Genomic DNA, 72,089 nt, shown 5'->3' on the forward strand with positions numbered 1-72,089 from the left:
ATAGGATCTACTCCACGAGAGAGACCGCGGCCCCTCTACGGAGAAGATCCACCTTGGATTCAAGACCCCTTTACGGGAAGATCCCCTTGTGGATTCAAGACCTCCTCATGGAGAAGAACCGGCTACTCATTTGTATCATCCTTAGATGTCCGTGGATTCGTGTATCGTTCTATGTACCCGAGGATCTAGCACATGTGTGACTTGTTCTTGTTAGTTTGAGTGTTCCTCTTGTGTTTCCCCTTGTGTTTTCCCCCGTTTTTCCTCGTTCCCCTCTTCGTGTTCATCGTGTTCTTCGCAGGATCCGCTCCTTTCATGAAAGATCGGGCCATAGGGTTCTACCCTACATCAAGTGTCAAGTCGTATACCATCCTCGAAGGGGTCAAGTGAGCACGTGTAAAGGATATGATTCACCTTTGTGTATGTGAAGTAGAGGTCGCACGTGTCACTTGCCAAACGGACTCTTGACATGGTGATGTCCATAGGATGCTACGCATCACCCATGTACCCCTTCACTTCACCCTCATTTGCACTTAGACTATAAATAGACCCCCCATTCATCCTAGCTAGGGTCAGCAAATGTTTGGCTCATATTTGTGAGAGAGCTTTGCTCATCCACTTGGTTACCTTCTCCTCGGAGATTCGAGCCTCCACCGGAGAAGATCCCCCAAGCGGATTCAAGACCTCCTTGTGGAGAAGAACATCAAGACCCCCTCTTGGGCAGCCCCATTTAAGACCTCCTCACGGAGAAGAACCGGTTACTGTGTATCGTCCCTAGTTGTCCATGGATTCGAGTATCGTCCTATGTACTCGAGGATCTAGCCCATGTGTGACTTATTCAAGTCGGTTTAGTTATTTCCTCTTGTGTTTTCCTTCTGTTCTTCCTCGTGTTCTTCGTGATTTCTCTGGGATTGATAGAGGCAAAGGTGTCCCGATGTTTCGATGAGATGATGGCTATCGATTTCTGTGGGAGTCGACCTTGACGATCCGACTACGAACGTGTGAGACGTCGCGCCTTAGCAATCGCTAAACCAACTTCCGAGGGTTATTGACCATGCGGGAGCATGATCAACAGACCACGAGGGTCTGTTTCCTGCGAGCAAATGAAGAACAAGCAAGAAACTGAGATTGCAATCTGGATATTGTGAATATAAGATGAAAGCTTTATTGATCAAGGTGGGGTTCTGTGATGCCTTGGTCTTGTCGTTGAACACAAACGAATTACGCGAAGTTGCAGCTATGTGAACTTTTAATCTAAACAAAACCCAAAGCCTAAACGATGCCCTAAGGGCTGTATATATGGAGGAGAGAGGGGGAATTTCGTGGCCCTTGGTGGAGGGGTCCGAAACCAACCCTAACTCTTGTTTCCCCGCACATACGGACTCTAAAAACAGCCTATACTTAAGTACTTTGAAAATACATGGGCCTGGCCCAATAATAAGGTGACGCAACACCTAAAGTAGCTTCTGGACGAAATTCATGAAGTGGCATCTTGTATATTTCGTCCCATGCTTCATGCACTCATTATGGTGGCTTCAGAGTCCTGGAATCATCACTTGTAACTCCGTTCTTATTCCCCTTGTGCATGCCATCATCTCCATGCTTGAACTTGCTCCAAGGTTCATCTTTCTTGTCCAAGCTAGGCCCTTCATTTGTAAGCAAAACAAATGTATCCAATTTAGGTAGCATCGTATTCTCATGAATATTAGAATCCTTACCAAGAAACGAAAGTACCTGATAATTCAATTAGCATGCGCGAGCTCTAGTAATCGGTCCAGTATGTATATCAGCAGGGGCTGTGGGTGTAACAATGGTATTGATGTCCTCATCATCCTCCCCTTCTGGAAATGAAGTCGTCCTCGACGAAAGTTCATCGTCCGCACCCAAATAAGGCTTCAAATCTGCAATGTTAAAAGTGGGACTAACCCCAAAATCTGCAGGCAGCTCAAGTTTATACGCATTATCATTTATTTTCTCTAACACCTTAAAAGGACCATCAGCACGTGGCATTAGCTTTGATTTGCGCAAATTAGGAAATCTATCCTTACGCAAATGTAACCAAACAAGATCTCCAGGTGCAAACACAACATGTTTTCTACCCTTATCTCCAGCAAGTTTATATTTAGCATTCATACGCTCAATGTTTTCCTTAGTTAACTCATGCATTTTTAAAATCAATTCAGCATGTTCTTTAGCATCAAAATTAACCTTCTCCGAAGATGGAAGAGGCAACAAATCAATAGGTGCATGAGGTAGGAAACCATACACAATTTCAAAAGGGCACATCTTAGTAGTAGAATGCAATGAGGCAAGCATTCTTCCCACATTTTCTTGTTATTCTTCAAAACAGCCCTAAGCCTAGTAGACAATGTTCTATTGATTACTTCAGTTTGTCCATCAGTTTGGGGGTGACAAGTAGTACTAAAAAGCAGCTTAGTCCCCAACTTAGCCCATAAACATCTCCAAAAGTGGCTAAGAAATTTAGTATCACGATCTGAAACAATAGTATTTGGCACACCATGCAAGCGAATAATTTCACGAAAGAACAAATCAGCAACATTAACAGCATCATCGCTTTTATGACATGGTATAAAGTGTGCCATTTTCGAGAACCTATCCACGACAACAAATATGCTATCCCTACCCTTATTTGTTCGAGGTAAACCTAAAACAAAGTCCATAGATATATCCTCCCAAGGAACACTAGGTACAGGCAAAGGCATATATAAACCATGAGGATTGAGTCGCGACTTAGCTTTTTGACATGTAGTGCAGCGAGCAACAAAACGCTCAACATCCCATCTCATCTTTGGCCAAAAGAAATGTGTAGCAAGTATATCCTCCGTCTTCTTGACGCCAAAGTGTCCCATTAATCATCCTCCATGCGCCTCCTGCAACAACAAAAGACGAACGGAGCTAGCTGGAATGCATAGCTTGTTAGCACGAAACACAAATCCATCATTAAGAACGAACTTGTTCCAAGTTCTCCCTTCCTTACAATTCTACAATACATCTTTAAATTTAGCATCATGAACATATTGTTCTTTGATGGTCTCCAAACCAAATATTTTAAAGTCAAGTTGTGAAAGCATAGTATAACGACGAGACAAAGCATCAGCAATAACATTTTCTTTACCCTTCTTGTGTTTAATGACATAAGGGAAAGTCTCAATGAATTCAACCCATTTAGCATGTCTACGGTTCAGTTTTGCTTGACTTTTAATGTGTTTCAAAGATTCATGATCAGAATGTGTAACAAATTCCTTGGGCCATAAATAATGTTGCCATGTTTCTAAGGTCCGAACAAGAGCATATAATTCTTTATCATAAGTAGAATAGTTCAGACTAGGCCCACTCAATTTTTCAGAAAAATATGCAACAGGTTTGCCATCTTGTAATAACACACCTCCTAATCCAATTCCACTAGCATCACATTCAAGCTCAAAAGTCTTATTGAAATTAGGAAGTTGGAGTAAAGGAGCATGTGTCAACTTATCTTTCAATACCGTGAAGGCTTCTTCCTGTGCGGTACCCAAAACAAAAGGCACATCCTTCTTTGTAAGCTCGTTGAGAGGTGCAGCAATGGTGCTGCGGTCAACTCTCAATAGCTTCGATCTTGGCTTTATCAACTTCAATTCCCTGTGGAGTAACAACATAGCCAAGAAAAGATACTCAGCCGGTGCAAAAGGTGCACTTTACAAGGTTACCAAACAAACGTGCATCACGTAGAGCAATAAAAACAGCACGTAAATGTTCCAAATGTTCCTCCAAAGATTTGCTATAAATCAATATGTCATCAATATCAGATTTGGTGGTAGGTAAACATGCACTTTTCAATTTAATTTCAGAAGCAACACTAGATTGTTTATTATTAGGCTGCATTTGTTGCTCAAATTCTTTTGCCACAATCTGATTTTCATTCTTATTTTTCTCCTGTTTTGCTTTATTAGCTCCATTAATATCATCTTTCAAAATGGAATCAGGAGTCATAGGAAGCAAAGTAATATTTTTATCCTTATGAACAAGAGTATACTGATTGTTTCTACCATGGTGTACAGATTTTTTATCAAATTGCCATGGTCTACCAAGTAATCAGGAACATGCTTGCATAGGTACCACATCACAATCAACATAATCAGCATATGTAGAGATACTAAAATGCACACGAACAGTACGTGTTACCTTAACCTTGCCGCTGTTGTTGAACCATTGGATGTAGTAAGGATGTGGATGTGGTCTTGTGGTGAGAGATAGCTTCTCCACCATCTCCATGCTAGCCAAGTTATTGCAACTCCCTCCATCTATGATCACGCGAACAGAATGTTCCTTCACAACTCCCTTTGTATGGAACAAATTATGCCTCTGATTTTGCTCAGCTTGTGTAACTTGCACACTCAAAACATGTTGAGCAACTAAACATTCATACCTGTCAGCATCTTCAGCAGCCATGTATTGCGTGTCATGATCAAAATCATCTCCACCGTGTTCTTCACGTGTAATAAGAGCCAAAGTCTCCTCATCATAGTCACTAGCGGACTCATACCCACCATCCTCATTAGCAATCATCACACGCTGAGATTGTCATTCTCTCGCAAAATTTAGTCTTCCCTTACAACAACGACAAATAATATCACTTGTGTGCCCTGTTGATGCCATGGAAGAAGAAGAGCTCTGCGCAGGTCCAGCAGGTGTGCTCTTGGCAGATAGTGGTGGTTGTGCCTGCTTTCTTGAATCACGGCTGGAGGTGGCACTTGATGGAGGTTCTGGTGGAGTGGAAGTAGAGGATGCACGTGGTGTCCATGATGAAGATTGACCTGCAGAAAAGTTAGTTCACGCCAAGCCTGTCGATCCTGCACTTCATGTTTAGCTTTACAAGCAAGATGGAATAAATGAGTGATATTATTATACTCCTTATACTCTAGGATGGTCTAAATCTCTCTATTTAATCCACCCATAAAACGTGCAAGCATAACTTCATTCTCCTCAACAATACCACATCTAATCATGCCAGTTTGTAATTCCTCAGAATATTCTTCTACAGAATTTTTTCCTTGTCTTAAACGCTGCAATTTTTGAAGTAATTCACTTTGATAATATGGTGTAACCCAACGAGTACGCATAGCAGTTTTCAAAGCAGCCCAAGTAGCTGGAATAGGATATAATCTACAATGCTTAGACCACCAAACACATGCAAAACTAGTGAATGCACAAACAGCAGCAGGAACACGTCTCTCCTCGGGATATTGTAAACATCTAAATCGTTGTTCAGTTTTAACTCCCAAGTAAGATATATATCAGGAACATATCTACCCTCAAATGGTGGAATATTCAATTTTAGTTTAGGGAGATGGTCATGATCTCGTACATGAGGGTGAGCCCTACCATTGCCATTATTTGCATGTGGACGACCTGGTGGTTGCTGTGCTGGTGGTGACACGTAGTTCTGATTTTGATCAACCTCATCCTCGTAATCTCCGGCAAAATCATCCTCCTCCGCATCAGCAGCACGAGCCATAGAAGTATCAACAGCAACACCAACAGTTTGGCCAGGTGCAAGAGGGAGACGGCTCGCTCGGCGGAGGGCTGTTTAACGATGTGTAGGTAGTCGTTGTTGTTGTTGTTGTTGTAGAGGTGCGTTAGGTGCAGCAGGTGGTGGTGGTGGAAGACACGCAAGCAATTCATTAAACATGTTATCGAGCTTTGTTTCAAACGTCTTCTCCATGCCATCTATCTTCTCCATGGCCTCTTCAAATCTGTTTAGCACATCTTGCACCTGTCCACTCATCATTTGCTGAAATTTATCATGCAACTCCTTATTCATCATGTGCTCCCAGTCAGTCTCGTCGGCTTGTGATCCTGCCATGGTTAGCAACAATAGAACCACACAAGAATACAATCCTACAGACTACTAACAAGAGGTGGTGGTGGTGTCACAAATCCGTCAAGCAAATCTCAAATTCTTACCAGTTCTTACCCAGCAGCAGGCGGTGATCGGCAACCGTCGTAGTCAAAACTCTCAAAGCTTGGATAGAGCGATTACCAGGGAGAGTCAAACGCACGACATAGATGTATGTGGAGCTGGGAAGGTTTATAATATGGTAGCAAAAAGGGTCAGCGATAATCAATTCAGAGATGCAAAGTTGAATAAACGCTCAACGACGGTACTGTGCTGGTCCTAGGCTAGACCGTGCTAGAGACGCGAGCCTAGAACACTAACAAAATCACGGCGCTGCACGTAAACAATGGAGGAGCACACTCTGAAATTTTTTATTTTTTTGCACTTTTTTTCCTCTTTTTTTTGCTCCGCAACAATTTTTTTTGAAAAAGTCTACAAATGGTCTAAAAACTGCCTAGCCAGAATTTTCCAGACTTAGTTTTTTTTGAGTTTTGAACTATTTTTCTTCTGTGGGTAGCACGGAATCTCAGGAGTCCTACTCTGTCACGACTAGGAGTATGGCGTGATCTGGAACTCGAAAACAAAGCAACAAATACTAGACTCGGACTAGGACTGGTGGCGGAGATGAAACTGGTGGAACTCGGACTGTGGTGGTATATCTGGACTCGGATTGGTGGTGGTATATGGCGATGGTATATCTGGACTCGGATTGGTGGTGGTATATGGCGATGGTATATGTGGACTCGGATTGGTGGTAGTATATGGCAGCGGTGATGTATATGGTGGGGTGGTGGTATATGGTAATGAAGATGACGATGGTGCGGCGGCTGCGTGACAACCTATGAACAGAACTCGAAACTCTAAAGGACTAGACGCTAAGACCAGCAACTTGACACGACGATGCAACCGCAAATTCAACAAAGCAAATACAGAAAAGATTATGCAAAGGCTCGGATTGGTTCGGATAGGATGAACTAACCCTAATTTTTTTGGCTTTTTCGTGGAATGTAGGTTTGAAGAACATACTCGATCTAATCTACGAAACACCGTAAAATCTCACCGAGCAACCTAAAAATCTGATACCACTTGATAGAGGCAAAGGTGTCCCGATTTTTTGATGAGATGATGGCTATCGAATTCTGTGGGAGTCAACCTTGACGATCCGACTACGAATATGCGAGACGTCGCGCCTTAGCAATCGCTAAACCAACTTCCGAGGGTTATTGACCATGCCGGAGCATGATCAACCTGACCACGAGGGTCTGTTTCCTGCGAGCAAACAAAGAACAAGCAAGAAACTGAGATTGCAATCCGGATATTGCGAATATAAGATGAAATCTTTATCGATCAAGGTGGGGTTCTGTGACGGCTTGGTCTGGTCGTTGAACACAAACGAAGTACGCGAAGTTGCAGCTATGGCGAACTTTTAATCTAAACAAAACCCAAAGCCTAAACGATTCCCTAAGGGCCGTATATATGGAGGAAGAGGGGGGATTTCGTGGCCCTTGGTGGAGGGGTCCGAAACCAACCCTAAGTCTTGTTTCCCCACACATACGGGCTCTAAAAACAGCCTATACTTAAGTACTTCGAAAGTACATGGGCCTGGCCTAATAATAAGGTGACGCAGCACCTAAAATAGCTTCTGGACGAAATTCATGAAGTGGCATCTTGTATATTTCGTCCCATGCTTCATGCACTCATTATGGTGGCTTCAAAGTCCTGGAATCATCACTTGTAACTCCATTCTTGTTCCCCTTGCGCATGCCATCATCTCCATGCTTGAACTTGCTCCAAGGTTCATCTTTCTTGTCCAAGCTAGGCCCTTCATTTGTAAGCAAAACAAATGTATCCAATTTAGGCAGCATCATATTCTCATGAATATTAGATTCGTTACCAAGAAACGAAAGTACCTGATAATTCAATTGGCATGCGTGAGCTCTAGTAATCGGTCCAGTATGTATAGCAGCAGGGGCTGTGGGTGTAACAATGGTATTGATGTCCTCATCAGGGATCCGCTCCTTTCGTGAAAGATCAGGCGATTAGGGTCTCTATCCTACATCATCTTGGTATCTAGAGCAAGGTTGATCATGATTTCGGAGCCCCCCTCTTCGTTTTCTAGCTTGATTTTGTTGTTTTTCGTCCTAATCCAAAAATCCCCACAAAAATAGCCCCAAAATTTTTCTTGTGTTTTGATGATCCTTTGTTGGTTTTGATCCGTGAATTTGTTGTGTTGCCAGTGGATCTAGCCTTCCCCCACCATCTCCACCTCGAAATCCATCCAAAATCCACGAAATCATATCAATTTTGACCCCGACCCACCGGACGACCGCAACTTACCGGACGTCCGGCGACCCAGGAAACACCGGACGTCCGACCTTACCGGACGACCGGAACCTCTAAACCCAGCTGAAATTAGCGGATTTCCGAACCTACCGGATGTCCGGCGACCGGACATCCGTCCATTTTCGGACGACCGCTACTCTGAAACTGATTTCGCTCAAATTGTTGTTTGAGGCATCCACCACATCATCCGCTACACCACCACCGACTTCCGCAAACATTGCCAATATCCCAACCCACACCACCACTTACCCGCTACCTACTTCGACGATTTTGGTCGCACTTGGTTTTGAGCATTTGAGTTGCGGTACCCTATCCTTTTGTGTTTCAGCTATCTAGGTACAGTTCGACATCGACATCACCGCTGCTCATCTTTGCCATGGACGCGTCATCAACTACGACCACCTCGACTACGACTTGGTATTCATGCCACCATTTTGAGACCATACCGGAAGCAAGACCGATAACCTCATCTTGGTATTGGACATATCACTCTTGCCATTACATTGATAGCCATCATAGCCTTACTCCTTTGCGTTGCTTACCCATCGAGACTAGCCATTGAGTATTGCCGGCAACGAGACTTGTGCACATTAGTGATCATACTTCCCATAGCATACATACATACTGTTACGCCCTCAATGCGGCTATAGCTCCCACGTGTCGAGGCACGACTTAGAGGCATAACCGCATTGAGGGCGTAACAAGTTGGTAATCAGAGCCTTCCCCGACCTTAGGAGCCCCATTGCTTGATCGCTTTTAGCAGCCGTTGTTGAGTCTAGAAAAATGTTTTGACTTGGCGTAGAACCGTTTTGAGTCTAGAAAAATGTTTTTAGCAGCCGTTGTTGAGTCTAGAAAAATTATATATCAGAGAGTTTATGAATTCTTTTTACTCCCTGGTCTCCTCATCGCTCTGGTAAGGCATCCTGACGTAGATTTTTGACTCTTTCCTTCTCAAATTTCACTAAAAAAATTTAGGATCACGCGGGTATCTTGGAATTGTTCCGATGGTTTTGTGACGAGAACATTGTGCTTGGTGACTCGGATATTGATCTTATTCTCAGAATGGATTGACTTTCTAAGCACAAGGCTCAGCTTGATTGTGCAGCCAGGCAGATTCAATTGACTCATTCGTCTGAGGATGTTATTGTTTTTGCCGCTCGTGATGATACCATCCGTCTGTTTTCTCTCAATGAGAAGGGTGAACTGGATGCTATCTCGCAAATTCCAGTAATTTTTGAATATCAAGACGTCTTTCCAGAAGAGCTTCCAGGAATGCCTCCGCACCGGCCAGTTGAATTCGTCATCGATCTTGAGCCTGGCACAGAACCAGTGTGCAAGCGTCCTTACAAGCTCGGACCTGAAGAGTTGAAGGAGCTGAAGAAGCAACTCGATATTCAAGAGCGAATGGGTCTCATTCGGCCTAGTTCTTCTCCGTGGGGTTGTGGTGTTCTTTTTGTGAAGAAGAAGGATGGAACGGACCGACTTTGTGTTGATTACCGTCCATTGAACAAGAAGACTATCAAGAACAAATACCCACTTCCCAACATCAACGAGCTGTTCGAACAACTCAAAGGTGCCCAAGTATTCTCCAAGCTTGATCTCCATATGGGTTATCATCAGATTCGTATTCGTGAGCAAGATATTCCCAAGACGGCTTTCAGGACAAGCTATGGTTCATATGAATACACTGTCATGTCTTTTGGCCTCGTCAACGCTCCTCCGACTTTCTCTCGCATGATGAACTTCATCTTCAACGCCTACACCAATGGCTTCGTTTTGGTCTATCTCAACGACATTTTGGTTTTCTCGAAGAACAAGGAAGATCATGCCAAGCACTTGCGTTTGGTACTCGATAAGCTGAGGGAACACCAGTTCTACACCAAGTTCTCCAAGTGCGAATTTTGGCTTGATGAGGTTCTTTATCTTGGTCATATCATCTCTGCCAAGGGCATTGCGGTGAATCCTGAGAAGGTGTCTGCAATTGTGAATTGGGAACCACCTCAGAACGTGAAGCAACTCCGTAGCTTCCTCGGTCTCGCAAGCTATTGTCGAAGATTCGTTGAAAACTTTTCTAAGATCGCAAAGCCTCTCTCAAATCTTCTCCGGAAGCACGTCAAGTATGTTTGGTCTCCGGAGTGTGACATTGCTTTCAACACTTTGAAAGAGAAATTGGTCACTGCTCCAGTTCTGACTCCGCCTGATGAATCCAAGCCGTATGAGGTCTTTTGCGATGCCTCTCTCCAAGGTCTCGGCGCAGTGTTGATGCAAGAGAAGAAAGTTGTGGCTTATACCTCTCGCCAGTTGAAGCCCAATGAGAAGAACTACCCCACTCATGACCTCGAGTTGGCGGCAGTTGTGCATGCTCTTTTGACTTGGAGACATCTCTTATTGGGAAGAAAAGTGGACATTTTCACTGATCACAAGAGTCTCAAGTACATCTTCACTCAGCCTAATCTCAACCTCAGGCAAACTCGATGGGTCGAAATGATTCGAGAGTATAATCCGAGTATCGAGTATACTCCAGGCAAGGCCAATGTGATTGCTGACGCATTGAGCAGAAAGGCTTATTGCAACAGTCTGATTCTCAAGCCTTATCAACCCGAGCTTTGGGAAGCTTTCCGCAAACTTAATCTGCAAGTTGTTCCTCAAGGTTTCCTCGCCAACCTTCAAGTCTCTCCTACCTTGGAAGACCAGATTCGCCAAGCTCAACTTCTTGATGCTATGGTGAAAAAGGTGAAGATTGGGATTGCCAAGAGTCAACCCAAGTACAAGTGCTACCGCCTTGATGACCAGGATACTCTCTTCTTCGAGGATCGTATTGTTGTGCCTAAAGGTGACCTTCATACAGTGATCATGAATGAGGCTCACAATTCTCTCCTCTCCATCCACCCTGGGAGCACGAAGATGTATCAGGACCTCAAGCAGGCTTATTGGTGGACTCGAATGAAGCGCGAGATTGCTCAATTCGTGAATGAGTGTGATGTCTACAGAAGAGTGAAGGCAGAACACCAAAGACCAGCGGGTCTCCTCCAACCTCTTGCCATTCCAGAATGGAAGTTTGACCACATTGAGATGGACTTCGTGACTGGGTTTCCAAAATCCAAACGTGGCAATGATGTTATATTTGTTGTCATCGACAAACTCACTAAAGTGGCTCACTTTCTGCCTATCAAAGAGTCAATCACTGCAGCTCAATTGGCGGAGCTCTATACCTATCGGATCGTCTCTCTGCACGGTATTCCACAAGTGATCTCTTCAGACCGTGGAAGCATCTTTACCTCCAAGTTTTGGGATTCTTTTCAGAAGGCCATGGGCACCAACATCCGCTTCAGCACAGCTTTCCATCCTCAAACTAGCGGTCAAGTCGAGCGTGTCAATCAGATTCTTGAAGATATGCTCAGGGCTTGTGTGATCTCCTTTGGCATGAAGTGGGAGGATTGTCTTCCTTATGCTGAATTCTCCTACAACAACAGTTTTCAAGCAAGTTCGGGCAAGGCCCCATTCGAAGTTCTGTATGGCAGGAAGTGCCGTACCCCTCTCAACCGGTCTGAAACCAGTGAACGTCAGCTTCTCGGAAATGACTTAATCACAGAGGCAGAGGAAATGTGCAAAGTCATTCGAGATAACCTCAAAGCAGCGCAATCACGCCAGAAGAGCTACCTCCGCGTCTCTCCTATGAAAGGTACTCGCCGCTTCGGTATCAAAGGGAAGCTTGCCCCCAGATACATGGGACCTTTCAAGATCGTCAGCAAGAGAGGCGATCTCGCCTACCAACTCGAGCTTCCTTCAAACTTTGCAAATGTTCATGACGTGTTCCATGTCTCTCAGCTTCGAAAGTGCTTCAAGACTCCTGACCGCATCGTCAACTTTGAGGATATTGAGCTCCAAGAAGATCTCTCTTATCGTGAGCACCCCGTTTCTATTCTTGAAGAGATTGAATGCAAGACTCGCAACAAGTCAATCAAATTCCTCAAAGTCAAGTGGTCACACCATTCCGACCGTGAAGCTACCTGGGAACGTGAGGATCACCTCCATTCTAAATACCCGGCGTTCTTTCAGTCCTAGATCTCGTGACGAGATCCTTTCGTACTGGTGGAGTGTTGTAAGACCCCGGATGTGATTTACCCAATATGTACTCCAACTCTTGCCATTTCCGGCCTTAAGTTATTTTATTTTCTCGGGTTCGGGTTTTTGTCTCCGTGTGTTGTTATCGTTGTCATGCATCTCATATCATGTCATCATGTGCATTGTATTTGCATACGTGTTCATCACATGCATTCGAGCATTTTCCCCGTTGTCCGTTTTGCATTCCGGCGCTCCGTTCTCCTCCGGTGGCCATTTCAACCTTTCTTTCGTGTGTGGGGATTAAACATTTCCGGATTGGACCGAGACTTGCCAAGTGGCCTTGGTTTACTACCGGTAGACCGCCTGTCAAGTTTCGGACCATTTGGACTTCGTTTGATACTCCAACGGTTAACCGAGGGAACAAAAAGGCCTCGTGTCTGTTGCAGCCCAACATCCCTTCAATTTGGCCCAAAACCCACCAAAACCCTCTCCATCATCTAGAGCGTTCGATCACGATCGCGTGGCCAAAAACCGCACCTCATTTGGACACTCCTAGCTCCCTCTATGCCTATATATACACCACCCTCCCGAAATTCGCGGTTCCCCTCGTCCCTAACCCTAGATCCACCCTCCCTGCGCGGCTGGACACGTCCGCCGGCCGCCGGACAGGTCCGCCGCCACCCGCGACCACCCACGGGCCGCCACGTGTCGCCGCCGCCTCCACCAACCGCGCCGGCCCAGAGAGCCCGCGCGCGGCCCTCCCGGCCCGGGTTGCTCCCGCCGCCGCTCGGGGTTTCCCTCCTCCCTCCCCGCGCCGCCTCGCCGCCGCACTCACCGGCCGGTGCCGCGGGTCGCCGCCGCAAGCTCACGTCGCCGGCCCCTCGCTCCGGACCCCGCCTCCACGCCGCCCCAACGCCGGCGAGCTCCTCCCCCACTCCGACGAGCCGTAGGGCTTCTCCCCGCTCAGATCTGGCCTCCCCAACGTCTCCGGCGAGATCTTCCTCGACGTCGGCGAGCAATCCGACCAACCTCGATCCGCGTGCCACCGGATCCAGATCTGGAAATTGGATTGGTTGACTTTTTTTTGCCCGAAACCCTAATTATTTTGCCATGTTCATCGCATCGTAACTCCTAATCCGTAGCTCCATTTTGGGCATATAGCATATCAAAATGTTCGCCTCAGAGAGCACATCATTTCATCTCACTGCATCATTTTCATTTGAGTTCATTGTGATGCCCGAAATGCTGTTATAAGAATGCTATTTGAGATAATTGTCAGATCTGCTGCTCCAATTAGATATTTGTCATTTTTGCCATGATTATTGTGTGCATGATATGCCCCTGAGCTCTTCATGAGTTTTGTTATATGTTTTGCCATCTATCCAGAGGTGCAACCCATGTATTTTTGTGATGTGTGTGGTGACTAGCACAAGCTTGCAAAGTGGAGCATTCGTTAATGCTGATTTCAGGGACTTAGCATTTCCACTAAGTCCTTGGTCTGTTTATCTCATTATGCCATATGTTCATGTTGTTTCCTAGTGATCCGTGCCTCTTTTGAGGATGATCAGTAAAGGTGTTTTGTTAATCTTGTAGTGCTATATCCATCCATGCCTTTGTTTACAATTATGGAGCACCCTAGCTTGAGTCAATCGAGCTCTACTTTTGCCATTTCATGAATCTGGGCAGATTGTCTACTTGTTAGCGATTTTGCCGACGATGTTGTAGTTGATCCATGCATGCTATGTTATTATTCTTGCCATGTCTAGCTTGTATTTTGTGTATTTTTGATGAGTGTATGCTTATATTGTCATGACATGCTCTGTAGTGAGTGCATCGAGCTCGTTAACATGCCTACTTGATATCTGATTTGCATGCTCCAGTTTTTCACTAAGTCTGTGATCTGATTATGTTTTTGCCATGTTCACATGCTTGCAAATGTATTTTCTGATCGCTTTTGGCTCAAGGTCACTAATGGACTTTTGTTAAGCTCTTTTAGTAGCTCCACGCCATGCTTTACTTTGCCATGTTAAGATCCTGTAGCATATAGTTTTCATGCTCCAAAGTGTGCTATCTGATCTGAAATTCCAGACAAGTGTTAATTTCACTAAGTCTGAGATGTGTTTACCAAATGCATTTTTGCCATGCTTGTTTGAACCTGTTAATGGATGAATTGGCCGTAGCTCAGTGCTAGTCTTTTGTTAAGCATCATAAATGGATCCCTGCCATGTATTTTGTTGTCATGTTTGGGTGCCGTAGCTTGTTCATCTTGTTGCATTTAGATGGCTACTTGCTGTAAATCGCAGACCGGTATCATATTTGAATTGCTTGCCATTTCCAAACCGTAACACCGATTCCGGTGATCTTTATATCGTTTTCAAGCGATTTCATCTCACCTTTCCAGTGGCACACTTGGATTTCCATGTTGAAGCCAGGTTCATTCATTCCTTGTCAAATCTTGCATATGCATCGCATATTGCATCCCGCATAGCATACCATGTTTGCATCATATTGTTCGAGCTTTGCACGTGGTTGATTGTGTCCTTGTTGCTTGTTTGTCTTGTTTGGGTAGAGTCGGGAGACGAGTTCGCTAATGAGGAGCCCGTTGAGTTTGCTTTCGAGGATCCAGTCAACTCTGACAACTTTGCAGGCAAGATGATCATACCCTCGAAATCACTACTATCTTTGCTTTGCTAGATGCTCGCTCTTTTGCTATGCCAATGCTACGATGCCTACCACTTGCTTATCATGCCTCCCAAATTGCCATGTCAAACCTCTAACCCACCATGTCCTAGCAAACCATTGATTGGCTATGTTACCGCTTTGCTCAGCCCCTCTTATAGCGTTGCTAGTTGCAGGTGAAGCTTGGAGACCGTTCCTTGTTGGAACATTATTTACTTGTTGGGATATCATCATATTGCCTTGTTATCTTAATGAATCTATATACTTGGTAAAGGGTGGAAGGCTCGGCCTCTCGCCTAGTGTTTTGTTCCACTCTTGCCGCCCTAGTTTCCGTCATGTCGGTGTTATGTTCCCGGATTTTTGCGTTCCTTACGCGGTTGGGTTATAATGGGAACCCCTTGATAGTTCGTCTTGATTAAAGCTTTTCCAGCAATGCCCAACCTTGGTTTTACCATTCGCCACCTAGCCTCTTTTTCCCTTGGGTTTCCGGAGCCCGAGGGTCATCTTATTTTAAACCCCCCGGGCCAGTGCTCCTCTGAGTGTTGGTCCAACTCGTCAGCCACCGGTGGCCACCAGGGGCAACTCTAGGCTGGCCTACCGAAAGTTAAGACAATCTGAGTGTGCCCTGAGAACGAGATATGTGCAGCTCCTATCGGGATTTGTTGGCACATTCGGGCAGTGTTGCTGGATTTGTTTTAACTTGTCGAAGTGTCTTGAAGAACCGGGATACCGAGTCTGATTGGGATGTCTCGGGAGGAGGTCTATTCCTTCGTTAACCGTGAGAGCTTGTCATGGGTAAGTTGGGACTCCCCTGCAGGGATTTGAACTTTCGAAAGCCGTGCCCGCGGTTATGGGAAGATGGGAATTCGTTAACGTCTGGTTGTAGATAACTTGAACCTTAACTTAATTAAAATGAATCAACTGTGTGAGTTACCGTGATGGTCTCTTCTCGGCGGAGTCCGGGAAGTGAACATGGTGTTGGAGTAATGCTTGCCGCAGAATACCCTCTAGTTACTCGCTCGTGATTTGCCTCCTCTTCTCGCTCTCTTTTGCGAATAGGATAGCCACCATATATGCTAGTCGCTTGCTGCAGCTCCACATATTTTCCTTTCCTTACCTATTAAGCTTAAATAGTCTTGATCGCGAGGGTGCGAGATTGCTGAGTCCCTGTGGCTCACAGATTACTTCCAAACCAGATGCAGGGCCTGATGATTCCGTTCCAGATGACACGTATAAGCTCAAGTGGGAGTTTGACGAGGACTCTCAACGATACTACGTGTCTTTCCCTGATGATCAGTAGTGGTGCCCAGTTGGGGTGATCGGGACCGTGTCGCATGTTGGGTTGTTCTTTTATTTTGGCGCCGTAGTCAGGCCATGAGTGTTTGAATGTTGTAATGCTATTTATGTACTTCGATTGACGTGGCGAGTGTAAGCCAACTATGTATCTCCCCTTTATTATCTATATTACATGGGATGTTGTGAAGATTGCCTAACTTGCGACATTGCTTTCAATGCGGATATGTCTCTAAGTCGTGCCTCGACACGTGGGAGCTAGAGCCACATTGAGGGCGTTACACATACATCATTGTTGCCTATATTGGTATCATCTCTTGTGTCACAAAGTTGTCATCACATACTCACTTGCTATCTTGGTTCGTCAAGCATTGCATGAGAAAAGAGCTCAAACATCAAAGAGCCAACCAAGCTTTTAAGTAAAGAGGAAAGATAAGAAAAGAGGTTTTAAGCAAGAACCATAGCATCATACAACATTAAGATTGTCATACTCGATCATCTTGGATCATATCATAGCAACACCTTGCATAGAACATATTTGGGATAGAAGTCGTTGCATTTTTGCTAAGTAGGTTGTGCACAAGTTCTTGTATCCGCCTATCGTGCAATCGTGCTAGCGTCTCTCTAGTGTTGTGCAACAAGAGCATTTTTGTGGATTCCACATTTTGGCTCACCCTTGGTTGCACAACCCCACTTATCTTTTTGCGCGTGTGTTTCCATGTACCTTATATGCTTGGTCTACTTGTTACATTGCATCTTGCGAATCTTATCCAACATTATTGACTCTTGCTTACATTCACATCAAAAATTGTACCACCATCCTAACCGAGCTCCACCATAAGCTTTTACTTGTGTACGTGTGAGAAACCGACGAGAATTCGTACCAATTGGGCTATTTCCTTGTCCTACATTGGAGTGATCATCGATTCACTTTCAAATTTGGTCAAGGTACATTTGGTATTCATTCTTCTCTTTATACCACTCACATTTGTCTTGGAATGATGGATAGGTCAAGTACTTCTACCAACCCACTCTTCATGGAGCAAGACGACGACATGAACTCCTTTGTCACCAAGAGTCATCTCTTTGGTGCACAACGTGCTTTGCATCAAGAGCAACAAGCTATGAGTGAACGCATCGACAACCTTGCCGCCGACTTGCGACTTTCCGAGCAACGTACAAGGGACTACTTCGACCACAAGCTCGATGATCACAAGCAAGAGAATGACACAAGGATGGACGAGATTCGCGCTTTGTTGCTCAACCGCTTTTCTTCCACTTCAAGAAGGATCCGTTCAAGTCACCACTCTGACGTCACCCTCTCCGGCTCAAGTACACCGACATCGAACACTCTTCGTCGAGCCACGCGCACCTACCGTCAAGCAAACCTCAATCCACTTCGGGACACCGACTCTCAAGAGCATCGACGGCGTCAAACCGAAGAAGCCTTTGCGCTAGCTCGAGAACGGCAACAACAACGCCAATGTGAAGAGGAAGAACGTGCGTGTCTCCACCAACTTGCACAAGATGCCGAGGCTCAATGTCAAGAACAACAACTCCATGATGCTCAAGCACTTGAGGCGCAACAAGCTCTACGCGATTCGAGTCAAGCCGTTGCCGACCGAGGCCGACCAGCCCGTAACCAAGAGGAAGCACTTTGCGAAGAAATTCAAGAACGACGATTTCAAGCTCGCATGCATCGTCTAGTTCCTCCTCGAGCTCGACATGCTCCTCCACAAGCTCGCCAAGACCATCAACTTCATCAAGAGCATGAAGACAATGGGAATCCTCCGCGACAAGAGCAACACGAGGTTGAGAATCCTCCGCGTCAAGGGCACCACGAGTTGAACAATCATCTACAACATGGGTGTCACCATCCCCGACCCCAACACAATGAAGAGCAATGCTACGGCAACCTCAAGTTCACCGTGCCCAAGTTCAACAGAAGCAACGATCCCGAAGAATACCTTTCATGGGCATTGAAAGTTGACAAGATCTTCCGTTTGCACAATTATGAAGAAGATAAGAAGATCGCGATGGCATCCCTTGAGTTCCAAGACTATGTCCTCATTTGGTGGGAACAAATCATAGAGCGCTGCGAAGCACGAGGTGAACCACCCATCACTACTTGGGCACAAATGAAGGATGTCATGAGAGCACGCTTCGTGCCTAACTACTACAACTGCGACCTCTTCAAGAAACTCCAACAACTCAAGCAAGGAACCAAGAGCGTTGAAGAATACTACAAGGAGATGGAGATTGCAATGATAAGAGCCAATGTGATGGAAGATGATGAGAAAACAATGGCACATTTCTTGAATGGCCTCAATCATCCTATCAAGAATATCGCCGACTTCCAACCATAATCAAATCTCATCGAGCTCGTGCACCAAGCTACCAAAGCGGAACGCCAAGTGCAAGACGATTTCAAGTATGCCAAGTTCTCATCCAAGTCCTACGGCTTCTCCAATAACCAAGCTTCAACGACTCCAACACCGGCTACAATGCCTTCTTCCATCAACTTCAACAAGTCGACTTCCAAGAAAGCTTCGCCTACTACGAGCAACTTCAAGCCGAGAGCTTCATCAGCATCAACCCCAACCGATGAGACCGTTAAGACAAGTTCCTTCAAGTGTTTCACTTGCGGAGGCCGAGGCCACAAGTCCTACGAGTGCACCAACGAGCGAACCATGGTCTTCAACAACGATTGCACTTATGACTCCATGAGCGAAGGCGAAATGGAAGCCCTCGAGCAAGTCGCCATGCACCGCCAAGTGAACAATGAAGAAGAACAAGTCTTTTGTGATGAAGACTCAAGTCCCGCACTTGTTGTCTCCAAAGTCTTGACTCTCCAACATCACCACGAAGAAGACCAACGATGCCACATATTCCACACAAAGGCCAGCATCAACGGATGGTCCGTCAAGGTCATCATCGATGGAGGTAGTTGCCACAACTTAGCAAGCGAAGATCTTTGCTCCAAGCTCCAATTGCCCAAGACGAAGCATCCACATCCATACAAAGTACAATGGCTTAGTGACTCCGGCACTATCCAAGTCGAGCACCGAGTACAAGTCTTCTTCAAGATCGGCGCCTACGAAGACACCTTGGAGTGCGACGTTGTTCCCATGACCGTTTGTCATCTTCTCCTTGGACGGCCATGGCAATTCGATAGAAGAGTCGTACACAACGGCCAAACGAACCACTACATCTTCAAGATGAAGGGCAAGGAGTACGTTCTCCGTCCAATGTTGCCAAGCCAAGTGATCGCCGATAAGCAAGCCACCCATCGTGGAGAGAATGGTGAGAGAGTGAGCCACCAAAAAGAGAGTGAGCGCCACAAGCCAAAATCGAGTGCCTCCACGATGAGCGAAAACAAGAACCTAGTTCTATTTGCCACCAAACATGAGATGAGAGAAGTGTGTGAGAACCCATCTAGTGTCCTACACTACGTCCTCATGTGCAAGGACAATGCACCACAAACTAACACTTCTTACACTTTTCCTCTAATGTTGTCTTCTCTTTTGCAGGAATTCCAAGATGTTTTCCCTGACGAGCTACCTACGGGACTACCTCCACTACGAGGCATTGAGAACCGCATCGACATCATCCCCAGAGCACTGCTTCCGAACAACGCTCCCTACTGCATCAAGTTCTTGAATTACTTTTGGAAGACCTTATGCGCCAAGCTCGGAATCAAGTTACTCATCTCCATGGCGTACCACCCTTAAACCGACGGCTAAACGGAGGTGACGAACCGTACACTCTCCACTCTACTACGAGTCATAATCAAGAAGAACATCAAGGAGTGGGAGGAGTGCTTACCCATTGCCGAGTACGCCTACAACCGCGCAAGACACTCAACAACCGGCAAGTCTCCTTTCGAGGTTGTTTACGGATTCAACCCATTGTCACCATTGGACATTCTTCCTCTACCACTCCAAGAGTGCATCAATTTGGACGCAAGTGCGCGCGTGACACATCTCAAGACGGTGCATGAAGATACAAGAAACACCATCGAGCGACAAGTTCAACGCCTTGCGACCAACCTCAACTTCAACAAGCAACCTATGGTCTTCAACATTGGTGATCGAGTGTGGCTACACCTTCGCAAGGACCGCTTCCCACAAGAACGCAAATCCAAGCTTCGACCACGAGCGGATGGACCCTTCAAGGTGCTTGCACGCTACAACGACAACGCTTACAAGATCGACCTCCCGCGCGACAAGTACAACGTGAGTGACATCTTCAACGTCAAAGATCTCTCTCCCTTCCATGGTGATGAAGAATTTGATCCGAGGATGGATCTTCCCCAAGGGAGGGGAGATGATGCAGAGCATCCCAAGGTCATCCCCATGGACCTACCATCGTCTCATCAAGTGCCTAGTGGACCCATGACTCGATCACGTGTAAGAGCTCTTGAAACCGAGGTGACATCTCTCCTCTCACAATTCCAGTTCGATGAACATGAAGCATGGCTACTAACTCATATGGACACTTTGTGCATACTCAGGCACCATGGAGAAGCTAAGGATCAAGGACAAGAAGAAGAGGAAGATGGACGAGAAGACAGAGAAGAAGGAGGGCTGAAGGAAAAGTCCCAGCCACCGGACGACCGGCCGGGACCGGACGTCCGGCGCCTGAAGCCTCAGCCGAACCCCAGCGAGCGGACGTCCGGCCCAGACCAGACGACCGGTGCCCCTGCACCCGAAGCAAACGAGCGGACGTCTGGTCCAGAACGGACGACCGGAGCACCAGCACCCGAGTCAACATCAGCGGAAGTCCGAAGCTACTGGACGTCCGGCACCCCCATCAGAGAGCACAACCAGCGGACGACCGGAGGACACCGGACGACCAGGAGCTCCGGAGACACCGGACGACCGGTCCCCAGCGGATGTCTGGTACCTGTCTGCGCACAGTGTTCGGGCCTGAGGCCCATGTACCCCTTCACTTCGCCCCCATTTGCACTTAGACTATAAATAGACCCCCCCCATTCATCCTAGCTAGGGTCAGCAAATGTTTGGCTCATATTTGTGAGAGAGCTTTGCTCATCCACTTGGTTACCTTCTCCTTGGAGATTCGAGCCTCCACCGGAGAAGATCCCCCAAGCGGATTCAAGACCTCCTTGTGGAGAAGAACATCAAGACCCCCTCTTGGGCGGCCCCATTCAAGACCTCCTCACGGAGAAGAATCGGTTACCGTGTATCGTCCCTAGTTGTCCGTGGATTCGTGTATCGTCCTATGTACTCGAGGATCTAGCCCATGTGTGACTTATTCATGTCGGTTTAGTGATTTCCTCTTGTGTTTTCCTTCCGTTCTTCCTCGTGTTCTTCGTGATTTCCCCAGGATCCGCTCCTTTCGTGAAAGATCGGGTGATTAGTGTCTCTACCCTACATCACCTTGGAGTACTTGGATTGCGCCATGTCTTCAACTCCGTCCAACTTCAAGTCCGTCCACGACAACTGTTTCCATGGTGATGAGGATCACGATCCGAGGTCGGGTCTTTCCCAAGGGAGGGGAGATGATGCGGAGCATCCTACGTTCATCTCCATGTACACCTTCATAGCACATCAAGCCCCAAGTGGACCTACCGGACTTAAGGTGAACCCGCTCCTCCTCAAGATTTACATGAATATCTATGGGACTTGGTCGCTACCTCACCACGGAACGTTGTGCATCATTAGGTATGAGGGCGACCGCCAGCAAGCAGCTAAGGAGCTTCCCGGAGGCCAAGGAGAAGGACCCCAAGGCCACAAGGAAGAAGGAGGAGTGCACGAAGATCAACTTTGCACTTCCCAGGCGACCCCGTGCCCACGGGCCTCGAAGACCCCATGCGCACGGGCTACACAGAGAGCTAGCGCTGGAGCACCCCGTGCGCACGGCCTGTACCGTGCCCACAGGACCCCCATGCGCATGGGCCCAACTAACCCCGTGCGCACGGGCCCTACAGGATGGACAGCTGTGATTGCTGTTTGGGCCTCCTCTTCATCCACCTCATCCCTCACATCCAGCCACCTATATATTCCGTACCTAGACCATTTGTTAGGGTTAGCAAAGGATATGATAGACATATGAGAGCTATGCTCCTTGTACCACTCCTCCTCTTGAGAGAGAGAGAGAGACCTCTCCTTTGGAGATCAAGACCTCCTATGGAGAAGACATACTCCTTATACTCTAGGATGGTCTGAATCTCTCTATTTAATCCACCCATAAAACGTGCAAGCATAGCTTCATTCTCCTCAACAATACCACATCTAATCATGCCAGTTTGTAATTCCTGATAATATTCTTCTACATAATTTTTTCCTTGTCTTAAACGCTGCAATTTTTGAAGTAATTCACGTTGATAATATGGTGGAACCCAACGAGTACGCATAGCAGTTTTCAAAGCAGCCCAAGTAGCTGGAATAGGATATAATCTACAATGCTCAGACCACCAAACACATGCAAAACTAGTGAATGCACAAACAGCAGCAGGAACACATCTCTCCTCGGGATATTGTAAACATGTAAATCGTTGTTCAGTTTCTAACTCCCAATTAAGATATATATCAGGAACATATCTACCCTCAAATGGTGGAATACTCAATTTTAGTTTAGGGAGATGGTCATGATCTCGTACCTGAGGGTGAGCCCTACCATTGCCATTATTTGCATGTGGACGACCTGGTGGTTGCTGTGCTGGTGGTGGCATGTAGTTCTGATTTTAATCAACCTCATCCTCGTAATCTCCGGCAAAATCATCCTCCTCCGCATCGGCAGTAGGGGCCACAGAAGTATCAACAGCAGCACCAATAGTTTGGCCAGGTGCAAGAGGGAGACGGCTCGCTCGGCGGAGGGCTGTTTCACGATGTGTAGGTAGTCGTTGTTGTTGTTGTTGTTGTAGAGGTGCGTTAGGTGCAGCCGGTGGTGGTGGTGGTGGAAGACGCGCGAGAAATTCATTAAACATGTTATCGAGCTTTGTTTCGAACGTATTCTCCATGCCATCTATCTTCTCCATGGCCTCTTCAAATCTGTTTACCACATCTTGCACCTGTCCACTCATCATTCGCTGAAATTTATCATGCAACTCCTTATTCGTCATGTTCTCCTAGTCAGTCTCGTCGGCTTGTGATCCTGCCATGGTTAGCAACAATAGAAACACACAAGAATACGATCCTACAGACTATTATCAAGAGGTGGTGGTGGGGTCACAAATCCGTCAAGCAAATCTCAAATCTTACTAGTTCTTACCCAGCAGCAGGTGGTGATCGGCAACCGTCATAGTCAAAACTCTCAAAGCTTGGATAGAGCGATTACCAGGGAGAGTCAAACACACGACGTAGATGTATGTGGAGCTGGGAAGGCTTATAATATGGTAGCAAAAAGGGTCAGCAATAATCAATTCAGAGATGCAAAGTTGAATAAACGCTCAACGATGGTACTGTGCTGGTCCTAGGCTAGACCGTGCTAGAGACGCGAGCCTAGAACACAAACAAAATCACGGCGCTGCACGTAAACAATGTAGCAGCACAATGAATTTTTTTTCCTTTTTTTCACTTTTTTGCACTTTTTTTTCCTCTTTTTTTTGCTCTGCAACAAATTTTTTTTGAAAAAGTGTACAAATGGTTTAAAAACTGCCTAGCCATAATTATTTTTGAGTTTGGAACTATTTTTCTTCTGCGGGTAGCACGGAATCTCAGGAGTCCTACTCTGTCATGACTCGGAGTATGGTGTGATCTGGAACTCGAAAACAATGCAACAATTACTAGACTCCGACTAGGACTGGTGGCGGAGATGAATCTGGTGGAATCTTGGACTGGTGGCGGCGATGAATCTGGTGGAAATCGGACTGGTGGCGGATATATGTTGCAAGTGAACTCGGATTGGCGTGATGGCGGCGGATATGTGGTGGCGTATATGGACTCAGATTGGTGGTGAATATGGAAGTGACGATTAAGTTGGTGTGGTGGTGGTATATGGAAGCAGCGATGATGATGATGCGGTGGTGATATATGGCAGCGGCGACGTGACAACCTGTGAACAGAACTCGAAACTCTAAAGGACTAGATGCTAAGACCAGCAACTTAGCACGACGATGCAACCGCAAATTCAACAAAGCAAATACAGAAAAGATTATGCAAAGGCTCAGATTGGTTCGGATAGGATGAACTAACCCTATTTTTTGGCTTTTTTGTGGACTATAGGTACGAAGAATAGACTCGATCTAAACTACGAAAAATAGTAAAATCTCACCGAGCAACCTAAAAATCGGATACCACTTGATAGAGGCAAAGGTGTCCCGATGTTTCGATGAGATGGTGGCTATCATTTTTTGTGGGAGTCGACCTTGACAATCCGACTACGAACGTGCGACACGTCGCGCCTTAGCAATCGCTAAACCAACTTCCGAGGGTTATTGACCACACCGGAGCACGATCAACCTGACCACGAGGGTCTGCTTCCTGCAAGCAAACGAAGAACAAGCAAGAAACTGAGATTGCAATCTGGATATTGCAAATATAAGATGAAAGCTTTATTGATCAATGTGGGGTTCTGTGACGCCTTGGTCTGGTCGTTGAACACAAACGAAGTACGCGAAGCTGCAGCTATGGCAAACTTTAAATCTAAACAAAACCCAAAGTCTAAACGATGCCTTAGGGGCTGTATATATGGAGGAGAGAGGGGGAATTTCGTGGCCCTTGGCGGAGAGGTCCGAAACCAACCGTAACTCTTGTTTCCCCACACATACGGACTCTAAAAACAGCCTATACTTAGGTACTTCGAAAATACATGGGCCTGGCCCAATAATAAGGTGACGCGGCACCTAAAATAGCCACTGGACGAAATTTATGAAGTGGCATCTTGTATATTTTGTCCCAAGCTTCATGCACTCATTATGGTGGCTTCAGAGTCCTAGAATCATCACTTGTAACTCCGTTCTTGTTCCCCTTGCGCATGCCATCATCTCCATGGTTGAACTTGCTCCAAGGTTCATCTTTCTTGTCCAAGCTAGGCCGTTCATTTGTAAGCAAAACAAATGTATCCAATTTAGGCTGCATCATATTCTCATGAACATTAGAATCGTTACCAAGAAACGGAAGTACCTGATAATTCAATTTGCGTGCGCGAGCTCTAGTAGTCGGTCCAGTATGTATAGCAGCAGGGGCTGTGGGTGTAACAATGGTATTGATGTCCTCATCAATCCCTAGTGTATAGATCAAGACCTCCCATGGAGAAGATCCCTAGTGAATAGATCCCCATCATAGGATCACCAAGACCTCATTCCACATAGGATTGGGATGAACTACACCTTGTATCTTTCCTTTGTTGTCTTTGAATCATTGCATCTCTCTTTGTGTGATGGGATCTAGCATATGTGTGATTGGATCTAGTCAATTGAGTGTTTTCCCTCTTGTGTTCATCTTGTTCTTGGGGATTCCCCCTCCAATTCGTGAAAGATCTCCACCTAGGGTTCCACCCTACACCAGGTAGGGAACGTCCCACCTTTGGGGACGAAACGGTATCCATTGCCTCTTATTGCTTTCAAATTTTGTTCTCGTGTCAACATAGAACAACATGAGTGTTGTGTGAATATTTGTGATTTTCGGGGTTCGTTTGGACATTTTTATGCATTAACTGAGTTTTCAATGCATTTTATGTGCATAATTCAAATTTGAACTACATGCACATGCTCCAGTGCATATAAATTGGTTGAAAAATCAAATTTGTATCCTTAGGTGCATGCTTAGGTCCCATGCAAGAAATGGGCATGAATTTCAAACATCAGGGCACCGTTGATTGTCGGCAAAACATTATGATAAATGGTTTTTAAATTCTAGTAAATCAAAACTTGTCTGAAATTCATGAAACTTGGCATGCTATCATGGAGCGATATCAGCATGCCGTGGTACAAATTTTGTCCCATATGGGGCAGGTTTGGGTATATGCTTCTAACAAACCGGAGCTTCTCACATCAAGCACGATGGTTTTTGGTAGGGAACGTCCTACCTTTGGGGACGAAACGATATCCATTGCCTCTTATTGCTTTCAAATTTTGTTCTTGTGTCAACATAGAACAACACGAGTGTTGTGTGAATTTTGTGATTTGTCGGGGTTCCGTTGGACATTTTTACGCATTAACTGAGTTTTCGATGCGTTTTATGTGCATAATTCAAACTTGAACTACATGCACATGCTCCAGTGCATATAAATTGGTTGAAAAATCAAATATCTGTCCTTGGGTGCATGCTTAGGTCCCATGCAAGAAACGGGCATGAATTTTAAACACCGGGGCACTGTTGATTGTCGGCAAAACATTAAGATCCATGGTTTTACAATACTAGTAAATCCAAAACTCGTCTGAAATTCATGAAACTTGGCATGCTATCATGGAGCGGCATCAACATGTCGTGGTACAGATTTTGTCCCATATGGGGCCGGTTTGGATATATGCTTCTCACAAACCGAAGCTTCTCACAACAAGCATGATGGTTTTAGGTAGGGATAGACCCACCTTTGGGGAAGAAACGATATCCATTGCCTCTTATTGCTTTCAAATTTTGTTCTCGTGTCAACATAGAACACCAGGAGTGTTGTGTGATTTTTGTGATTTTTCAGGGTTCCGTTGGACATTTTTACGCATTAACTGAGTTTTCAATGCATTTTATGTGCATAATTCAAATTTGAACTACATGCACATGCTCCAGTGCATATAAATTGGTTGAAAAATCAAATCTGTGTCCTTGGGTGCATGCTTAGGTGTCATGCAAGAAATGGGCATGAATTTCAAACACCGGGGCACCGTTGATTGCCGGCAAAACATTAAGATCCATGGTTTTACAATACTAGTAAATCCAAAACTCTTCTGAAATTCATGAAACTTGGCATGCTATCATGGAGCGGCATCAACATGCCGTGGTACAGATTTTGTCCCATATGGGGCAGGTTTGGGTATATGCTTCTCACAAACCGGAGCTTCTCACAACAAGCATGATGGTTTTAGGTAGGGAGAGACCCACCTTTGGGGAAGAAATGATATCCATTGCCTCTTATTGCTTTCAAATTTTGTTCTCGTGTCAACATAGAACACCAGGAGTGTTGTGTGATTTTTTGTGATTTTTCGGGGTTCATTTGGACATTTTTATGCATTAACTGAGTTTTCAATGCATTTTATGTGCATAATTCAAATTTGAACTACATGCACATGCTCAAGTGCATATAAATTGGTTGAAAAATCAAATCTGTGTCCTTGGGTGCATGCTTAGGTCCCATGCAAGAAATGGGCATGAATTTCAAACACCAGGGCACCATTGATTGCTGGCAAAACATTGAGATCCATGGTTTTTAAATTCTTGTAAATCCAAAACTCGTCTGAAATCCATGAAACTTGGCATGCTATCATGGAGCGGCATTAACATGTCGTGGTACAAATTTTGTCCCATATGGGGCAGGTTTGGGTATATGCTTCTCACAAACCGGAGCTTCTCACAACAAGCATGATGGTTTTCGGTAGGGAACGTCCCACCTTTGGGGACGAAACGATATCCATTGCCTCTTATTGCTTTCAAATTTTGTTCTCGTGTCAACATAGAACAACACAAGTGTTGTGTGAAGTTTGTGATTTGTTGGGGTTCCGTTGGACATTTTTACGCATTAACTGAGTTTTCGATGCATTTTATGTGCATAATTCAAATTTGAACTACATGCACATGCTCCAGTGCATATAAATTGGTTGAAAATCAAATCTGTGTCCTTGGGTGCATGCTTAGGTGTCATGCAAGAAATGGGTATGAATTTCAAACACCGGGGCACCGTTGATTGCCGGCAAAACATTAAGATCCATGGTTTTACAATACTAGTAAATCCAAAACTCGTCTGAAATTCATGAAACTTGGCATGCTATCATGGAGCGGCATCAACATGCCGTGGTACAGATTTTGTCCCATATGGGGCCGGTTTGGGTATATGCTTCTCACAAACCGGAGCTTCTCACAACAAGCATGATGGTTTTAGGTAGGGATAGACCCACCTTTGGGGAAGAAACGATATCCATTGCCTCTTATTGCTTTCAAATTTTGTTCTCGTGTCAACATAGAACAACAGGAGTGTTGTGTGCATTTTTGTGATTTTTCGGGGTTCGTTTGGACATTTTTATGCATTAACTGAGTTTTCAATGCATTTTATGTGCATAATTCAAATTTGAACTACATGCACATGCTCCAGTGCATATAAATTTGTTGAAAAATCAAATTTGTATCCTTGGGTGCATGCTTAGGTCCCATGCAAGAAATGGGCATGAATTTCAAACACTGGGGCACCGTTGATTGTCGGCAAAACATTAAGATCCATGGTTTTTAAATTCTAGTAAATCAAAACTTGTCTGAAATTCATGAAACTTGGCATGCTATCATGGAGCGGTATCAGCATGCCGTGGTACAAATTTTGTCCCATATGGGGCAGGTTTGGGTATATGCTTCTAACAAACCGGAGCTTCTCACATCAAGCACGATGGTTTTTGGTAGGGAACATCCCACCTTTGGGGACGAAACGATATCCATTGCCTCTTATTGCTTTCAAATTTTGTTCTTGTGTCAACATAGAACACCAGGAATGTTGTGTGATTTTTTGTGATTTTTCGGGGTTCGTTTGAACATTTTTATGCATTAACAAAGTTTTCAATGCATTTTATGTGCATAATTCAAATTTGAACTACATGCACATGCTCTAGTGCATATAAATTGGTTGAAAAATCAAATCCGTGTCCTTGGGTGCATGCTTAGGTCCCATGCAAGAAATGGGCATGAATTTCAAACACCAGGGCACCATTGATTGCCGGCAAAACATTGAGATCCATGGTTATGAAATTCTAGTATATCCAAAACTCGTCTGAAATCCATGAAACTTGGCATGCTATCATGGAGCGATATCAACATGTCATGGTACAAATTTTGTCCCATATGGGGCAGGTTTGGGTATATGCTTCTCACAAACCGGAGCTTCTGCCAACAAGCATGATGGTCTTCAGTAGGGAACGTCCCACCTTTGGGGACGAAACGATATCCATTGCCTCTTATTGCTTTCAAATTTTGTTCTCGTGTCAACATAGAACAACATGAGTGTTGTGTGGATTTTTTTTATTTTTGGGGTTTGTTTGGACATTTTTATGCATTAACTGGGTTTCCAATGCATTTTATGTCCGTAATTAAAATTTGAACTACATGCACATGCTCCAGTGCATAAAAATTGGTTGAAAAATCAAATCTGTGTCCTTGGGTGCATGCTTAGGTCCCATGAAAGAAATGGTCATGAATTTCAAACACCAGAGCACCGTTGATTGCCGGCAAAACATTGAGATGCATGGTTTTTAAATTCTACTAAATCCAAAACTCGTCTGAAATCCATGAAACTTGGCATGCTATCATGGAGCGGTATTAACATGCCGTGGTACAAATTTTGTCCCATATGGGGCAGGTTTGGGTATATGCTTCTCACAAACCGGAGCTTCTCACAACAAGCATGATGGTTTTCGGTAGGGAACGTCCTACCTTTGGGGACGAAACGATATCCCTTGCCTCTTATTGCTTTCAAATTTTGTTCTCGTGTCAACATAGAACAACACGAGTGTTGTGTGAATTTTGTGATTTGTCGGGGTTCTGTTGGACATTTTTACGCATTAACTGAGTTTTCGATGCATTTTATGTGCATAATTCAAATTTGAACTACATGCACATGCTCCAGTGCATATAAATTTGTTGAAAAATCAAATCTCTGTCCTTGGGTGCATGCTTATGTCCCATGAAAGAAATGGGCATGAATTTCAAACACCGGGGCACCGTTGATTGCCGGCAAAACATTGAGATCCATGGTTTTTAAATTCTACTAAATCCAAAACTCGTTTGAATTCCATGAAACTTGGCATGCTATCATGGAGCGGCATTAACATGTCGTGGTACAAATTTTGTCCCATATGGGGCAGGTTTGGGTATATGCTTCTCACAAACCGGAGCTTCTCACAACGAGCATGATGGTTTTCGGTAGGGAACGTCCTACCTTTGGGGACGAAACGATATCCATTGCCTCTTATTGCTTTCAAATTTTGTTCTCGTGTCAACATAGAACAACACAAGTGTTGTGTGAATTTTGTGATTTGTCGGGGTTCCGTTGGACATTTTTACGCATTAACTGAGTTTTCGATGCATTTTATGTGCATAATTCAAATTTGAACTACATGCACATGCTCCAGTGCATATAAATTGGTTGAAAATCAAATCTGTGTCCTTGGGTTCATGCTTAGGTGTCATGCAAGAAATGGGCATGAATTTCAAACACCGGGGCACCGTTAATTGCCGGCAAAACATTAAGATCCATGGTTTTACAATACTAGTAAATCCAAAACTCGTCTGAAATTCATGAAACTTGGCATGCTATCATGGAGCAGCATCAACATGCCGTGGTACAGATTTTGTCCCATATGGGGCCGGTTTGGGTATATGCTTCTCACAAACCGGAGCTTCTCACAACAAGCATGATGGTTTTAGGTAGGGATAGACCCACCTTTGGGGAAGAAACGATATCCATTGCCTCTTATTGCTTTCAAATTTTGTTCTCGTGTCAACATAGAACACCAGGAGTGTTGTGTGATTTTTTGTGATTTTTCGGGGTTCGTTTGGACATTTTTATGCATTAACTGAGTTTTCAATGCATTTTATGTGCATAATTCAAATTTGAACTACATGCACATGCTCCAGTGCATATAAATTGGTTGAAAAATGAAATCTGTGTCCTTGGGTGCATGCTTAGGTCCCATGCAAGAAATGGGCATGAATTTCAAACACCAGGGAACCATTGATTGCTGGCAAAACATTGAGATCCATGGTTTTTAAATTCTTGTAAATCCAAAACTCGTCTGAAATCCATGAAACTTGCCATGCTATCATGGAGCGGCATCAACATGTCATGGTACAAATTTTGTCCCATATGGGGCAGGTTTGGGTATATGCTTCTCACAAACCGGAGCTTCTCACAACTAGCATGATGGTTTTCGGTAGGGAACGTCCCACCTTAGGGGACGAAACGATATCCATTGCCTCTTATTGCTTTCAAATTTTGTTCTCGTGTCAACATAGAACAACATGAGTGTTGTGTGGATTTTTTTGATTTTTGGGGTTTGTTTGGACATTTTTATGCATTAACTGAGTTTCTAATGCATTTTATATCCGTAATTCAAATTTGAACTACATGCACATGCTCAAGTGCATAAAAATTGGTTGAAAAAATCAAATCTGTGTCCTTGGGTGCATGCTTAGTTCCCATGAAGGAAATGGGCATGAATTTCAAACACCAGAGCACCATTGATTGCCGGCAAAACATTGAGATGCATGGTTTTTAAATTCTACTAAATCCAAAACTCGTCTGAAATCCATGAAACTTGGCATGCTATCATGGAGCGGCATTAACATGCCGTGGTACAAATTTTGTCCCATATGGGGCAGGTTTGGTTACATGCTTCTCACAAACCGGAGCTTCTCACAACAAGCATGATGGTTTTCGGTAGGGAACGTCCTACCTTTGGGGACGAAACGATATCCATTGTCTTTTATTGCTTTCAAATTTTGTTCCTGTGTCAACATGGAACAACACGAGTGTTGTGTGAATTTTGTGATTTGTCGGGGTTCTGTTGGACATTTTTACGCATTAACTGAGTTTTCGATGCATTTTATGTGCATAATTCAAATTTGAACTACATGCACATGCTCCAGTGCATATAAATTGGTTGAAAAATCAAATCTGTGTCCTTGGGTGCATGCTTATGTCCCATGAAAGAAATGGGCATGAATTTCAAACACCGGGGCACCGTTGATTGCCGGCAAAACATTGAGATGCATGGTTTTTAAATTCTACTAAATCCAAAACTCGTTTGAAATCCATGAAACTTGGCATGCTATCATGGAGCGGCATTCACATGCCGTGGTACAAATTTTATCCCATATGGGGCAGGTTTGGGTATATGCTTCTCACAAACCGGAGCTTCTCACAACGAGCATGATGGTTTTCGGTAGGGAACGTCCTACCTTTGGGGACGAAACGATATCCATTGCCTCTTATTGCTTTCAAATTTTGTTCTCGTGTCAACATAGAACAACACAAGTGTTGTGTGAATTTTTGTGATTTGTTGGGGTTCGTTGGACATTTTTATGCATTAACTGAGTTTTCAATGCATTTTATGTGCATAATTCAAATTTGAACTACATGCACATGCTCCAGTGCATATAAATTGGTTGAAAATCAAATCTGTGTCCTTGGGTGCATGCTTAGGTGTCCATGCAAGAAATGGGCATGAATTTCAAACACCGGGGCACCGTTGATTGCCGGCAAAATATTAAGATGCCATGGTTTTACAATTCTAGTAAATCCAAAACTCGTCTGAAATTCATGAAACTTGGCATGCTATCATGGAGCGGCATCAACATGCCGTGGTACAGATTTTGTCCCATATGGGGCCGGTTTGGGTATATGCTTCTCACAAACCGGAGCTTCTCACAACAAGCATGATGGTTTTAGGTAGGGATAGACCCACCTTTGGGGAAGAAACGATATCCATTGCCTCTTATTGCTTTCAAATTTTGTTCTCGTGTCAACATAGAACAACAGGAGTGTTGTGTGCATTTTTGTGATTTTTCGGGGTTCGTTTGGACACTTTTATGCATTAACTGAGTTTTCAATGCATTTTATGTGCATAATTCAAATTTGAACTACATGCACATGCTCCAGTGCATATAAATTTGTTGAAAAATCAAATTTGTATCCTTGGGTGCATGCTTAGGTCCCATGCAAGAAATGGGCATGAATTTCAAACACTGGGGCACCGTTGATTGTCGGCAAAACATTAAGATCCATGGTTTTTAAATTCTAGTAAATCAAAACTCGTCTGAAATTCATGAAACTTGGCATGCTATCATGGAGCGGTATCAACATGCCGTGGTACAAATTTTGTCCCATATGGGGCAGGTTTGGGTATATGCTTCTCACAAACCGGAGCTTCTCACAACAAGCATGATGGTTTTCGGTAGGGAACGTCCTACCTTTGGGGACGAAACGATATCCATTGCCTCTTATTGCTTTCAAATTTTGTTCTCGTGTCAACATAGAACAACACGAGTGTTGTGTGAATTTTTGTGATTTTCGGGGTTCGTTTGGACATTTTTATGCATTAACTGAGTTTTCAATGCATTTTATGTGCATAATTCAAATTTGAACTACATGCACATGCTCCAGTGCATATAAATTGGTTGAAAAATCAAATCTGTGTCCTTGGGTGCATGCTTATGTCCCATGCAAGAAATGGGCATGAATTTCAAACACCGGGGCACCGTTGATTGCCGGCAAAACATTGAGATGCATGGTTTTTAAATTCTAGTAAATCCAAAACTCGTCTGAAATTCCATGAAACTTGGCATGCTATCATGGAGCGGCATCAACATGTCGTGGTACAAATTTTGTCCCATATGGGGCAGGTTTGGGTATATGCTTCTCACAAACCGGAGCTTCTCACAACGAGCATGATGGTTTTCGGTAGGGAACGTCCTACCTTTGGGGACGAAACGATATCCATTGCCTCTTATTGCTTTCAAATTTTGTTCTCGTGTCAACATAGAACAACACAAGTGTTGTGTGAATTTTGTGATTTGTTGGGGTTCCGTTGGACATTTTTACGCATTAACTGAGTTTTCGATGCATTTTATGTGCATAATTCAAATTTGAACTACATGCACATGCTCCAGTGCATATAAATTGGTTGAAAATCAAATCTGTGTCCTTGGGTGCATGCTTAGGTGTCATGCAAGAAATGGGCATGAATTTCAAACACCGGGGCACCGTTGATTGCCGGCAAAACATTAAGATCCATGGTTTTACAATACTAGTAAATCCAAAACTCGTCTTAAATTCATGAAACTTGGCATGCTATCATGGAGCGGCATCAACATGTCGTGGTACAGATTTTGTCCCATATGGGGCCGGTTTGGGTATATGCTTCTCACAAACCGGAGCTTCACACAACAAGCATGATGGTTTTAGGTAGGGATAGACCCACCTTTGGGGAAGAAACGATATCCATTGCCTCTTATTGCTTTCAAATTTTTTCTCGTGTCAACATAGAACAACAGGAGTGTTGTGTGCATTTTTGTGATTTTTCGGGGTTCGTTTGGACATTTTTATGCATTAACTGAGTTTTCAATGCATTTTATGTGCATAATTCAAATTTGAACAACATGCACATGCTCCAGTGCATATAAATTTGTTGAAAAATCAAATTTGTATCCTTGGGTGCATGCTTAGGTCCCATGCAAGAAATGGGCATGAATTTCAAACACTGGGGCACCGTTAATTGTCGGCAAAACATTAAGATCCATGGTTTTTAAATTCTAGTAAATCAAAACTTGTCTGAAATTCATGAAACTTGGCATGCTATCATGGAGCGGTATCAGCATGCCGTGGTACAAATTTTGTCCCATATGGGGCAGGTTTGGGTATATGCTTCTAACAAACCGGAGCTTCTCACATCAAGCACGATGGTTTTGGTAGGGAACATCCCACCTTTGGGGACGAAACGATATCCATTGCCTCTTATTGCTTTCAAATTTTGTTCTTGTGTCAACATAGAACACCAGGAATGTTGTGTGATTTTTTGTGATTTTTCGGGGTTCGTTTGAACATTTTTATGCATTAACAAAGTTTTCAATGCATTTTATGTGCATAATTCAAATTTGAACGACATGCACATGCTCTAGTGCATATAAATTGGTTGAAAAATCAAATCTGTGTCCTTGGGTGCATGCTTAGGTCCCATGCAAGAAATGGGCATGAATTTCAAACACCAGGGCACCATTGATTGCCGGCAAAACATTGAGATCCATGGTTATGAAATTCTAGTATATCCAAAACTCGTCTGAAATCCATGAAACTTGGCATGCTATCATGGAGCGACATCAACATGTCATGGTACAAATTTTGTCCCATATGGGGCAGGTTTGGGTATATGCTTCTCACAAACCGGAGCTTCTGCCAACAAGCATGATGGTCTTCAGTAGGGAACGTCCCACCTTTGGGGACGAAACTATATCCATTGCCTCTTATTGCTTTCAAATTTTGTTCTCGTGTCAACATAGAACAACATGAGTGTTGTGTGGATTTTTTTTATTTTTTGGGTTTGTTTGGACATTTTTATGCATTAACTGAGTTTCTAATGCATTTTATGTCCGTAATTAAAATTTGAACTACATGCACATGCTCCAGTGCATAAAAATTGGTTGAAAAATCAAATCTGTGTCCTTGGGTGCATGCTTAGGTCCCATGAAAGAAATGGTCATGAATTTCAAACACCAGAGCACCGTTGATTGCCGGCAAAACATTGAGATGCATGGTTTTTAAATTCTACTAAATCCAAAACTCGTCTGAAATCCATGAAACTTGGCATGCTATCATGGAGCGGCATTAACATGCCGTGGTACAAATTTTGTCCCATATCGGGCAGGTTTGGGTATATGCTTCTCACAAACCGGAGCTTCTCACAACAAGCATGATGGTTTTCGGTAGGGAACGTCCTACCTTTGGGGACGAAACGATATCCATTGCCTCTTATTGCTTTCAAATTTTGTTCTCGTGTCAACATAGAACAACAGGAGTGTTGTGTGAATTTTTGTGATTTTCGGGGTTCGTTTGGACATTTTTATGCATTAACTGAGTTTTCAATGCATTTTATGTGCATAATTCAAATTTGAACTACATGCACATGCTCCAGTGCATATAAATTGGTTGAAAAATCAAATCTGTGTCCTTGGGTGCATGCTTAGGTCCCATGCAAGAAATGGGCATGAATTTCAAACACCGGGGCACCGTTGATTGCCGGCAAAACATTGAGATGCATGGTTTTTAAATTCTAGTAAATCCAAAACTCGTCTGAAATTCCATGAAACTTGGCATGCTATCATGGAGCGGCATTAACATGTCGTGGTACAAATTTTGTCCCATATGGGGCAGGTTTGGGTATATGCTTCTCACAAAACGGAGCTTCTCACAGCGAGCATGATGGTTTTCGGTAGGGAACGTCCTACCTTTGGGGACGAAACGATATCCATTGCCTCTTATTGCTTTCAAATTTTGTGCTCGTGTCAACATAGAACAACACAAGTGTTGTGTGAATTTTGTGATTTGTCGGGGTTCCGTTGGACATTTTTACGCATTAACTGAGTTTTCGATGCATTTTATGTGCATAATTCAAATTTGAACTACATGCACATGCTCCAGTGCATATAAATTGGTTGAAAATCAAATCTGTGTCCTTGGGTGCATGCTTAGGTGTCATGCAAGAAATGGGCATGAATTTCAAACACCGGGGCACCGTTGATTGCCGGCAAAACATTAAGATCCATGGTTTTACAATACTAGTAAATCCAAAACTCGTCTGAAATTCATGAAACTTGGCATGCTATCATGGAGCAGCATCAACATGCCGTGGAACAAATTTTGTCCCATATGGGGCAGGTTTGGGTATATGCTTCTCACAAACCGAAGCTTCTCACAACAAGCATGATGGTTTTCGGTAGGGAACGTCCCACCTTTGGGGACGAAACGATATCCATTGCCTCTTATTGCTTTCAAATTTTGTTCTCGTGTCAACATAGAACACCAGGAGTGTTGTGTGATTTTTGTGATTTTTCGGGGTTCGTTTGGACATTTTTATGCATTAACTGAGTTTTCAATGCATTTTATGTGCATAATTCAAATTTGAACTACATGCACATGCTCCAGTGCATATAAATTGGTTGAAAAATCAAATCTGTGTCCTTGGGTGCATGCTTAGGTCCCATGCAAGAAATGGGCATGAATTTCAAACACCAGGGCACCATTGATTGCCGGCAAAACATTGAGATCCATGGTTTTTAAATTCTAGTAAATCCAAAACTCGTCTGAAATCCATGAAACTTGGCACGCTATCATGGAGCGGCATCAACATGTCGTGGTACAAATTTTGTCCCATATGGGGCAGGTTTGGGTATATGCTTCTCACAAACCGGAACTTCTCACAACTAGCATGATGGTTTTCGGTAGGGAACGTCCTACCTTAGGGGACGAAACGATATCCATTGCCTCTTATTGCTTTCAAATTTTGTTCTCGTGTCAACATAGAACAACATGAGTGTTGTGTCGATTTTTTTGATTTTTGGGGTTTGTTTGGACATTTTTATGCATTAACTGAGTTTCTAATGCATTTTATGTCCGTAATTCAAATTTGAACTACGTGCACATGCTCAAGTGCATAAAAATTGGTTGAAAAAAATCAAATATGTGTCCTTGGGTGCATGCTTAGTTCCCATGAAAGAAATGGGCATGAATTTCAAACACCAGAGCACCATTGATTGCCGGCAAAACATTGAGATGCATGGTTTTTAAATTCTACTAAATCCAAAACTCGTCTGAAATCCATGAAACTTGGCATGCTATCATGGAGCGGCATTAACATGCCGTGGTACAAATTTTGTCCCATATGGGGCAGGTTTGGTTACATGCTTCTCACAAACCGGAGCTTCTCACAACAAGCATGATGGTTTTCGGTAGGGAACGTCCTACCTTTGGGGACGAAACGATATCCATTGCCTTTTATTGCTTTCAAATTTTGTTCTCGTGTCAACATGGAACAACACGAGTGTTGTGTGAATTTTTGTGATTTGTCGGGGTTCGTTTGGACATTTTTACGCATTAACTGAGTTTTCAATGCATTTTATGTGCATAATTCAAATTTGAACTACATGCACATGCTCCAGTGCATATAAATTGGTTGAAAAATCAAATCTGTGTCCTTGGGTGCATGCTTATGTCCCATGAAAGAAATAGGCATGAATTTCAAACACCGGGGCACCGTTGATTGCCGGCAAAACATTGAGATGCATGGTTTTTAAATTCTACTAAATCCAAAACTCGTTTGAAATCCATGAAACTTGGCATGCTATCATGGAGCGGCATTCACATGCCGTGGTACAAATTTTATCCCATATGGGGCAGGTTTGGGTATATGCTTCTCACAAACCGGAGCTTCTCACAACGAGCATGATGGTTTTCGGTAGGGAACGTCCTACCTTTGGGGACGAAACGATATCCATTGCCTCTTATTGCTTTCAAATTTTGTTCTCATGTCAACATAGAACAACACAAGTGTTGTGTGAATTTTTTGATTTGTCGGGGTTCCGTTGGACATTTTTACGCATTAACTGAGTTTTCGATGCATTTTATGTGCATAATTCAAATTTGAACTACATGCACATGCTCCAGTGCATATAAATTGGTTGAAAAATCAAATCTGTGTCCTTGGGTGCATGCTTAGGTGTCATGCAAGAAATGGGCATGAATTTCAAACACCGGGGCACCGTTGATTACCGGCCAAACATTAAGATGCATGGTTTTACAATACTAGTAAATCCAAAACTCGTCTGAAATTCATGAAACTTGGCATGCTATCATGGAGCGGCATCAACATGCCGTGGTACAGATTTTGCCCCATATGGGGCCGGTTTGGGTATATGCTTCTCACAAACCGGAGCTTCTCACAACAAGCATGATGGTTTTAGGTAGGGATAGACCCATCTTTGGGGAAGAAACAATATCCATTGCCTCTTATTGCTTTCAAATTTTGTTCTCATGTCAACATAGAACACCAGGAGTGCTGTGTGATTTTTTGTGATTTTTCGGGGTTCGTTTGGACATTTTTATGCATTAACTGAGTTTTCAATGCATTTTATGGGCATAATTCAAATTTGAACTACATGCACATGCTCCAGTGCATATAAATTGGTTGAAAAATCAAATCTGTGTCCTTGGGTGCATGCTTAGGTCCCATGCAAGAAATGGGCATGAATTTCAAACACCAGGGAATCATTGATTGCTGGCAAAACATTGAGATCCATGGTTTTTAAATTCTTGTAAATCCAAAACTCGTCTGAAATCCATGAAACTTGGCATGCTATCATGGAGCGGCATCAACATGTCGTGGTACAAATTTTGTCCCATATGGGGCAGGTTTGGGTATATGCTTCTCACAAACCGGAGCTTCTCACAACAAGCATGATGGTTTTCGGTAGGGAACGTCCCACCTTTGGGGACGAAACGATATCCATTGCCTCTTATTGCTTTCAAATTTTGTTCTCGTGTCAACATAGAACAACATGAGTGTTGTGTGGATTTTTTTGATTTTTGGGGTTTGTTTGGACATTTTTATGCATTAACTGAGTTTCTAATGCATTTTATGTGCCGTAATTCAAATTTGAACTACATGCACATGCTCCAGTGCATAAAAATTGGTTGAAAAAATCAAATCTGTGTCCTTGGGTGCATGCTTAGGTCCCATGAAAGAAATGGGCATGAATTTCAAACACCAGAGCACCGTTGATTGCTGGCAAAACATTGAGATGCATGGTTTTTAAATTCTACTAAATCCAAAACTCGTCTGAAATCCATGAAACTTGGCATGCTATCATGGAGCGGCATCAACATGCCGTGGTACAAATTTTGTCCCATATGGGGCAGGTTTGGTTATATGCTTCTCACAAACCGGAGCTTCTCACAACAAGCATGATGGTTTTCGGTAGGGAACGTCCTACCTTTGGGACGAAACGATATCCATTGCCTCTTATTGCTTTCAAATTTTGTTCTCGTGTCAACATAGAACAACACGAGTGTTGTGTGAATTTTGTGATTTTTCGGGGTTCTGTTGGACATTTTTACGCATTAACTGAGTTTTTGATGCATTTTATGTGCATAATTCAAATTTGAACTACATGCACATGCTCCAGTGCATATAAATTGGTTGAAAAATCAAATCTATGTCCTTGGGTGCATGCGTAGGTCCCATGCAAGAAATGGGCATGAATTTCAAACACCGGGGCACCGTTGATTGCCGGCAAAACATTAAGATCCATGGTTTTACAATTCTAGTAAATCCAATACTCGTCTGAAATTCATGAAACTTGGCATGCTATCATGGAGCGGCATCAACATGCTGTGGTACAGATTTTGTCCCATATGGGCCGGTTTGGGTATATGCTTCTCACAAACCGGAGCTTCTCACAACAAGCATGATGGTTTTAGGTAGGGATAGACCCACCATTGGGGATGAAATGATATCCATTGCCTCTTATTGCTTTCAAATTTTTTTCTTGTGTCAACATAGAACAACAGGAGTGTTGTGTGAATTTTTGTGATTTTTCGGGGTTCGTTTGCACATTTTTATGCATTAACTGAGTTTTCAATGCAATTTATGTGCATAATTCAAATTTCAAATACATGCACATGCCCTAGTGCATATAAATTGGTTGAAAATCAAATTTGTATCCTTGGGTGCATGCTTAGGTCCCATGCAAGAAATGGGCATGAATTTCAAACACCGGGGCACCGTTGATTGTCGGCAAAACATTAAGATCCATGGTTTTTAAATTCTAGTAAATCAAAACTTGTCTGAAATTCATGAAACTTGGCATGCTATCATGGAGCGGTATCAGCATGCCGTGGTACAAATTTTGTCCCATATGGGGCAGGTTTGGGTATATGCTTCTAACAAACCGGAGCTTCTCACATCAAGCACGATGGTTTTTGGTAGGGAACGTCCCACCTTTGGGGACGAAACGATATCCACTGCCTCTTATTGCTTTCAAATTTTGTTCTCGTGTCAACATAGAACACCAGGAGTGTTGTGTGAATTTTTGTGATTTTTCGGGGTTCGTTTGGACATTTTTATGCATTAACTGAGTTTTCAATGCATTTAATGTGCATAATTCAAATTTTAACTACATGCACATGCTCCAGTGCATATAAATTGGTTGAAAAATCAAATTTGTATCCTTGGGTGCATGCTTAGGTCCCATGCAAGAAATGGGCATGAATTTCAAACACCGGCGCAACGTTGATTGCCGGCAAAACATTAAGATCCATGGTTTTTAAATTCTAGTAAATCAAAACTTGTCTGAAATCCATGAAACTTGGCATGCTATCATGGAGCGGCATCAGCATGTTGTGGTACAAATTTTGTCCCATATGGGGCAGGTTTGGGTATATGCTTCTCACAAACCGGAGCTTCTCACAACAAGCATGATGGTTTTCGGTAGGGAACGTCCCACCTTTGGGGACGAAACGATATCCATTGCCTCTTATTGCTTTCAAATTTTGTTCTCGTGTCAACATAGAACAACATGAGTGTTGTGTGGATTTTTTTGATTTTCGGGGTTTGTTTGGACATTTTTATGCATTAACTGAGTTTCTAATGCATTCTATGTCCGTAATTCAAATTTGAACTACATGCACATGCTCCAGTGCATAAAAACTGGTTGAAAAAATCAAATCTGTGTCCTTGGGTGCATGCTTAGGTCCCATGAAAGAAATAGGCATGAATTTCAAACACCAGAGGACCGTTGATTGCCGGCAAAACATTGAGATGCATGGTTTTTAAATTCTACTAAATCCAAAACTCGTCTGAAATCCATGAAACTTGGCATGCTATCATGGAGCGGCATTAACATGCCGTGGTACAAATTTTGTCCCATATGGGGCAGGTTTGGTTATATGCTTCTCACAAACCGGAGCTTCTCACAACAAGCATGATGGTTTTCGGTAGGGAACGTCCTACCTTTGGGACGAAACGATATCCATTGCCTCTTATTGCTTTCAAATTTTGTTCTCGTGTCAACATAGAACAACACGAGTGTTGTGTGAATTTTGTGATTTATCGGGGTTCTGTTGGACATTTTTACGCATTAACTGAGTTTTTGATGCATTTTATGTGCATAATTCAAATTTGAACTACATGCACATGCTCCAGTGCATATAAATTGGTTGAAAAATCAAATCTATGTCCTTGGGTGCATGCGTAGGTCCCATGCAAGAAATGGGCATGAATTTCAAACACCGGGGCACCGTTGATTGCCGGCAAAACATTAAGATCCATGGTTTTACAATTCTTGTAAATCCAATACTCGTCTGAAATTCATGAAACTTGGCATGCTATCATGGAGCGGCATCAACATGCTGTGGTACAGATTTTGTCCCATATGGGCCGGTTTGGGTATATGCTTCTCACAAACCGGAGCTTCTCACAACAAGCATGATGGTTTTAGGTAGGGATAGACCCACCATTGGGGATGAAACGATATCCATTGCCTCTTATTGCTTTCAAATTTTTTTCTCGTGTCAACATAGAACAACAGGAGTGTTGTGTGAATTTTTGTGATTTTTCGGGGTTCGTTTGCACATTTTTATGCATTAACTGAGTTTTCAATGCAATTTATGTGCATAATTCAAATTTCAAATACATGCACATGCCCCAGTGCATATAAATTGGTTGAAAATCAAATTTGTATCCTTGGGTGCATGCTTAGTTCCCATGCAAGAAATGGGCATGAATTTCAAACACCGGGGCACCGTTGATTGTCGGCAAAACATTAAGATCCATGGTTTTTAAATTCTAGTAAATCAAAACTTGTCTGAAATTCATGAAACTTGGCATGCTATCATGGAGCGGTATCAGCATGCCGTGGTACAAATTTTGTCCCATATGGGGCAGGTTTGGGTATATGCTTCTAACAAACCGGAGCTTCTCACACAAGCACGATGGTTTTTGGTAGGGAACGTCCCACCTTTGGGGACAAAACGATATCCATTGCCTCTTATTGCTTTCAAATTTTGTTCTCGTGTCAACATAGAACACCAGGAGTGTTGTGTGAATTTTTGTGATTTTTCGGGGTTCGTTTGGACATTTTTATGCATTAACTGAGTTTTCAATGCATTTAATGTGCATAATTCAAATTTGAACTACATGCACATGCTCCAGTGCATATAAATTGGTTGAAAAATCAAATTTGTATCCTTGTGTGCATGCTTAGGTCCCATGCAAGAAATGGGCATGAATTTCAAACACCGGCGCAACGTTGATTGCCGGCAAAACATTAAGATCCATGGTTTTTAAATTCTAGTAAATCAAAACTTGTCTCAAATTCATGAAACTTGGCATGCTATCATGGAGCGGTATCAGCATCTCGTGGTACAAATTTTGTCCCATATGGGGCAGGTTTGGGTATATGCTTCTGACAAACCGAAGCTTCTCACAACAAGCACGATGGTTTTCGGTAGGGAACGTCCCACCTTTGGGGACGAAAAGATAACCATTGCCTCTTATTGCTTTCAAATTTTGTTCTCGTGTCAACATAGAACACCAGGAGTGTTGTGTGATTTTTTGTGATTTTTCGGGGTTCGTTTGGACATTTTTATGCATTAACAAAGTTTTCAATGCATTTTATGTGCATAATTTAAATTTGAACTACATGCACATGCTCTAGTGCATATAAATTGGTTGAAAAATCAAATCTATGTCCTTGGGTGCATGCTTAGGTCCCATGCAAGAAATGGGCATGAATTTCAAACACCAGGGCACCATTGATTGCCGGCAAAACATTGAGATCCATGGTTTTTAAATTCTAGTAAATCCAAAACTCGTCTGAAATCGATGAAACTTGGCATGCTATCATGGAGCGACATCAACATGTCGTGGTACAAATTTTGTCCCATATGGGGCAGGTTTGGGCATATGCTTCTCACAAACCAGAGCTTCTCACAACAAACATCATGGTTTTCGGTAGGGAACGTCCCACCTTTGGGGACGAAACGATATCTATTGCCTCTTATTAGTTTCAAATTTTGTTCTCGTGTCAACATAGAACAACATGAGTGTTGTGTGGATTTTTGTGATTTTCGGGGTTTGTTTGGACATTTTTATGCATTAACTGAGTTTCTAATGCATTTTATGTGCGTAATTCAAATTTGAACTACATGCACATGCTCCAGTGCGTATAAATTGGTTGAAAAATCAAATCTGTGTCCTTGGGTGCATGCTTAGGTCCCATGAAAGAAATGGGCATCAATTTCAAACACCGGGGCACCGTTGATTGCCGGCAAAACATTGAGATGCATGGTTTTTAAATTGTACTAAATCCAAAACTCGTCTGAAATCCATGAAACTTGGCATGCTATCATGGAGCGGCATTAACATGCCGTGGTACAAATTTTGTCCCATATGGGGCAGGTTTGGGTATATGCTTCTCACGAACCAGAGCTTCTCACAACAAGCATGATGGTTTTCAGTAGGGAACGTCCTACCTTTGGGGACGAAACGATATCCATTGCCTTTTATTGCTTTCAAATTTTGTTCTCGTGTCAACATAGAACAACATGAGTGTTGTGTGACTTTTCTGATTTGTCGGGGTTCCGTTGGACATTTTTATGCATTAACTGAGTTTCTAATGCATTTTATGTGCATAATTCAAATTTGAACTACATGCACATGCTCCAGTGCATATAAATTGGTTGAAAAATCAAATCTGTGTCCTTGGGTGCATGCTTAGGTCCCATGCAAGAAATGGGCATGAGTTTCAAACACCGGGGCACCGTTGATTGCCGGCAAAACATTAAGATCCATGGTTTTACAATTCTAGTAAATCCAAAACTCGTCTAAAATTGATGAAACTTGGCATGCTATCATGGAGCGGCACCAACATGTCGTGGTACAGATTTTGTCCCATATGGGGCCGGTTTGGGTATCTACCTCTCACAAACTAGAGCTTCTCACAACAAGCATGATGGTTTTATGTAGGGATAGACCCACCTTTGGGGATGAAACAATATCCACTGCCTCTTATTGCTTTCAAATTTTTTTCTCGTGTCAACATAGAACAACAGGAGTGTTGTGTGCATTTTTGTGATTTTTCAGGGTTCGTTTGGACATTTTTATGCATTAACTGAGTTTTCAATGCATTTTATGTGCATAATTCAAATTTGAACTACATGCACATGCTCCAGTGCATATAAATTGGTTGAAAAATCAAATCTGTGTCCTTGGGTGCATGCTTAGGTCCCATGCAAGAAATGGGCATGAATTTCAAACACCGGGGCACCATTGATTGCCGGCAAAACATTAAGATCCATGGTTTTACAATACTAGTAAATCCAAAACTCGTCTGAAATCCATGAAACTTGGCATGCTATCATGGAGCGGCATCAACATGCCGTGGTACAGATTTTGTCACATATGGGGCCGGTTTGGGTATATGCTTCTCACAAACCGGAGCTTCTCAAAACAAGCATGATGGTTTTAGGTAGGGATAGACCCACCTTTGGGGAAGAAACGATATCCATTGCCTCTTATTGCTTTCAAATTTTGTTCTCGTGTCAACATAGAACAACAGGAGTGTTTTGTGCATTTTTGTGATTTTTCGGGGTTCGTTTGGACATTTTTATGCATTAACTGAGTTTTCAATGCATTTTATGTGCATAATTCAAATTTGAACTACATGCACATGCTCCAGTGCATATAAATTGGTTGAAAAATCAAATTTGTATCCATATAACACCACCAATCCGTCTCCATATACCATCATATATCCACTACCAATTCGAGTTCCTTTCATATTAGGTTTGTTTTCGAGGTCCGTCTACTTTCCCATTCGTGTTTCCTTGCCTGAGAAGGTCTCGGAAAAAAGTCTGGAGACCCTCGGGCAGTTTTTAGGCCAAAATTTTCAGAGGCAAAAATATTTTTTCCCTATCCTATTTTTAGGCTTTTCTGAGTCTTTTGAGCCACGTGCCATCATAGTGATTTTTTGTCGCACTTTTTCGTCGTCGCTGCCCTGATTTCCAAAAAAAGTCAACAAAAAATTCGTGCCATTCCTATCAGTTTGACGAGGGAAGAGTTTGGAGACACTCGCCATTATAGTGATTTTTCGCAAAAAAAAAGAGGAGCGCAAAAAAAAAGAGCGAAAACAAAAAGTTCCAGAGTGTGCTTTTCCCTTGTTTACGTGCAGCGCCATGATTTTGTTAGTGTTATAGGCTCGCGTCTCTAGCACGGTCTAGCCTAGGACCAGCACAGTACCATCGTTGAGCGTTTACTCAACTTTGCATCTCTGAATTGATTATTGCTGACCCTTTTTGCTACCATATTATAAGCCTTCCCAGCTCCACATACATCTACTCGTGCGCTTGACTCGCCCTGGTAATCGCTCTATCCAAGCTTTGAGAGTTTTGACTACGACGGTTGCCGATCACCGCCTGCTGCTAGGTAAGAACTGGTAAGAATTTGAGATTTGCTTGACGGATTTGTGACATCCACCACCACCTCTTATTAGCAATCTGTAGGATCATATTCTTGTGTGTTTCTATTGCTGCTAACCATGGCAGGATCACAAGCCGACGAGACTGACTGGGAGAACCTGACGAATAAGAAGTTGCATGATAAATTTTAGCAAATGATGAGTGGACAGGTGGAAGATGTGCTAAACAGATTTGAAGAGGCCATGGAGAAGATAGATGGCATGGAGAAGACGTTCGAAACAAAGCTCGATAACGGGTTTAATGAATTGCTCGCGCGTCTTCCACCACCACCACCGGCTGCCCCTAACGCACCTCTACAACAACAACAACGTCGCTTTCCAAATCAAGTGGGACGAGCACAGCGCATTCCCATTGACCCTGGGCAAAATTCCGGTGCCACAGTTGATGCTTTTGCCGCTCCTGCTGCTACTGCAGAGGTGGGGGACCATTACGAGGATGAGGTTGACCAAAATCAGAACTACGTGCAATCACCAGCACCACCACCACCAGGTCGTCCTCATGCATATCATCACAACGGTAGAGCTGCACCACCACCTGAGGTACATGACCATCTTCCTAAACAAAAATTGAATATTCCACCATTTGAGGGTAGATATGTTCCTGATGTATATCTTACTTGGGAGTTAGAAACTGAACAACGGTTTACATGTTTACAATATCCTAAGGAGAGACGTGTTCCTGCTGCTGTTTGTGCTTTCACTAGCTTTGCATGTGTTTTGTGGTCTGAACATTGTAGATTATATCCTATTCTAGCTACTTGGGCTGCTTTGAAAACTGCTATGCGTACTCGTTGGGTTCCACCATATTATCAACGTGAATTACTTCAAAATTTGCAGCGTTTACGACAAGGAAAAAATTCTGTAGAAGAATATTATCAGGAATTACAAACTGGCATGGTTAGATGTGGTATTGTTGAGGAGAATGAAGCTATGCTTGCATGTTTTATGGGTGGATTAAATAGAGAGATTCAGGCCATTATAGAGTATAAGGAGTATACTAATATCACTCGTTTATTCCATCTTGCTTGTAAAGCTGAACGTGAAGTGCAGGATCGACAGGCATTGGCGCGAACTAACTTTTCTGCAGGTCGGTCTTCATCATGGACACCACGTGCATCCTCTACTTCCACTCCACCAGCACCTCCATCAGGTGCCACCTTCAGCCGTGATACAAGAAAGCAGGCACAACCACCACTATCTGCCAAGAGCACACCTGTCGGGCCTGCGCAGAGCTCTTCTTCTTCCATGGCATCAACAGGGCACACAAGTGATATTATTTGTCGTCATTGTAGGGGAAGAGGACATTTTGCGAGAGAATGCCAATATCAGTGTGTGATGATTGCTACTGAGGATGGTGGGTATGAGTCCGCTAGTGACTATGATGAGGAGACTTTGGCTCTTATTACACGTGAAGAACACGATGGAGATGATTCTGATCATGAGACGCAATACATGGCTCCTGAAGATGCTGACAGGTATGCATGTTTAGTTGCTCAATGTGTTTTGAGTGTGCATGTAACACAAGCTGAGCAAAATCAGAGGCATAATTTGTTCCATACAAAGGAGTTGTGAAGGAACGTTCTGTTCGCGTCATCATAGATGGAGGGAGCTGCAATAACTTGGCTAGCATGGAGATGGTGGAGAAGCTATCTCTCCCCACAAGACCACATCCACATCCTTACTACATCCAATGGTTCAACAACAGTGGCAAGGTTAAGGTAACACGCACTGATTATGTTACACCCACAGCCCCTACTGCTATACATACTGGACCAATTACTAGAGCTCGCGCACGCCAATTGAATTATCAGGTACTTTCGTTTCTTGGTAACGATTCCAATGTTCATGAGAATATGATGTTGCCTAAATTGGATACATTTTGTTGCTTACAAATGAAGGGCCTAGCTTGGACAAGAAAGATGAACCTTGGAGCAAGTTCAAGCATGGAGATGATGGCATGTGCAAGGGGAACAAGAACGGAGTTACAAGTGATGATTCCAGGACTCTGAAGCCACCATAATGAGTGCATGAAGCATGGTACGAAATATACAAGATGCCACTTCATAAATTTCGTCCAGAGGCTATTCTAGGTGTTGCGTCACCTTATTATTGGGCCAGGCCCATGTATTTTCGAAGTACTTAAGTATAGGCTATTTTTAGAGTCCGTATGTGTGGGGAAACAAGAGTTAGGGTTGGTTTCGGACCCCTCCACCAAGGGCCACGAAATTCCCCCCTCTCTCCTCCATATATACAGCCCATAGGGCATCGTTTAGACTTTGGGTTTTGTTTAGATTAAAAGTTTGCCATAGCTGCAACTTCTCGTACTTCGTTTGTGTCCAATGACCAGACTAAGACGTCACAGAACCCGACCTTGATCAATAAAGCTTTCATCTTATTTCGCAATATCCAGATTGCAATCTCAGTTTCTTGCTTGTTCTTCGTTTGCTTGCAGGAGACAGACCCTCGTGGTCAGGTTGATCGTGCTCCGGTGTGGTCAATAACCCCTCGGAAGTTGGTTTAGCGATTGCTAAGGCGCGACGTCTTGCACGTTCTTGGTCGGATCGTCAAGGTCGACTCCCAAAAAAACGATAGCCACCATCTCATCGAAACATCGGGACAACTTTGCCTCTATCAATGTGGGGGGTGCATCATCGTCCACCATGGCCATCGTCATCTCCATTGGAGGTATGGACTCGTCGAGGATAGGCGTGTCATCATGTAGGAGACCTAGCACCAAAGAAAACACACTCGGAGTAGAGGTTAGGTTGTTAGAAATCATAGTGGCCTCACGTGCCGTGTGAACTACCTCACTCACTAAGTGTTGTGGCTCACTCACTACCGGTATGATGCTCTCACTCATATGGTTGGTGGACTCACTCAAATGGCTCTCAACCTCACATAGGATGTGTGGCATGCTCTCAAGTGTGGGGCTAGTGGTGGTCACACTCATCCTCTCATAGGAAATGCTCTCAATGTCACGTATGGTGGAGTCACTCATGTCACTCATGTGTTGGTGGCTTTCTTCACATGGCAATTGGGGCATCTCTTTATATGTGGGTGTCGGAGAGATGTTGGTGCAAATGTCTCCATGCTCAATCATGTCTTTGTCGCAACCGTGGATGAAGTCCGAAGATGGCACATCATCACTCTCCTCTAAGACCAAAGATAAGGTCTCATGTGCGGTCTCGTAGCTTGACTCGGAGTATGAGTCCAATATGGGCGCCGTCTTCATGTTGTTGAGGAGGTTCGTGTGCGTCGTCATGGTCGAGGGGGATGGCCCTTGCTCGACCTTCTTGTCGCCATCTTGTTGTAGGAGGCCCATATGATGTGGCACCTCGTACCTCGTCTCCATGACCGAAGGGAATTTCCCATGCTCAGCCATCTTCCTTGAGGTGCTTCCGAAGATGGAATTGTCGCCCTCGCTCGTAGGTGGTCGCCGTGTACTTGATGATGTCGATGTAGGCGAACTCACGGGAAGTAGGCGAAGATGCTGTATGTCCGAAGGCGAAGATGCCTTTATAGCACTTGGCGAAGATGCCGAAGTGGTTGGTGTAGCCGTAGCTCCGTCTTGGTGGTGCTCATCTCGCGGTCTTCTCTTGTGGTCATGAAGTTTGTACTTGGCGTGAAGTAGGGCTTGTTGGGACCTGTAGGTAGGCGCATCTCGAGCATCTTCATGCTTATGGTGTTGTTGTCGTACTTGAGCTCGATGGCGTTCGTCGTCGTCGTGCACATAATGCTTGGAGGTGACTTGCCCTTCATGACGATGTGGATCACGAACGTGATGGTGGTCGACATGGAGATGTGGACGTGGACGACTTGCGCTTGCATCATTTTTGCGCTCCGAAGACTTGTGACTTGAATGCCGCCGCCTTGAGGATGCTGAAGGGGAAGAACGGTTGATCAACAAGGCTCGAATCTCCTCCATCCTTGCATCTTGTTCCTCCTTTTGTGCGGAAAGCTTGTTGCCGATGTAGTCCCTTTTCCTCGCTTCGGAGTGGCAGACTTCAATGGAGAGGTTATCGATGCGCTCTCGCAATCTTGATTGTGCGCCTTGCATTTGTCGTTGTAGATCGAAGATTGACGCTTTGGTGATGTAGTTGTTCACGCCGTCGTTGTTGTGGAAGACTGGAGATGAAATGCCTTGCCTATCCATCACTCCAAGAAAAAAATGTGAGTGGTAGAAAGAGAAGAACGAATACCAAATGTACCTTGACCGAAGTTGAAAGTGGATTAATGATCACTCCAATGTGGACAAGGAAATAGCACAATTGGTACCAATTCCTGTCGGTTTCTCACACCTACACAAATACGGCTTATGGTAGAGCTCGGTGAGGATAGTGGCACAAAAATTTGATGCAAAATGTTAGCAAGAGTCAATAATGTTGAAAGAGATTCACAAATTTGCAAGTGTAACAAGTAGACCAATAGCAATATGGGTGGCACACGGAAATGCACACACGGATAGATAAATGGGGTCGTGCAACCAAGGATGAGTACAAAATGTGGAATCCACGGAAAACGCTCGTGTTGCACAACTCAAGAGAGACGCTAGCACGATTGCTCAATATGCGGATACGACATTTGTGCACAACCTATAAGATGCAAAATGTATGAATTTTCTATCCCAAGTATGCTATATATGTGTGGTTCCCGATGTTCCTCTCAAGGTGATCCAAGATGATCGGATATGACAATGTGGTATGATGCTATGGTACTTGCTTACAAGCTTCGTTGCTCTTTCTCTTTTGCTTAAAAGCTTATTCTTTATATGGCCACTTTGCGAAATGTACAAACCAAGATAGCAATTGGGTATATACGGGAACAATCTTGTGACACAAGGGCTGATATGATACCAATATGATATGGTATGTATGCAATGGGAGGTGTAGCTTGATGATCACTAATGTGCACATGTAATGTTACCGGCAATACTCAAATGCCTAGTCTCTATAGGCAAGTAACGCAAAATGGACTAGGGGTTATCAAGGCAATGGCAAGGGAATATACACTCAAAATCTCAAATGTCGAATGTCAAATGGTGGTAGCGGAATGCGGTGGTGGTGTTGCGGAAGCTCAATGGGATTGCGAAAATGCAATGATTGGTTTTGCGGGGTAGGCAATGCGGAAGTGGAGGGTAAGGTGGTGTACTATACACGGTGTCTGAGTTGGAAGCACGGTCCCTAAGTCGCCGAAACACCTTAGGAGATACAACTCACAACACAAACAAAATTGGGTTAAGTTGCCGTGGCGGAAGTGTATTGTGTGTAAGCCTATGCGGGAGTTATGGTGGTGGTGGTGGTTGATGAAGAAGAAATCGTCCCTAAGTAGCCTAAACACCTTAGGAGACTCGAATCACTCCTCAAGCAACCACTAATGCTATAAGGAACAAAATTGGTTAGGTTGCGGAAGTTGGTGGTGGTTATGCGGAGGTTGTGGTGGAAGCCCTAGGCAAAGATGCCAAAGTTCCAAAAATTTGATGGAGTCAAGAGCTTTTCAACGATCTAAAGAACGCGAAAATCAGACTCCGGATAAATTAGTTATGGACAAAACGGTGAAACGGCAAAGCTGAAATGTACAGGGGCCGCACATCCGGGGGTGGGGGCCGGATATCCGGGGGCTGATGTCCAGACCCGTGCGGGTTTTATGCTCCAGGAGCCGGATGTCCGGCTTGGGGCGCGAATGTCCGGCCCGATGGCCCGGATGTCCGGCCCGACGATTCCAGATCTCGATTGGGATATCAAAACTCGATTTGGGGGCGGAAATTGATGAATTTGGGGGCAAAATTGATGGGATTTCGTGGATGGAAAGTGGGGACACTTGGGGATATGCTAGATCCACTCAAAACCAAGCAAATCCATGGATCAAAATCAACAAAACCTCATCAAACCAACAAATCACAAAAAAATGTGGGGCTATTTTTGGTTGGGATTTTCGAATTTAGGACGAAATCAACAAAATTAGGCTAGCAACACAACGGGGAGGCTCCGAAATCGTGATCAACGTGGCTCATGATACCAAGATGATGTAGGGTAGAACCCTAGTGGCCCGATCTTTCATGAAAAGAGCGGATCCCGCGAAGAACGCGAAGAGCACGAGGAGGGAAACGAGGGGAAAATCACGAGGGGAACACAAGAGAACACTCAAACCAACAAGTATGATCACACATGTGCTAGATCCATGAACACAAAGGGATATACAAGATCCAAAGTTAACTAAGGACGATACAAGAGGTAACCGGTTCTTCTCCTTGAGGAGGTCTTGAATCCAAAAGGGGATCTTCCCGTGAGGGGTCTTGAATCCAAGGTGGATCTTCTCCGTAGAGGGGCCGTGGTCTCTCTCATGGAGTAGATCCGATATGGATGAGCGAAGCTCTATCTCTCAAATGAGCTATCACAACGCTAACCCTAACTAGGAGGAGGTGGGGGAGTATATATAGTGCTAGCCCACGAAGGGGTAAGTGAGAGGGGGGATACATGGTCCCTTGGCCCGATCTCTGCGCACAAGCAGGTGCCGGATGTCCGGCGGCTCACGAAGAGTCGGATGTCCTGGCCTTTGGCCGAATGTCCGGGATGGAGTTGCCTGATTCTTCTGCTCTCTGGTTAGCATGCTCCAGATTTCTAGGCAAAGGAGCCGGATGTCCGGGGCTTCGGGAGGAGCCGGATGTCCGGGGCATGGGGCCGGATGTCCGGGCTGGGGTCGGATGTCCTGGGCCTGTAGTAGCTGGCTCTTCTTCCTTCTCCTTGGTCTACCAAGTAATAACGAACATGCTTGCATAGGTACCACATCACAATCAACATAATCAACATATGTAGAGATACTAAAATGCACACGAACAGTACGTGTTACCTTAACCTTGCCGTTGTTGTTGAATCATTGGATGTAGTAAGGATGTGGATGTGGTCTTGTGGTGAGAGATATCTTCTCCACCATCTCCATGCTATCCAAGTTATTGCAGCTCCCTCCATCTATGATGACGCGAACAGAACGTTCCTTCACAACTCCCTTTGTATGCAACAAATTATGCCTCTGATTTTGCTTAGCTTGTGTAACCTGCACACTCAAAACACGTTGAGCAACTAAACATTCATACCTGTCAGCATCTTCAGCAGCCATGTATTGCGTCTCATGATCAGAATCCTCTCCACCATGTTCTTCATGTGTAATAAGAGCCAAAGTCTCCTCATCATAGTCACTAGCGGACTCATACCCACCATCCTCAGTAGCAATCATCACGCGCTGAGATTGGTATTCTCTCACAAAATGTCCTCTTCCCTTACAACGACGACAAATAATATCAGTTGTGTGCCCTGTTGATGCCATGGAAGAAGAAGAGCTCTGCGCAGGCCCGGTAGGTGTGCTCTTGGCAGATAGTGGTGGTTGTGCCTGCTTTCTTGTATCACGGCTGGAGGTGGCACCTGATGGAGGTGCTGGAGGAGTGGAAGTAGAGGATGCACATGGTGTCCATGATGAAGATCGACCTGCAGAAAAGTTAGTTCACGCCAATGCCTGTCGATCCTGCACTTCACGTTCAGCTTTACAAGCAAGATGGAATAAACGAGTGATATTAGTATATTCCTTATACTCTAGAATGGTCTGAATCTCTCTATTTAATCCACCCATAAAACGTGCAAGCATAGATTCATTCTCCTCAACAATACCACATCTAATCATGCCAGTTTGCAATTCCTGATAATATTCTTCAACAGAATTTTTTCCTTGTCTTAAGCGCTGCAATTTTTGAAGTAATTGACGTTGATAATATGGTGGAACCCAACGAGTATGATAGAGGCAAAGGTGTCCCGATGTTTCGATGAGATAGATATCGTTTTCTGTGGGAGTCGACTTTGACGAACCGACTACGAACATGTGAAGACGTCGCGCCTTAGCAATCGCTAAACCAACTTCCGAGGGTTATTGACCACGCCAGAGCATGATCAACCTGACCACGAGGGTGTAACATCCCAAAATTTACAAATTTGGAATGTTAATAGGATCATTCTTTTCATCATGATTTCTATGCTTATTTAAATTTTCTGAATATTTAAAGTGTTTTCCAACTCAAGGCAATATATTCGGAGTGGAGATAATATGACTTCTCCCCTATTAATTTTATTTGGAATTGCTAAGAATATACTCTGGAGTCTACATAAATTATTTTGGCTCTGTAGAAACTCAAAATTATTTTATAGTTGTTATTATAATGCTCTTTATATGCTTGTATTGCATAATTGTTTTGTCTTTAGTTCATTTGTGTTGTAAAAAAATGTTTACTGTTTTCTAATATAGATATAATAGTTTAGTGTGTGTTTCTGTTATTTTATGTTTTCAGTTTAGTATTTGTTTTGAGCTTTATTTATCTGTGTAGCTAGGTTTATAAAAAAAACCAGTCGCACTGCGCAGACGGCCTGCACAGTGGCCCAACCGGGGCTTCGCCCGCGCGCGCGCTCAGCCAGCAGAGCGGCCCAGCAACAGCAGCGACCAGCCCACCCCGCCGGTTCTTTTTGTTTTTTTTTCCTCTCTTCCGCTGACCACCCTGACCCACCTGTCATCCCTCTCCTTTCCCGTGTTCTTCCTGGACAGCATGTCCCGATCCAAATCCGCGCCGAATCACCTCGATCCTTCGCCGTTTCTCACCTCCACCTCCTTATAAGTAATCCCCACCTCCTCCTCGTCCGATTTTTGGCAAATATGAGGTCTCCCGTGCCCTAGCTCGGCCGCACCAGAGGATCCCGATCTCGCCGGAGCCGCCGTCACAGAAGCTCCGCCATCGTCGTTTCCGTCGTCTACAGAGGGTCTCTGAACTTCCCCTCCCCTCTGTTCTCTTTGCCTTGGTCTCCTCCATCCCCCTCATCTCTTGTTTTGCACGCCATAGTTCTAGCACTGCCGCCAACAAAGGCAGCCCCCTTCGCCGTTTTCGCCACCATCATTATCTCCGTCACACCCCGCACCCTCTCGTCACCTCTTATTCGCCGGAGGATCACTGCATACGTCGCCGTCGACGAGTCCCGAGCCGCGCGCCTTCTTCCCCAAGCCCGGCGCCGCCCAGCCCCTCTGTTTTCCGGTCAGTCGCCTTGCACCGTCCGATCCCCATCCAATGGCCAAGATTAGATCTGGTGTTTTTATTTTCTTCTGCCGAACCGTTTTTCTCTATGTTGTGTCCGTTCGTCGTTTAAGCCTCCCAGCGGACAGGTAAAAGCCAGTAGAAACCCGCCACGTGGCACATCCACAGCAGCCGCGGCAGTTCTTCCACAAATCTGTTTTAGCACAATTTATTTTGGCAGATTCCATATCAAATGTTCAGTTAGGTATATCTTGAGATCCGTATATCCAAATTCACCGATTCTTTTTCCTGTGTACTCGTAGAGACCAGGAGAATACCGAAGAACCAAAATTTAACATTTTTGAACTATTCAAATTTGAATTTGTTTAAATTTGAATTCAAACTTCCGGAGGCCATATCTTTTAAACCGTCGATCCAAATCAGTTGATTTTTTTTGCATTGTGATCCTACTAGCACGTAGATAATATATACCTACTGATATGTTCTGTTAATTATGTTTTTATTTGAATTCATTGCTGTTTACTTTATTGTGGTGTTATGTGAGTACGGGTTTATTTATCGGTGCCTTCGTTAATCGTATAGATTTTACGGAGTGTGAAGCGGATCAGAATTAATCGTTAGAGTACTTCAACAACATTCAAGGCAAGTTTGCACTTCTGATTTTGCTCATCCTATATTCTGCTATGCATGTGTGATTTTTATGCTATGACATGTGCTTGGTTTGATATGTATGTTCTCTATTGTCATATTCTGAAATTAATTGTATTATGTGATGGTGTGATCAACTTGCTATGGTAGACGTGAGCATGTGTCGAGTGATCCATGAAAGTGGTGAGTGTTTATAGCCGTAGGCTCGGGATTATTATCCAGGTGAATGCGTCACCGGCAGAGCGCTCTATTGTCCCTAGAGAATGCGCCATTGACAGAGCGCACTTGAGGCGAGGTATAGTTTTCGGAACTTAAATCAGGTGAATGCGTCCTTGGCAGAGCGCTCTATTGTTCCAAGAGAATGCGCCATTGACAGAGCGCACTTGAGAGATACTTCTGAAGTTCTTGTCATGTTTATTTAGAATCTTTGGGTTATCTTGGGCGAGTAAATTAGAGACGGTTGTGAGTTCAGGTAGTGGAGGTAGGTGAAGACATTCTTCTCCAAACTAAATTGTGTGTTTTGATTGTCATACATTGCTTTGTGGATGTAGGTTTGCTATATCATATTATGTGATTTGCCAATACATTCAATGTATTGACCCTTTGTGGCTGCAACTTATCATATTGCAGGATTTTGAGATGATTAGTGAGATACAGTAGGGTCGCGAGTCTTCACTCAACATGTTCTCCAGTGGGCATTAATGGACTCATCGTTGATTATGCTACCTTTCCGCTGTTATTATTGAATAAAGTTAGCTATGTGCTACTTAGTTTGTAATATTTTATGAATTCTGGATCATACGTTGTAGTAAATGATGCACTTGTTATTTGATATTCATATGTACTGTGTGTGCTAGCGAGTCGATCCAGGGACTAGCATAGTGAGCACAGAGACATCGAATCTTATCAGATTCGGATCGTTACAGATTGGTATCAGAGCGGTGTGTTGACTGTAGGTCGTGACCCTAGAAATGGATTAGAAAAGTCATAGGAGTGAAAACTTATTTCACAATTTGTTGTCTACCTGTTAATTCATACTCTTATACTCATATCTTTTCGTTTCACATATAGATGACCCCTGAGATTATATTAGTGTTATTTAAGGAGTTTTAGTAGACAGGCCACTATTACTAATTTGTTATTGATAAACGAATTGCGGTAGTATGATGAGATCATATCTCTTGTGGATATGACCTTACCTGTAGGTTTTGCTTGTGTTTTGTGATATGTCATATGTTTGGTTGGTCATTGCTTTCTGCGTTGTCATATTTCGTGGATTGTTTCTATTATGCAATAGGGTGCTTTGATTGATCATATGTGCTCTTTTGATGTGATTACTCTAGGATAGTTTTGGTGACTCGTGTGAATGGTGTGAATTTAGTGTTTGTTTTTGTTGTTGTTGGAGTTTTAGTTGCTAGCATGAGCATATGGGTAGTCTTTCCCCTTAGATCTTTATTGTGTCTATATCCTAATCTCTGCTGCAACTTAGTGATGAGTTCAAGTTTGACCACATGAGCCAGGATCCACCAAGAAGCAATCACAATCTTGCTAAAGGAAGGACCCCGGAGGAAGCTATAATTCATCGGCATATATTTTATAGTATTTGACGCAAACCTGAGAGTTGACCTGAACGATAGATGTTTTGTTTGGCATGCAGAACCAATGGATTATCCGAACCTAGTTCGTGAACAAGAGAACTTTTTGCAATGCTTGCGAGGATGCCCGAGTGTTAGAATGCGAGATTTTCTAAACCATATACAAGGTAATGATTAGGGTGCGGAATGGATTGATCCCGATGCCGACTTACTCTTATTATTCGCTTTTGTTATATGGTATGGTAATCTGAGTGACTTACCTATACTAGAGTGACGACGTTGGCAACCCTGAACCATAGAATGGTATGATATTTGACCCTTGTAAGAGGCAACCGTTGCCAATAGTAGGTTGTACGGTGAGAATAAACCTAGGAACTTTCTTGCAGGAACCATGCTTGATGACCACCATGAGAGCATCGATATTTGTTTAGCATTGGCGCAAGACCCGTGAGCCATGAAGTTTTAGTTTATGGAAGACGACTCTTTTGATATGGGACTCGGAATTTCAAAGGAGTGCAATGCTTATACCTGAAGAATGTCATCGACGGAATAAGATTCTTGAAGACGCAATGACTTTGGTTCTAAGGGTGGTAGCATCCCACACTCTCGGGTGATTAATGGATATTCAAGTAAACCACGGACCTAACCTCTTTCTTTCTAGCCTCTTTGAATCTCGAGGACAAGATTCATTTTAAGGGTGGTAGAATTGTAACATCCCAAAATTTATAAATTTGGAATGTTAATAGGATCATTCTTTTCATCATGATTTTTATGCTTATTTAAATTTTCTGAATATTTAAAGTGTTTTCCAACTCAAGGCAATATATTCGGAGTGGAGATAATATGACTTCTCCCCTATTAATTTTATTTGGAATTGCTAAGAATATACTCTGGAGTCTACATAAATTATTTTGGCTCTGTAGAAACTCAAAATTATTTTATAGTTGTTATTATAATGCTCTTTATATGCTTGTATTGCATAATTGTTTTGTCTTTAGTTCATTTGTGTTGTAAAAAATGTTTACTGCTTTCTAATATAGATATAATAGTTTACTGTGTGTTTCTGTTATTTTATATTTTTAGTTTAGTATTTGTTTTGAGCTTTATTTATCTTTCTAGCTAGGTTTATAAAAAAACCAGTCACACTGCGCAGACGGCCTGCACAGTGGCCCAACCGGGGCTTCGCCCGCGCGCGCGCTCAGCCAGCAGAGCGGCCCAGCAACAGCAGCGACCAGCCCACCCCGCCGGTTCTTTTTTTCCCTCTCTTCCGCTGACCACCCTGACCCACCTGTCATCCCTCTCCTTTCCCGTGTTCTTCCTGGACAACATGTCCCGATCCAAATCCGCGCCGAATCACCTCGATCCTTCGCCGTTTCTCACCTCCGCCTCCTTATAAGTAATCCCTTCCTCCCCCTCCTCCGATTTTTGGCAAATATGAGGTCTCCCGTGCCCTAGCTCGGCCGCACCAGAGGATCCCGATCTCGCCGGAGCTGCCGTCACAGAAGCTCTGCCATCGTTGTTTCCGTCGTCGACAGAGGGTCTCTGAACTTCCCCTCCCCTCTGTTCTCTTTGCCTTGGTCTCCTTCATCCCCCTCATCTCTTGTTTTGCACAGGGGAGCACCAGGATGCCGCCCACGAGCCCAACCCGAAGCATATCGCCGCCGCGCCATAGTTCTAGCACTGCTGCCAACAGAGGCAACCCCCTTCGCCGTTTTCGCCATCATCATCTCCGTCACACCCTGCACCCTCTCGTCACCTCTGCTTCGCTGGAGGACCACTACAGACATCGTCGTCGACGAGTCCCGAGCCGCGCGCCTTCTTCCCCAAGCCCAGCGCCGCCCAACCCCTCTATTCTCCGGTGAGTCGCCTTGCACCGTCCGATCCCCATCCAATGGCCAAGATTAGATCTGGTGTTTTTATTTTCTTCTGCCGAACCATTTTTCTCTATGTTGTGGCCGTTCGCCATTTAAGCCTCCCAGCGGACAGGTAAAAGCCAGTAGAAAGCAGCCACATGGCACATCCACAGCAGCCGCGGCAGTTCTTCAACAAATCTGTTTAGCACAATTTATTTTGGCAGATTCCATATCAAATGTTCATTTAGTTATATCTTGAGATCTGTATATCCAAATTCACCAATTCTTTTTCCTGTGTACTCGTAGAGACCAGGAGAATACCGCAGAACCAAAATTTAACACTTTTGAACTATTCAAATTTGAATTTGTTTAAATTTGAATTCAAACTTCCGAAGGCCATATCTTTTAAACCGTCGATCCAAATCAGTTGATTTTTTTTGCATTGTGATCCTACTAGCACGTAGATAATATATACGTACTGATATGTTCTGTTAATTAAGTTTTTATTTGAATTCATTGCTGTTTACTTTATTGTGGTGTTATGTGAGTACGTGTTTATTTATCAGTGCCTTCGTTAATCGTATAGATTTTACGGAGTGTGAAGCGGATCAGAATTAATCGTTAGAGTACTTCAACAACATTCAAGGCAACTTTACACTTTTGATTTTGCTCATCCTATATTCTGCTATGCATGTGTGATTTTTATGCTATGACATGTGCTTGGTTTGATATGTATGTTCTCTATTGTCATATTCTGAAATTGATTGTATTATGTGATGGTGTGATCAACTTGCTATGGTAGACGTGGGCATGTGTCGAGTGATCCATGAAAGTGGTGAGTGTTTATAGCCGTAGGCTCGGGATTATTATCTAGGTGAATGCGTCACTGGCAGAGCGCTCTATTGTCCCTAGAGAATGCACCATTGACAGAGCACACTTGAGGCAAGGTATAGTTTTCGGAACTTAAATCAGGTGAATGCGTCCTTGGCAGAGCGCTCTATTGTTCCTAGAGAATGCGCCATTGACAGAGCGCACTTGAGAGATAATTCTGAAGTTCATGTCATGTTTATTTAGAATCTTTGGGTTATCTTGGGCGAGTAAATTAGAGATGGTTGTGAGTTCAGGTAGTGGAGGTAGGTGAAGACATTCTTCTCCAAACTAAACTGTGTGTTTTGATTGTCATACATTGCTTTGTGGATGTAGGTTTGCTATATCATATTGTGTGATTTGCCAATACATTCAATGTATTGACCCTTTGTGGCTGCAACTTATCATGTTGCTGGATTTTGAGATGATCAGTGAGATACAGTAGGGTCGCGAGTATTCACTCAACATGTTCTCCAGTGGGCATTGATGGACTCATCGTTGATTATGCTACCTTTCCGCTGTTATTATTGAACAAAGTTAGCTATGTGCTACTTAGTTTGTAATATTTTATGAATTCTGGATCATACGTTGTAGTAAATGATGCACTTGTTATTTGATATTCATATGTACTGTGTGTGCTAGCGAGTCGATCTAGGGACTAGCACAGTGAGCACAGAGACATCGAATCTTATCAGATTCTGTGCGTTACAGAGGGTCTATTTCCTGCGAGCAAACGAAGAACAAGCAAGAAGCTGAGATTGCAATCTGGATATTGTGAATAAAAGAGGAAAGCTTTATTAATGAAGGTGGATTTCGGTGACGTCTTGGTCTGGTCGTTGGACACAAATGAAGGACGCGAAGTTGCAGCTATGGCGAACTTTTAGTCTAAACAAAACCCAAAGTCTAAACGATGCCCTAAGGGCTGTATATATGGAGGAGAGAGGGGGAATTTCGTGGCCCTTGGTGGAGGGGTTCGAAACCAACCCTAACTCTTGTTTCCCCACACATACGGACTCTAAAAACAGCCTATACTTAAGTACTTCGAAAATACATGGGCCTGTCCCAATAATAAGGTGATGCAGCACCTAAAATAGCCTGTGGACGAAATTTATGAAGTGGCATCTTGTATATTTCGCCCCATGCTTCATGCACTCATTATGGTGGCTTCAGAGTCCTGGAATCATCACTTGTAACTCCGTTCTTGTTCCCCTTGCGCATGCCATCATCTCCATGCTTGAACTTGCTCCAAGGTTCATCTTTCTTGTCCAAGCTAGGCCCTTCATTTGTAAGCAAAACAAATGTATCCAATTTAGGCAGCATCATATACTCGTGAACATTAGAATCGTTACGAAGAAACGAAAGTACCTGATAATTCAATTGGCGTGCGCGAGCTCTTGTAATTGGTCCAGTATGTATAGCAGCAGGGGCTGTGGGTGTAACAATGGTATTGATGTCCTCATCAGAGTACGCATAGCAGTTTTCAAAGCAGCCCAAGTAGCTGGAATAGGATATAATCTAAAATGTTCAGACCACCAAACACATGCAAAGCTAGTGAAAGCACAAACTGGAGCAGGAACACGTCTCTCTTCTGGATATTGTAAACATGTAAATCGTTGTTCAGTTTCTAACTCCCAACTAAGATATATATCAGGAACATATCTACCATGAAATGGTGAAATATTCAATTTTAGTTTAGAAAGATGGTCATGTACCTCAGGTGGTGGTGCAGCCCTACCGTTGCGATGATATGCATGAGGACGACCTGGTGGTGGTGGTGCTGGTGGTTGCACGTAGTTCTGATTTTGGTCAACCTCATCCTCGTAATGGTCCTCCACCTCTGCAGTAGCAGCAGGAGCGGCAGAAGCATCAACAGCGGCACCAGAATTTTGCCCAGGGTCAATGGGAACGCACTGTGCTCGTCCCACATGATTTGGAAAGCGACATTGTTGTTGTTGTTGTAGAGGTGCATTAGGGGCAGCCGGTGGTGGTTATGGGAGACGCGCGAGCAATTCATTAAACTTGTTATCGAGCTTTGTTTCGAACATCTTCTCCATGCCATCTATCTTCTCCATGGCCTCTTCAAATCTATTTAGCACATCTTGCACTTGTCCACTCATCATTTGCTAAAATTTATCATGCAACTCCTTATGCGTCATGCTCCCAGTCAGTCTCGTCGGCTTGTGATCCTGCCATGGTTAGCAGAAATATAAACACACAAGAATATGATCCTACAGACTACTAACAAGAGGTGGTGGTGGATGTCACAAATCCGTCAAGAAAATCTCAAATTCTTACAAGTTCTTACCCAGCAGCAGGCGGTGATCGGCAACCATCGTAGTCAAAAATTCAAAGCTTGGATAGAGCGATTACCAGGGAGAGTCAAACGCACGACGTAGATGTATGTGGAGCTAGGAAGGCTTATAATATGGTAGCAAAAAGGGTCAGCAATAATCAATTCAGAGATGCAAAGTTGAATAAACGCTCAACGGTGGTACTGTGCTGGTCCTATGCTAGACCGTGCTAGAGACGCGAGCCTAGAACACCAACAAAATCACGACGATGCACGTAAACAAGGGAGGAGCACGCTCTGAATTTTTTTTGCACTTTTTTTCCTCTTTTTTTTGCTCCACAACAATTTTTTTTCGAAAAAGTCTACAAATGGTCTAAAAACTGCCTAGCCAGAATTTTTTGAGTTTGGAACTATTTTTCTTCTGCGGGTAGCACGAAAGTTCGGGAGTCCTACTCTGTCACAACTCGGAGTATCGCGTGATCTGGAAATCCAAAACAGAGTAACAAAATACTGGACTCGGACTAGGACTAGGGGCGGAGCTGAATCTGGTGGAACTCGGACTGATGGCGGTGATGAATCTGGTGGAACTCGGACTGGTGGCGTATATATGTTGCAGGTGGACTCGGATTGGCGTGATGGCGGTGGATATGTGGTATATGGCAGCGGCGATGATGATGGTGGTATATGGCAGCGGTGATGATGATGATGCGGCGGCGGCGTGACTACTTGTGAACAAAACTCGAAACTCTAAAGGACTAGACACTAAGACCGGCAACTAGACACGACAATGCAACCGCAAACTCAACAATGCAAAACCCTAAAAAGATTATGCAAAGGCTCAGATTGGATCCGATATGATGAACTAACCCTAATTTTTTTGGCTTTTTCATGGTCTGTAGGTATGAAGAACAGACTCGATCTAAACTACGAAAAACTGTAAAATCTCACCGAGCAACCTGAAAATCTGATACCACTTGATAGAGGCAAAGGTGTTCCGATGTTTCGATGACATGGTGGCTATCGTTCTGTGGGAGTCGACCTCGACAATCCGACTATGACGTGCGAGATGTCGCACCTTAGCAATCGCTAAACCAACTTCTGAGGGGTTATTGACCACGCCGGAGCACGATCAACCTGACCACGAGGGTCTATTTCCTGCAAGCAAATGAAGAACAAGCAAGAAACTGAGATTGCAATCTGGATATTGCGAATATAAGATGAAAGCTTTATTGATCAAGGTGAGGTTCTGTGACGTCTTGGTCTGGTCGTTGGACACAAACGAAGTACGTGAAGTTGCAGCTATGGCGAACTTTTAATCTAAACAAAACCCAAAGTCTAAACGACGCCCTAAGGGCTGTATATATGGAGGAAGAGGGGGGGGGATTTTGTGGCCCTTGGAGGAGGGGTCCGAAACCAACCCTAACTCTTGTTTCCCCACACATACGGACTCTAAAACAACCTATACTTAAGTATTTCGAAAATACATGGGCCTGGCCCAATAATAAGGTGACGCAGAACCTAAAATAGTCTCTGGACGAAATTTATGAAGTGGCATCTTGTATATTTCGTCCAAGACTTCATGCACTCCTTATGGTGGCTTCAAAGTCCTGAAATCATCACTTGTAACTCCGTTCTGGATCCCCTTGCGCATGCCATCATCTCCACGCTTGAACTTGTTCCAAGGTTCATCTTTCTTGTCCAAGCTAGGCCCTTCATTTGTAAGCAAAACAAATGTATCCAATTTAGGCAGCATCATATTCTCATGAACATTAGAATCATTACCAAGAAATGAAAGTACCTGATAATTCAATTGGCGTGCGCGAGCTCTAGTAATTGGTCCAGTATGTATAGCAGCAGGGGCTGTGGGTGTAACAATGGTATTGATGTCCTCATCAAGGAGCGGGTTCACCTTATGTCCGGTAGGTCCACTTGGGGCTTGATGTGCTATGAAGGTGTACATGGAGATGAACGTAGGATGCTCCGCATCATCTCCCCCCCCCCCACTTGGGAGAGATCCGACCTCGAATCGTGATCCTCATCACCATGGAAACAGTTGTCGTGGACGTACTTGAAGCTGGACGGAGTTGAAGACATGGCGCAATCCAAGTACTACAAGGTGTCTCTGGAGTGGTATACATGCAAAAAGAGCAAACACAAGCAACACTCAGAAATACAATGGTTAGCACACACAAGGTGTTCATCAAATAAGCATAAGTCCGTGCTACAAGATTGTTCGTGACAAAGCGCATGAAGCTTATCAAGACGATGTAGAATGGCTTATAAATCATTCATTGTGCACACAAATGTGTTGTGAATATGATCAATGCAACCACGGTGCAAAATGATGTCATAGTGAGATGGTTTATCAATAGCATGAATATGGTAATGTATGCTCAATATGGAGAAGTTATCATGCAATTGATGGTAGACAATATGATCATGATGTGTGAATATTCCATCAAGAAAGATCACAACAAATTTGCTAAGGAAATGCACAAGCTCATATATCATGGATGACATGGGAATACAAGATGCAACAAGGCAATCATAATGTGAGTCAATCCATGCATAAGATGCAAATTTGTCATGTGTATGATATGTCCATCGAGCATGACATGGGTGAGCACAATCAACAAGTATGGAGGTGTTGGCGTACCAATGCTCGATGTCGTTGCATGAGTGGAGGTTCTAAGGTGCCTCCAATAAGTCCGAGCGCTCCTCAATGTGAAGGTCCATAGAGTCAAACTTCAATGTCGCTCCTCTGTTCGCGAGATGTACCATGTAGACAACAAGAAGGAAACAACAATGAAAGAGTGACCCATCCAATATGCATATTTGAGGATGGCTCAAAGGGAAGGAGTTCACCTTTAGGAGATTCTCGCAAATGTTGGTGTTGCACATCGTGTACGCCTTCACATGACCAAATTGTGTCATGACAGTAGCGCCTTGTGAATCCTTCAACATGAAAGAACATGACAAACACTTGGAAAAACAAATGAGGTTATCGGGGATGCAAAACCTATCATTCGTGTGGTAAAATACCCAACAAGTGGATGCATCATGCTCATCATAAGAAAGTACAAGGGAGCATTTCATAGTATGGAGGCATATGATGATGCGAGGACAACCAAATACAATAGGCTCAATCAAGCAAGCATGCATCACAAGTAGAGTGTCCAAGTCTCCACGATCAATAAGCATAGATGCAACAATTGGAGGCAAGCGACAATGAACAAAATATATCATGTGAGAGGCATGAGCGTATATGTCATTAACCCAAGAAAGCGAGTAATGGAATATGGGTGATGCAACAAAGCAAGCAATCATGTGAATCAAGGTAAGCAAGCTAGTATTGCGAAGATGCAACATACTAGAAAGAATCATGTCAAGTATGCCATGTGTGCAAATGGTGGGCATGAATAATGCACAAGACATATCACAAGCATGAAAGGAGGATATGAGCAAAATAGCATCAATAGCATGAGGCACATGATAAACATGGCAATAGCAACAAGGATCTCCACCAAGCATACAAATACACATAGGTGTAACATAATTGTGAATCATGGGTAGATGCAAGCAAGGGTCACAATTGCATGGCAAAGGCATAGAAGCAAGCATGGCATGCAAAGTGAACACGGTAAAATGAGCAAGAAGCGAGAAGCGGTATATAGCCCATAGCCGTGTGAGAGCCAAGTGAAAGAGATGCGCGTAGTCGTTGCATGAAGAGAGTAGTGGAAAGGATAGTTCACAGGATCCCAAGTCATCTTTGCTCTCAAGAGCTCGTTTCATCAACTCTTGGGATTGAGAGGTTGACGAGTATACATGAGTACCTACACAAAACAAAGAAAAAGGGAAAATTGTGTGTGCATGGTAGATGTACACATCATCCATTAGGAAGCGCACGTGCTTGTGTTGGTTAGCACAAAATAGCCAATGCTCAAATAAATGAGATGCGTGATATAGAAACATGTCATCCATCATGATAGGTTTGTTGTTTTGTATAGCATAATGGAGACTCAAATTGTGTAATGCATCACAAGAAATATGTAGAGCATTGTTATTCATGGAATGCATACGGTGCAAGCAATTATGAGAATCATGCAATGTATGGAATGCATCAAAATCTTCTAATATGTATGAGGAAACTGTGGGGGTCTTCTCATGAGCATTAATGCAAACATCACATGGAGAATATTGACAACATTCAAAACAATGCATATTTGGAGCAATGTGATCATGGCATGGCATAGTAGATAAATTGCGCAAATCATGTAAAGGAAGCATGGCAATATCATCACATGAAAAACAAAAGCCAATGACCATCATCTCGTCATCTATGCCATAAGTGCAAATGGGATTGATTTTAGTGGGGCATGCATAATTACTATGTTGAGATTGAAAAGATGCAATATGTGATATCTCACTCATAGCATGTGACAAGGTTAATGGATTGTCAAACATGATGTGACCAAAAGAATTTTCACATGATATCCTATGTAGTATAGCATCACAACTAGGCAACTCAACATGCTCATCATCATATTTATCATAAATAGGTAGTCATGACATGAGGAAGTCGCACTAGCATGAAGCATGGGTATAGGTGTGTCAACATCATGCAAGCAATCATTCGTGAAATAGTCCACTAGTGGGACCAGAGAAGCACTATCACCTATGTTACCTTTGGAGCATCGCTCATGTGTTGTAGGTGAGGTGTCGAAGACCGAGTGATGGTCATCTTCATCTTGATGGAACCATGTGGGGGGTGCATCATTGTCCACCATGGCCATCATTGTCTCCATTGGAGGTATGGACTCGTCGAGGGTAGGCATGTCGTCATGTAGGAGACCTAGCACCAAAGAAGAAAACACACTAGGAGTAGAGGTTAAGTCGTTAGAAATCAAAGTGGCCTCACATGCCGTGTCAACTACCTCACTCACTAAGTGTTGTGGCTCACTCACTCCCTCTCGAATGCTCTCACTCGTATGGTTGGTGGAGTCACTCAAATGGCTCTCAACCTCACATAGGATGTGTGGCATGATCTCAAGTGTGGGGCTAGAGGTGGTCACACTCATCCTCTCATAGGAAATGCTCTCAATGTCACGTGTGGTGGAGTCACTCATGTCACTCATGTGGTGGTGGCTCTCCTCACATGGCAATTGGGGCATCTTGTCACATGTCATTGTCGGAGAGATGTTGGTGCAAATGTCTCCATGCTCAATCATGTCGGGTCGTATCCGTGGATGAAGACCGAAGATGGCACATCATCACTCTCCTCGAAGACCAAAGATAAGGTCTCATGTGTGGTCTCGTAGCTTGACTCGGAGTATGAGTCCAATATGGGCGCCGTCTTCATGTTGTTGAAGAGGTATGTGCTCGTCGCCATGGTCGAAGGGGATGGCCCTTGCTCGACCTTCTTGTCGTCGTCTTGTTGTTGGAGGCCCAAATGATGTGGCACCTCGTAGCTCGTCTCCATGACCGAATGGAAATTCCCATGCTCGGCCATCTTACTTGAGGGGCTTCCGAAAGATGGAAGTGTCTTCCTCGCTCGTAGTTGGTCGCCTTTAAGTTGAAGATGTTGATGTAGGTGAACTCATGGGAAGTAGGCGAAGATGCCCTATGTCCGAAGGCGAAGATGCCTTGATAGCACTTGGCGAAGATGCTGAAGTGGTTGTTGTAGCCGTAGCGTGCTCTTGGTGGTGCTTGTCTCGTCATCTTCTCTTGTGGTCATGAAGTTTGGACTTGGCGTGAAGTAGGGCGTGTTCGGACTTGTATGTTTGCGCGTCTTGAGCATCTTCATGGTGATGATGTCGTTGTCGTGCTTGAGCTCGTAGTAGATGTCGTTCGTCGTCGTTGTGCACATGTTGCTTGGAGGTTACATGCCCTTCATGACGAGATGGATCACGAACGTGATGGTGGTCGCCATGGAGATGTGGACGTGGACGACTTACGCTTGTGTCGCTTGGGCGCTCCGAAGAGGATCGATTTGCTTGCCGCCGCCTTGAAGATGACGAAGGGGAAGTAGACTTGATCAAGGCCCGAATCTCCTCCATCCTTGCATCTTGCTCCTCCTTTTGTGCGGAAAGCTTGTTGTCGGTGTAGTCCCTTTTCCTCGCTTCAGAGTGGCGAATGTCAATGGAGAGGTTCTCGATGCGCTCTCACAATCTTAATTGTGTGCCTTGCATTTGTCGTTGTAGATCGAAGATTGACGCTTTGGTGATGTAGTTGTTCACGCCGTCGTTGTTGTCAAAGACCATAGATGAAATGCCTTGCCTATCCATCACAAGACTCGCGCAAATATGAGTGGAAGAAAGGAAAGAACTAGACCAATGTACCTTATCCAATGTTGAAAATGGAGCAATGATCGATCAATAATGTATCAAGGAAATAGCATAATTGGTACCAGATCTTGTCAATTCTCACACCTACACAATTAAGGCTTATGGTGGAGCTCGGTGAGGGTAGTGGCACAAAAATTTAATGCAAAATGTTAGCAAGAGTCAATAATGTTGGAAAAGATTCACAAATTCGCAAGTGAAACAAGTAGACCAATAGCAATATGTGGCACACGGAAACACACACACGGATAGATAAATGGGGTCATGCAACCAAGGAATGAGCACAAAATGTGGAATCCACGGAAAATGCTCGTGTTGCACAACTCAAGAGAGGCGCTAGCACGATTGCTCAATAGGCGGATACGACACTTGTGCACAACCTATAAGATGCAAAATGTATGAGCTTTCTATCCCAAGTATGTTATGTGTATGATCTTCCCGTTGTTCTTCTCAAGATGATCCAAGATGATCGGATATGACAATCTTATGTGCAATGTGGTATGATGCTATGGCACTTGCTTACAAGCTCTTTGCTCTCTTTTCTTTTGCTTAAAAGCTTATTTTCTTTTTTTTGTATATGGCCACTATGCGAAATGCACAAACCAAGATAGCAATTGTGTATATGCAGGAACAATCTTGTGACACAAGAGATGATATAATGATATCAATATGATATGGTATGTATGTAATGGAAGGTGTAGATCACTAATGTGCACAAGTAACGTTGCCGGCAATACTCAAATGGCTAGTCTCGATAGGCAACTGACGCAAAATGGGCTAGGGGTTATCAATGCAATTGCAAGGGTGATTGTATAATGGTGTCGTCGAGGTTACCGTCCTTGAAGATTGTGAGTGGCGGTGTTCTTGATGTAGATACCAAGATGATGGAGACTCGTCCCTAAGTAGCCGAAACACCTTAGGAAACGGAAAAACCGCGAACTCAAAATCTCACGGACAAAAGTCAAATGGTGGTAGCGGAGATGGCAATGTGGAAGTGGTGGTGATGGATGATGAAGAAGCAACCGTCCCTAAGTATCCGAAACACCTTAGGAGACTCAAGTCCAACACAAACAAAATTGGGTTAAGTTGGGGTGGAAGAAGTGTATGGTGTAAGCCTATGCGGGAGTTATGGTGGTGGTGGTGGTTGGTCAAGAAACAATCGTCCCTAAGTAGCCGAAACACCTTAGGAGACTCGAATCGGTACTCAAGCAACCACAAATGCTATAAGGAACAAAATTGGTTAGGTTGCGGAAGTTTGTGGTGGTTATGCGGAGGTTGTGGTGGAAGCCCTAGGCAAAGATGCCAAAGTTCCAAAAATTTGATGGAGTCAAATGGTGATGGTACCTATCTAGATGGATGGGGGATGTCAATAGCTACTCAACGAGCTAAAGAACGTGAAAATCGAACTCCAGATGTGGAAGTTATGGCCGAAACGGTGAAGCACTCGCGGCTGTCCTGTGTGTGTGTGTGGGGGGGGGGGGGTCGTGCGCACGGGGGTAGGAGCCCGTGCGCACGGGGTCCCGTGCGCACAGTACAGGTCCGTGGGCACGGGGTGTCCAGAGAGTTTTCGGGTGCCCGTGCGCACAGGGTCTGGGGTCCGTGGGCACGGGGTGGGCTGAAATTTCGCGATTTCGTGGCAGAAAATGGAGATTTCTTGGGCAAAATTGGGGGGGTTTTGGGGATGGATGGTGGGGAAAAGATGGGGGAAAGCTAGATCCACTTGAAACCAAGCAAATCCATGGATCAAATCCAACAAAACATCATCAAAACCAACAAATCACAAAAAAATTGGGGCTATTTTTGGTGGGGAATTTTCGAGTTTAGGACGAAATCAACAAAACTAGGCTAGAAAACAAAGAGGGGGGCTCCAATTTCGTGAGAAACCATGGCTCATGATACCAAATGATATAGGGTGGAACCCTAAGTGGAGATCTTTCACAAATTGGAGGGGCAATCCCCAAGAACAAGATGAACACAAGAGGGAAAGCACTCAATTGACTAGATCCAATCACACAAAGAGAGATACAAAGATTAAAAGACAACAAAGGAAAGATACAAGGTGCTAGTTCATCCCAATCCTATGAGGAATGAGGTCTTGGTGATCCTATGATGGGGATCTATCCACTAGGGATCTTCTCCCTTAGGAGGTCTTGAGGTTGGTCACTCCAAGAGGAGGTCTTGATCTCCTAGTGGAGTGGATCCATGGAGCAAAGCTCTCATATGTCTATCGTATCCTTTGCTAACCCTAACAAATGGTCTAGGTGCGGAATATATAGGTGGCTGGAGGTGAGGGACGAGGTGGATGGAGAGGAGGCCCAAATAGCAATCACATTCGCCCATCCTGTAGGGCCCGTGCGCTCCGGGTAAGTTGGGCCCGTGCGCACGAGGGTCAATGGGCACGGTACAAGCCCGTGCGCACGGGGTGCTCCAGCGCCAGCTCTCTGTGTAGCCCATGCGCACTGGGTCTTCGAGGCCCGTGGGCACAGGGTCGCCTGGAAGGTGCAGAGTTGGTCTTCGTGCACTCCTTCTTCTTCCTTGTGGCCTTGGGGTCCTTCTCCTTGGCCTCCGGGAAACTCCCTAGCTGCTTGGCAGTGGTCGCCCTCGTACCTAATGATGCACGATGTTCCGTGGTGAGGTAGTGACCAAGTCCAATAGATATTCATGTAAATCTTGAAGAGGAGCGGGTTCACCTTAAGTCCGGTAGGTCCACTTGGGGCTTGATGTGCTATGAATGTGTACATGGAGATGAACGTAGGACGCTCCGCATCATGAAGATGACCAACTGATAGAGGCAAAGGTGTCTTGATGTTTCGATGAGATGGTGGCTATCGTTTCCGTGGGAGTTGACCTTGACGACCCGACTACGAACGTGCGAGACGTCGCGCCTTAGCAATTGCTAAACCAACTTCCGAGGGGTTATTGACCACGCCAAAGCACGATCAACCTGACCACGAGGGTCTGTTTCCTGCAAGCAAACGAAGAACA

The sequence above is a fragment of the Triticum aestivum genome, chromosome 1A, assembly GCF_018294505.1.
Source record: "Triticum aestivum cultivar Chinese Spring chromosome 1A, IWGSC CS RefSeq v2.1, whole genome shotgun sequence".
Classification (NCBI taxonomy): Eukaryota; Viridiplantae; Streptophyta; class Magnoliopsida; order Poales; family Poaceae; genus Triticum; species Triticum aestivum.